The sequence below is a fragment of the Halichoeres trimaculatus genome, unplaced genomic scaffold (assembly GCF_033239565.1).
Source record: "Halichoeres trimaculatus isolate MK-OKI-2021-1 unplaced genomic scaffold, fHalTri1.1 fHalTri1_scaffold_13, whole genome shotgun sequence".
Lineage (NCBI taxonomy): Eukaryota > Metazoa > Chordata > Actinopteri > Labriformes > Labridae > Halichoeres > Halichoeres trimaculatus.
Genome location: NW_027437191.1, coordinates 26,974,208 through 27,045,753, shown reverse-complemented (window position 1 = coordinate 27,045,753; position 71,546 = coordinate 26,974,208). Strand labels below are relative to the sequence as shown.

Sequence of the window (71,546 nt, the reverse complement as noted above, 5' to 3'; positions counted from 1 at the left end):
CACATGACACCCACACACATTAAGAGTCTCACACAGCACGGGAGTGGGAGGGTAGGGGGTGGGGGGGCTGGGTTCACACTGCCTGCAAGCTATTCAAAAGCTAATTCTTCTGCACTGATCCTGGCCAGCCACCTGCACTGATGATGAGGAGGGAGGAGGGAGGAGAGAAAGGGAGGAGGAGGAGGAGGAGGTAGCAGTAGAAGAATGACATCACCTTCCCTGAAATGTCACCATTATCTCAAGCCTCAGCTTAGCCGTCTACAGAGGTGACATCATCCTCTCTTTGCCCCTCCCCCCTCTGTTTCTCTGCGAGGTTGTGTGCGGTGAGAGAGAGGGAGGATGTTTGTTTGTGTGTGTGCGAGTGCGTGAGTGTGTGTGTGAGTGTGTGTGCAGGAGAGCGTTTTCAAAAGAAGCATGAGTGGATGTTTGTCTGCGCTGCTGCTTCTTCTATCCTCCCTTTAAACCCACAGCAGATCCTGGCCTCTTTAATGTCATTAAACACTATTTACCTCATTTAGTGTTGACACAGCTACTTTCAGAGTCACTCATATAAAAAAAAAAGGATTCAGTTTCAGGAACATGTTGCTTTGCATGCTGATTTGCACATTAGAACCGAATCTTAAATGTGTGAAGGATGTAAATCAGACATGAGGTCACGTTCTGAAGTCACTGACCGAATGTCAGTGAGTCATCTCATGCAAATAATCAAAATCATCTTTTCGGCTGCAGCTGTGGTTACTTCTGTCTTTCTGTCTTTCTTTAGCAATGAGACAGAGGACAAAGCATTTCTGTGAAACAGCAGATTTGCATCCAATCCAGTAAATGTGCCAAAGGATGCTAAAGATGATGCTAATGCTGACACAGTGGTGAGGTCAGACTACACAATCTGTCATGCTGCTCACTGGGTCAGACATGACTTGACCTACAGACTACCTGGTGTTACCTGACCAGTCACTACCATAGGCTGTATATAGAGTGGACAGCGTGGCTATGCCATTTACCATTTTACAGTTTTGAAGCCAAAATACCCCGTCACAGGCGCAGCCATTGAAGCAGTTGTGCAGAGACTGTGAGGAATTCTGGGAGAATCTGAGTGGAGCTGGGTAACATAAATAATACATATTTTTTCTTTCTAATCACTACCTCCCGACATATTTTACAGTCCCCAAGAAAAATACACGAGAATGGCAGCTGTCAATTATTATTAAACCTTGTTTTTAACCTCGTATAACTAATGAAAACAAAACTTTTCCAAAAATTGAGGACTTGAATACAAATCACCACAACAATCTGATGTGAGAACCATTTCTAAGAGGTGTATTAATTTTTTATAAAGTTTGACAGCAGCCCATCTGGAATGACTGGAAAGCCTGATTTTTTTTTACCTATACTGCAGCCAGCCACCAGAGGGAGCACTGTTGTGGCGACCTCACTTAGAGCCAAGCAAGATGACATCCTTTATGTTTTTACAGTCTATGGTCATTACAAGTGATGCATGGTCAAAAGGGGGGATGGGTTACTGCTGTGTTTTGCCTACGGATCGGTACCAAATTAGGTAGTTTAGCAGGTACCGACCAAATTCTGTTAAAAGTACCGGGTACCGATTTACGTAAAACCAAAAGGTACCATGTTTAGGTACCTAAATGCATCCTTGTGACTGTAAGGGAGTGGAAGAGTAGGGAATTTTCCATGGTGGACATGAACACAGATTGCAAGTTTTTATATTGAAGAATAAAAATGTTAAATTTTACCACATAAACACAAAAAAGTACCGAAAATTGGTACTGTTGAGTACCGGTACCAATTACCAGGTACCGGGCATCGGTACCGTATCTTTTCAAATGTGAAAGGTACCCCCCTAGTTTCGCCAACATCCCCCTTTCCGAGCCTGTCGTTGTGGACCTGATTAGGGCTGCAACAACAAATTGATAAAATTGAAAAAAACGATTAGTAAAAGCGTCGACAACGTTTTTCCATAATCGATGCACTTGGCTGCGTCATTACTGTATCAGTTTTCTTCAGTTTGTTTGTCTTCTTCTTTTTTGTCGGATTATTTAGCGATCAGCAACTAGCTAAAGGTGCATTACTGGCACCTACTCGACTGGAGTCTAGATTGCCTGGGCTGCGTCACATGTAAACACATCACCGTGGCAGAAGAGAAGCCGAGCCTGCAGGTGAGGTAAACAAGTAAACACATTAATGATGGCAAAGCCAGAGAAGCTGTTCGTCCCCCAAAAAATCCCAGAGTTTGGGAGTATCAGGACTCGTTTTGTCTTTATTAAACCATCACCATCATTTGAAAACCTCAAGGAGTTTATAAAACCAACTTTAACATTATCGTTAGCTGCTACAGTGTTATGGCAGAATTTCCTGAATTTCCCCTTGGGGATAAATAAAGTATTTTCTATTCTATTTTCTATTCTAATTACTAAAATAATCATTAGTTGCAGCCCTAGCTCTGACCTCACAGCATAAAGACAGGGATGTTCATGTCAGATGTTCACAAACTTTTCTCGCGGCTCATAGTTCCATCCAACTTCATCATTCCTCTTTCACTTCCCTGTTTTGTTTGTTTACTTCTGCGTATTCAGACCACTCTGTGCTCAACCTAACTGATGTCACTGAATACATCACAGGGGACAAATTTCATAATGCTGGATATCATGCTAGACTTTCTGCTGAGGTCATGAGGCATCCTTAATTTAAACATAACACACTACACTGATACTGAAACCCCAAATCTCCACTGGCACTACGCTTTGCATACTGAGTTTCAATTGGCAGTAGATTTAAAACAAGATAAGATAGATCGTACATTCTTTTTGCATATAAAATCTGGGCAGTTGCACTTTAACTTTGTATTTTCAACATCTCCCCGAGCACGGTTTCCTTCCACTAATGTGATTGTATAAATTTAGTATGAAAAGTAAACAAAAAAAATTGATCACATCGCTACCTTTGTTGAATACAATTCATCACATTTTTGAGGGACAAAGCCATAAAATTTCTGAATTTAGAAACACGTGTCACAGTTTCAATTTTTGATGGTTTATAGTAAGTCTGGACTTAAGGTTATACATTTTATCAAAGTTTGGGACATAGTGTTGTATTGATGTCGGAAAAAAGTTTTATGCCCAAAAAAACGAAACTTCAGCATGTAAAAATGTAAAGATATGCTTTGGCAGACTTGGTATGATGGGTCATAAAAACCATAAAAATACGAATCCTTTGTGTTTAAATCTGGTCTTTACTATGCAATTTCTGCCTTCATCACTATATTATAGAGTCTGAAGTTATCAAACTTGCAAAGCTATAACAGTAGACTGTATAAATTAGGGACAGACCATCAGGCACCCTGAGTGAAGCCAAGAGTTTTAGAGCTCCCCCTGGTGACTGGCTTCAGTACAAGTCATAGACCTCAATTCATCCATTCTAAAAGATAGAACAGCCAGAAAACTAAAACTAGAAAACTGAAATTCTCGTTAGGTTAATGATCCTTAGAAAATGCTTTCCATCACAGTAGCTGGTTCTTAGGGTTTGAATCAGGGCCTGTGTCCACTCACAGCAGTTTTTGGAGCTGGTAGCATCTATTTTCTACACAAAACCAGTTCACTACATTTCTTCAAATTTATTTTTATGCCTTATTCAGAGAGGACAGTATGGTGGATAGAACAGGAACCAGGATGTGAGTGGGGAGTGACCACTTGCGGGCTAACCTCATGGAGTGTGTGACTTGAACCTGATTCCCAGCTAGTGGTCCAGTATGGATCAGTACTAGGGGTGTAACGGTACACAAAAATCACGGTTCGGTACATTTTCGGTACAGTATGGAACAATGCAAAATCATTTGCTTGTTTAGCATGTTTATTAAACCCAAAACTTGCCATTATACAGCGAGGGGGGAGGCTCTTCAGCCTCCGGTTGGTCGTTAGCAGCAGCCATGATTCACAATTCAGACACAAGCTCCTGCGGCTACGGAAGCTCTTTGATATTCATCTTCTGATTGGCTCACCGTGAGACGTCACGTCCACATGATATGCACATGATCGCAAAGCACGAATCACAGACCACTTTCCTCATGAATATTAAAACGCCTTCCCTGCTCAGCCAATCATAGACGAGTACTCACGTGAATATTAAAGAGCCATGTGCAGCAGCTAACGTAAACTTACTGTACTCGTTTGAATACAGCACTGTACCGAACCGAACGGCCTTATGGAGCGGTTTGGCACGGATACATGTACCGTTACACCCCTAATCAGTACAGTTTGGAATAGGTTGGATCTGTAAAGCCTGATCCTGTTCGTGTTTCCAAAGCCGACTGTGCCCTTCTTGGTAGGTAGCGTGTAAGCCGGATGCTGATAGCCGCGTCACCTAATAGCTACGCTGTTTTCCAACCAAAAAGAAAGTTATCTTCATGATGATTTTGACCAATTAAAGACTATAGGGTTTCTAGCCCCACCTTCTGGGTTTGGATTGGTATGTCTGAAACACCAACAGAAGGATACCAAAAAGTGGGATGGTACGGGTCGGTAATATGGGGACTTTTCCCAGTTTTAGTCAAGGGAAATGCCACAAAATGGGTGCCATACTGAGACAAACTGAACTGAACTGCTTGGCCATACTGGTGTCAGAAGGTAAACATCTGGTATCAACTGTGTCAACAACAGTGGCAAAGCTTTGTACGGACAAGGCAAAGACACACCTGCCACTTTTGAGCAAAGACAACCAGGTCCAGGGCTGGTGCTAATTCTCCAAACCATTTTCCCACAAAGATTTGTACATTTTCTTTGTAAAGTTCCACTGAATGAAAGTGAACTTAAAGGTCACTACTAAAAGAAGCTGAATTGCTGAAAGAAATTTTTTATGACCTTTAAACAGTAAGTGTAGATGAGAAGCACTCAGGAACTGAGATGATGGCTGCTGCAGCCTAAAGGAACACATATTAAGGAGAAAACCTGCAAAGACTGCTTCATCCACAGAGGGCGCCAAAGTCAACACAAACTAAAAGTTTCTCAAAGGAGCTTTTAATATGTGGACGAGTGCCATGTAAGGCTCACTGCTCTGACAGCCAGTTTGCTTCTTGGCTCCCCCAGTGCAACATGTCAGCGCCTATGAAGGCAGTATTTGGCTTCACATCTCTAAATGAGAGGAGATATTCATATTAAAACACCATAAGAGCTGTCAAGTTTTCATAGTGACTATTCTTTGTCTAGTTAAAAGCAGCACTCACAGACCTCTTCAGTCCTTTTTTTTTTTTAATATTTCCTACTCAGGTTGACATGAAAAGGATAACTTTAATGCCACCTTTCAGCCTGCTCGTGTTCCCTTACAGAGCTTATTTGCTTCCACATGTAGTGACAGGAGAAATAAGAAACTTCCGTACACTTGTCAAATTTAATGAGACACAGCGTCCCTACTTTAATTCTTGTCATTCCTCTTCTCTGCTCTTTTATTCCCCATCATCTCTCTGCTTCTGGCTATTTTTAAAGGCATAATTTTTCCTCCTTTCTTTCAAACATAACCTCTGTCATCCTTTTTTGTTGGACTCGACAATACAAGCACCCTATGTGATTTACAATATTTGGACACAGGTGCTCACGATGAGCGAACAAATCCTCCCCTTCATCTTTCCTCATGCATCCCAGCAGAGCGCTGTGAGGACTGACCTCTGTCATGTCATTACGCTATCTGATGTCCAGAGCAGCTGACGGTCGTAAAACCCACTGAAGCATGCCAGGCGTGCCATCACTGCCCTCTGTACGTGTCCCAACACTCCCTGAATGCCCCGTGTTGATGACAGCCCCCGAATGCCTCGTTAAGACCGAGTCAGAGGAGTGACAGGTAAATGTGTCACCTCTTCTGTGCATAGTCTGACTTACTAGAAAATAGGAGGTCACATTATTCAAATTCAGTCACTTTAGTGTCAAAATGTTATGTTCTTCTAACAGTTAATGAGCTTAAAACTTTAAAACAAACCGCACAGACATGGCCACCCTTGAGATGTCTCTGGAAAGTAAAATAAAGATCAGGAAAGGGCGGCAACCTTGTGAGACCAGAAAGTTCTGAACCAGAAATAACTTTGCATGCAGACATTCATAACAGGTGTATGACCTGGAATTTAAGCCTCATTTCAGGGAGGGACACTTCACAAAAATGTAATGAGTCTACAAAATCACCACAATGTTTACATCAAGTGTTTAAATGGACCTGATGTTTGACTGATTTTTTTTTTTAGCTCTTCAGGATTTTTCATTAGAAAGGAAAACGATTAACAAGAAGTTTGAGTTTTTTTAAAGAACTGTCTTTGAGGACTTTCAAAGTAATCTTGAAAAAGTATCACTTCCAGGTATTTGCCTGATCATAACCCATGATAAAAATGAGATTATCAGCGCCCAACTTAGCTATTTCCAAATGCTATTTCTCAATATCTGTGGTTGTGACAAGAAAACACAAATCGATTGATGGCATGTAGGTCGAAGTAAGAGCTGTCTTTTTTCTTGAAGAAAGGATTTATTTTGGATTTATTTTGTGGTAATGGCGGACACTGGATCTGGACTGTCAAAAAGAAAAAGGATGTCAGAGCTACAGCTGAACAATTAATCTGAATTGCAACCAACATGGCTACTTAAATAAAACAAAAAAAGAAAAAAAAGAAAAAGGATGTCAGATAAGAAAGATTCATGTACACAGGCCTGAAGGGGATATAGTTACTTGTACTCACTTTAGCTTGTAAAACAAGCAAAAAGGCCACATGCTATTTTTTTCTGGCTAAAGAATTACATGTCTACAAGGTTTGAAATGAAATCAATATTTCAATATTATACTGTTATTGTAATGGTTAAATAAAGCCATGTAGTTCATATCAGTCAATACGTTAGTTCATCTCATTTCATCATAGCATGTAGGCCTGGCCGTCAGGAAAAAATTGTTTATATGATGACAATATCTTTGTTGTGTAGGTCATACTGTAGAATGAATTATTGCTTGTGTTTAGTTAATAATACAGAGGATAACCCCCCCTCCAAAAAAGCATGCTAAATCGCAATATTGGTCCGAGGAAATGGCAATTAGATTATTTTCACAGTTCAGCCCTAGTCAGAGCAGAAGAAGAAAGCCAAATAATGTCCATTCCAGCCCACAGTCAGCAGTTATTTTGCAGTGGTCTGTTCAAACTTGAGAGTCTATCAATAAAATGAAGGATGAGGTTACGTTAGCTCTGCTTGGTGAGATTGGAGTTGGTAGGTGAGTGATAAATTCATTACCCTGTGCTTTGTATCCTGTGAAAAGTTGTGTTGAAAAGAGCTGCCGGCAAATGCACCTTTGGTATTACAAACAGCGCTCACTTGTCAGTTACATCAGAGAAGCTCAGCTCGTGTCAAGAAAACGCTTTCTTATCAACCCCTTACTGCATAAACTAACAAAAGATTATAAAAACATATTGTTTTCATGTGTTTTTGCATTCTTACAGATGTTAAATTCAGTGGATATTTTATATTTGAGTACAGCACACACAATAGTTAGACATGAGAAGTTCATCCCCTGACCAATACATTGTGACATAGTGGATCTGATAAGATCTTTGGTTTGCATAGAATATGAATTAATGGGTAATAAAGAGATACAAAGGTCATTTCAGCTGTATCAAGACCTGACAGGGTATGTCACATATTTGAGACAACAAGTATCAAGAGGTTAAAGATTATGTTATTAAAGCTATTATTTAGGATAGTTAAAACCACTTTCTTTTGTAATGAATTAACCTGTGAAGACCTGCTTGGGCACACGTCGTAGCACTATTTGATAGAACACCTGTTTCCACTGTAGCACCAAACCAATAAAAAAAAAATATCCTGTTTCTTTTTTCTAGCATATTATGCAGGACAACTCCCTGCAGGTCTCAGTGTTTTTCCCTTAAATAATGGTTGCATGATGCATGTTGATGCGTGTTTTAATGTGAAAGCTGTGGGAACAGTAAAGTTAGAAAGGTTTCGGTTTTGTTCAAGATATGTTACACCTGTTAATAGCTGGTGGAGAATTTATTTCACTGTTAAAAACTGGCAAGTCATTATTTGGTAAAAGAAGTATGGTTTATGTGAACTATTATTTAAGTCACACAGTCAAACAAATGGCCTTTTTATAAAACTGACCATTCCCATTTCCACCTATTTAACAACATAATGAGCTAATTAAGGTGAGGGCTTAATTTTCACAACCTTTGAGTGTCTGTGTGAATATTCCAGCAGCTCCTTGAGATGGTATCTAACCTGTTCTGTTTACCGGTCTAACCAGTCTTTAATGACCTGCTGTTAAATGACCACCACAGTGACCTTTAGACTGCGTCCTGCAGGAGGTTTAATTGTATATCATTTCAAACAGCAGGTCTCCATTCACAGCCCCTCTTAAAGGACACACACGGGATATTTTTATGCACTTTGTCTTGTTTGCTGAGCTGAAACACGGGGCCCCATGCTGTCTCTCACCTCTATTGTAATGCAGGCCAGGTTTATAATCCGCTCCTGGCCCGGGCCACTTCACACCTCAGTGAGCACTGCAGACCCCCGCTGAGTCTGGATTCAGTCACCACCCTTTTTTTTATGACACACACTCACACACTCCTGCAAATAAACACTTGGGATCTACACACACCTGCTGTCCAATCCAAATAACTCTCCTCTTTCTTCCAGCGCTCTCTTCTCCCTTCCCTTTGTCTTGCAGGTGTCTGTTCAGCGAGTCACAAGGTGAACAAATAGAGAAACCATTACTCACAGAAGTGATGTCAACACTGTTTGACCTCAGAGGTCAGCGCTGGAGGAATGTGGGCTTAATGACCATCAAGGGAAAGATAAATATTCCAGACTTTATTAAAGAGCCTGGAGGTGGGTAAAGACTTCTATAAGGAGCAAAAGAGGAGGAGACCTTTAAGTTCAAAGCATACCACGAGGAATATTTGCACAGCAAGCTTTCAGGGTGGGGTCTGCGGTCATTAGGGTGGGATGCTTGGACAGGACAGGGAGACACAAGAGGTTCTGTCCCTCATAAAAGAGAGGAATCTAAAAATAGGCTGAGTGATGTGAAAAAGAGTCTCAGATAGGTCAAAAAGAAATATTTGCTCTTAGGGAAGTCAGCGGTTTTACATGCTGTGGGAAAATATGTCAAACTGCAAGAAGAGAGCATTCATGAATGTTTTTTTTAAACATTAAGAAACATGTTTAATGCATGAGATAATTCCTCTTATGGACAGAAAAATAAATAAGAGGTTCTCTTTATTGCTTTAGGTCATACGTGTTCTGTAACTTTTAATTTAAGAATAAGACAGCGGCTTTTGTTGGGCTTGGGAAGTTATTAGAAGTTAAAGCTAAGCAAGAAGTGGATCTAAATTACGTTTGAAGATTAGATTGGGTTAAAGAAAATGTCAGTCAACTGGTGTAAAAAGTGGATTTACAGGTATACAGCATCCTTAGAAACTGTATGATCAGGATAATGTGTGTTTCAATTGTCTTTCTAGTGTTAAGTATCTTCAGTTAGACCATCTTAGCTGGGTAAACACTTAAAGTGCCGTGTTTCAATTAAACATTTCAATCGAATATGAAAAAATGTTTCCATATATGAAACATATCGATAAGATTTATCATCATCAAAAAATGCCATGTGCAAAAGCGAATCAATAAAGACTATCAAATAAATAAGTTCTGCTTCTATATCTAAAGTTTCTCTCCTTCAGCAAAAGTCTCTTTTAGTTTTGTCTCTTTCATCTATCATCTATTAAGGATCTTTTTTAAATCTTGTTTCCCCTCATCTTGTTTTTGCTGACAGCTTTTTTATTGAATGATGGTTGATTTTATTTCTATCCTGTTTGTATCAACCCACAAGCAATCTTATGTTTTTTCTCTCTCACTTTCTCACTTTGTTTATTGTGTCTTGTCTTGTTCTGATTCCAATTGTACCCTACGGGTCCAAATGAAGTGACCTTGGACCTTGAAATTTTTTACGGCCCTGATGTTCAAAAACTGACTGGATTAATATGAATAAGGACGTCACTTTGCCAAATAAGAAGCCAAAATGAGCCCACTTCTGGTGCTTAAACATTGGCTGTTTTACAAACCACCTCCCACATACTACAAGTGAATGTAGTATGTAGTAGGCACTAAAAACCACCAATTGCTTTTACATGTAGTATGTAGAATGACTGGTCTGTTGGGTCTGTTTTGTAGTATACTACTCTGGTTTCATGTTTCAGAAGTAGAGCTATAGATGATGTTTTTTTCTTTAGCTTTTATTATAGATGTACAAAACAATCTATGGGCAGATCTTGGTATTTTATTTATTGTGTTAATCATATCACACAGAATCATCATACTTGATTTCTAATCTTACTCCAAAATTTACTGAAACTAAATCTGAAAGGAATTTTAATTTTTTACTGCTGACGGAAAAAACACTTCTATATAATCCATATATAGTTTAAAAAGAAAGTTAGTGGTTAATATGGGCTTTAATGAATTTGTAGAAGTAAAGACCTCTTTTACAACTAGAAGTAACGAGATTTACTGGTGTTTCTTCGCATCACCCCACTTCTATCTCACAGACCGTCTAATGTTAGTAGCCACGTTTACATGGACCCAAATATTCAGCTTGCATTCGGTTTATTTGCTCAAACAAAAAGAATTTGACTGGTGTATACACTTCATTCCGAAAGAAAAGTGCCAATCTGAATGGACATTTAATCGGTTTCACGGGGTGGAATATTCCTTTCCCCAAACCAATTGAGGTATCATGTATCCACTCAAATGGAAAGTTGTCAGGGTACGTTCTTCCAGCACATGCTCAGATATGACGTAAGACGCAACTAGAGACGTTCCTCAATTTTAAAAATGGCAGCGAGCCGTCAGCACTGGACTGCTGCGGAAAGTTTGTTTTGATCCAAACTTTGAAAGATATCATGATAAACAAACTGTCGTCCCCCAGCTTTGATAAATCATGTGATGTTTACGTTTTTCTGCGCATGCCCCATCGACTATTCTGTTTGATTATAGCGGTGCATGTAGACCGGGGATTGGAATATTCCTTTCCTTGTATACTATTGTTTTCGGAAAAGTCATTCAGAAAGATTCAATTCGGAAAGATGAAAAGCTCCTCATGTAACCGTGGCTAATGTTGTTGTATTGTAGCTGTAATGCCGACTCATTCCAGTAGATGACGGTAATTCACCATAACCTGCCACCTGCATTGACAAACGGTGTTAGCACCGTGCATTGTGGGAGTATGCCAGGTAGACTGGTTTGTTGCATACTGAGAAATTTTCCTGGATCAGCAGGACAACCAGGGAATTTTAGTACACTGCAGATTTTGCAAGTTTTTGCATACTGACTACTACATACTGAACTTCAGCCAAAATAGCAGGCACTACCAGCGTAGTATGCGTTGTAGAAAACAGCCACTGTCTTGGTGATAGGTTTTGTAGGCAAGATATGCCCAGAAGTGATCTGGCTGGCGTAGCTGCATCGTTAACCACAGCACATATCAAACATACACATCCCTAAGGTTGATTCTTGATATGAAGGAAGGGTGTCATGATAACTGTCTTTTCAAGAAAATGAAATATCAACATTGGGCTATGAATAAGCATTAGGTAATGCATTGGTTCCAAGTTGGTTCCAAGAATGGATCGGAGAGAAGACAGAAAAAAAACAGTAGCCGGCAAATTACCTTCAAAAACAGAACAATTCATATCATTGAAGATGACAGATGAAAGTTTTGTCTGCCAAAAAGTTTTTCCTTGCCACTCTGGCTGCTTTTGGATTGCACTAAAGAGGACTGCTTGTCGACAATTTGAACAGAGATACATGTGGAAAGAAGACCTTAGTTTTTTGATGAATAAGTCAAAAGTGTTTGTTTATAAAGTTTAAAAAGTGCAGTTGGTTTCAACTTAGTCACATCTATCTTTAATTAGCAGATAGCAAACACTCTCGACAAATATTAAGGTAATATTAAAACGAATGATTGTGGCCTTGGTTCATCTAAGTTTGCCAATTTAATTTCAATTCACTTGTTTGTTTACTTGTAAGTATAACTTGAAAAAAGCAGAGCTGAAGTAGGGCAAAGTTTCTCACCAAAACACACTAGTCAAAGTGTTTTTGTTTAGTGTGATATTATTCGGCTGTTTCTCATCCTTTCATCAAACATAGAAAGGATGGAAACTGTGAATCATATTACCAGTCTGAGCTGACACAACATATCTGCGGCTCATCCCTCAACACCTCAGACTCTCCAGAGGAAAGCAGAGAGATTCTGCATGAGCATGCCGCTCAGACACCTGTGTGCATCCAGTTTATATTTCCCTATTTCTTCACAGGGAGGAGGGCATGAATGTAGCAGGGAGGGGGGGATGTGATGGTGATGATTTTGTGTTCTCGGAGCAGGAGGGATCTTAAACAGTCAGTGTTAATGATCACATAGAGCCTGGTGAACAGTGAAAGCATTGTAACTGCTGAGACTCACCATCTGCAGGGTCTGTTTCAGCTACTGTCTGAGTGAACACAAACTTGAGCTGGACGGCACCTGTCGTGGATTCTTGCCCTTGACACCGCTCGAGTCTGCTGGGTGCTGCTGGGTGCGGTTTGGTCTTGTTCTGACCCAGACTTGAACTCCTGCACAGCTGTCACCGCTCTGCACAGCTATGCCAAACCCTCCGGCACTGAGAGCAGAACTGGATGATGCAAAGGATGGAGAGTGAGGAGTAGACAAATGAAATGATAGTGTTAATGAGCCCATAACCAGTACAATTTAACAGCAAAGAGCCATCTCTCTTCCAAAAAGGATGGGATGTTGAAGAAACAGAAATAATTTGATTGCTAATACATTTAGATTGTGCATGTATGCCTGATTAAGACACATGTTCCTATGATAGGTATGCTTATACACATGTGAGGCTACCTACATGCACAGACTCAGGTAAACATGTTCAGATTTAATTTCTTTCTGTTTTTCTTTATTTTATTTTATTTCTTTTTTTTTTAAATAACTTTTTCAGATTCTTAATTTCTTCTTTAGTTGTTTACATTAACTTCCCAAAAAAACAATTGATCATATTCATTTACCTATGGCAAAAAAACAAACATTATCTCAAGACTCTTTCAAAAACATAGTCCATACTGACTATTTTTATGTAGTTGCCATCTGAAAATACTCTCCCAAGTCATATTTTCAAGTTTTTAAGAAATTACACACAAATAAAAGGCAATTATTTTAGGAAGGTGATTATAAACATAAAAATACTCATTTATATTTATTTTATTCATAATTTACTTAATCAGAAAATGCTTATTGAGATTAAAATCACTTTTGAAGAGTGTCCTGGACTTTTTGATTTTAATCAAGGACACTTTAATGACTTATAAAACGCCTTATTAAATATATTGTATCATCACAGTCCATTGTATTTGTATTGCATATATTGTATTTTTCTGCCTTTACTTATCTAAGTACACCATATATTGCACCTTATACATTGTAGAAAGCAAAGGAAACATTTAATTGTACATGAAAACTAGTTAACTTGCTGTTAAACTGACAAACACTTTGAATCCTGAATCTGTTTGAAGATTATTGGGCAGTGGCTTCATGAGCAGTCTTTCTCTAGCATATAGCGCCCTCTTCCGGACAAGCGGTGTAATTACATTTTCGAACGCGGCTAACGGCTGAGCATAGAAGGGAAAACAGCAAGGTGGTTTATATAGAAACGATGTTAGGTTGAGATAAGGTCAAATTTCGAAGGTTGTATGTGAAAATCACGCGAAGAGTAACCGTTACGTGTCCAAATTTTGTTTTTATACCCGAAGACGTTGGTTTAATGGTTTAGTTTTGGTTTATTTTTGACCGTTATGCTACGAGTAAAAACTTTTCATGCTACATCGAAGAACCCTAGAGTCCCGCGAGACTCGGCAGAAAAGGACACAGAAAATATATTTAATTTATGTGTGAGTTAAATATCTGTGGGGGTAAATAAAACACCAACCGCCATGTTCTTCCAGACTTCAGAAATAAGGAAGTGGTGGGCTCACCTTAGCTTCCAGCAGGGTTGTCCTCAGGTGAGGGAGTGGCTACCTCCTACTGTCTCCACTATCAGACTGTCAGGCCTGGACTCTCCTGGAGGAATACCGTTCGCTGTCAGGCTTTTACTCACGGAGGAATTCAAACAGAATCAGGTAAGACGATTGAATTACTATTTTCTGTATATATTTGTCTGAAATCTCAACATTTCTTCACAAGTAGGTTGAAATAAGTGGTAGAAATCAGACTGCAATTCTAGAGATTAACGTAATAAACACCAAGGCCTGTATTTAAAGCATGACACAATGTGTGAAATGTGGGGTTATGTAATGCAAAGTGGTTAACATTTTCTGTTTCTCTCATTTTGATAAATTAGTAGTACTTTGCAACTTGTTGAATCAACATTGGAGCTCTAGAAATTCGTTTTTCACAGTAGTAAAGTGATAATAGTGACATTGCAGAGAGCTTGGTGCTGTTTCCTCGCAGGTAGAGAGAAGCTGGTTCATTATCACAGCATGTCTGTGCAGGTGGAGGAGCAGCCTTCACATTCCAGTGCCTGGGGTCATGACAGAGCAGTGTGCAGACCCTCAGCAGCACAACACTCTACACACAGCAGGCCTCTTTCAATACCTGCCTGTGTTGACAAGCAGCCCCTTTACCTGCCTTCAAGAAATACTTTTTACAGCCTTACAATGTGCTGATACCCACTTCATTTACCACCTAACACTCATTACATTTTTATCTTACAATGTCCTTTTATTTGAACACCTTCAAGAATTAAACAGTAAGCTCTCTTAAAGCTCATTAATGCCATTTCCTGACCCTTTTTTCTCTTACGTAAAAAAGAAAATAGAAGAGTGTGATGACACCTCCGTTAGTAATAAATGGCTCTTACTACAGTCGGGACTGCATGTTATGACAGATTCTGACAGAGACAGCGTGTTCTCCATTGCACCACTCTGCAGTTTTTCAGTGAAAAACAGGACATGGATAGCCCTAGCTTTTACCTGTGTCAGACCCACAACCCACCATCGACTAAGTTTTTTCAGGCTGACATATAAAAGACAGCTTGAGGATACAATAGGTTTGCAGTTAATTTTGTAACAGGCACAACACTAGCTCCTGGAGTTTGGAAAAAGGGGTTAAAATGAAAAATATTTATTCAAGTGTCATAATAGAAACAATCACCTGAAGTTACGTAATCATGCTTTCTGGTTAAATCTCAAAGCGTGGCTTTGCCATTTACCATTGTACAGTTTTGAAGCCAAAATACCTTCATCACAGGCGCCGCCATTGGCAGCCGCTATGCAGCCAGAGTCTGGGCAGTAGAGACTACGAGGGACTCTGAAAGACTCTGAGTGGAGCCAGGTGTATGAAAGTAACTATATATTTTTTCTTTTGAAAGTGCAATCTTTTCTTGGGCTTTTAACTCATAAAAACACAAAAATACACAAGAATTGCAGCTGTCAATTATTGTTAAACCTAGGGCTGAACATTTTGGAAAATAGTCTAATTGCGATTTTTTTCAGTATTTTACAGCCAAATAATACGGTTCTTTTATTTATCTTCATCTCATCTCCCTCATAAGACCATTGTATAATGTTGGGAAATGAGGATCCAGGCTAAGGAGCAGGGGCAAACTTGGTAAAGGAAAAGAAGTAAAGGGAAAGGAGAGGAAAGAAAAGAGAAGAAAAGGAGAGGATGGGTGAAAGAAGAGTCGTGGGGTTTGAGGGTGGAGGGTTTGGGGAACTGAGACTGTCAGGAGAAAATGAGTCAGACCGACTTGTTTATATCATCACAGGTAATTATACAGGTAAAGATGATGATGAGCTGCAGGTGATTTAATTGGTTTCAGAAGCATGGCTCTGCTTCTGAACTGAAGTTTTACCAACAAATCAGAAACTTAAATTTGTTACTAGTTTGTTTGTGTGCTCTTGTAGAAACATGGCAATGTAGGTTGGCAGCCTTTTGGGGAAAGAACCTGGTCCTTTTATAGATTTAGAAGAGTCACTCTAAGTTCATTAAAAAAATATGATAATATATGAGTTATATATATTTTTCATTTATTCCAACTTTCCCTGCTAATTACACACTGCACCTTTAAAAAGTCAAATAATTACATGACCTTCCCTGTCTGACCTCTTCATCATGCCTCTTCCTCTTCATAGAGCCTCGTTGCTCTTCCACTCACTGCTGAGGAATTCCAAAGATTAGTCATTTCCTGACGTCTCAGAGGAGAAACTGAGCGTTCCTAACAGAGCGCAGCATTTCACAAACGGCAGCAGTGACAAATGTTTGGGTGCTGAATATCAGGATTCATCGTCCTGCTTCAGTGTGTGTTGTCAGTGAGTGTTGGGGGAGTGTGTTTCCCCGAACCTTTTGTGTGTTGTGTTTTATGATAAAAATCTCCCTCGGGAGCACTTGTTACCATAACAACTCAAGTGGCAGCATGACGGTGTGAGAGGGAGGTAACAACAGCTTGAACAGAGAACTGGTGTAGCTTTTGTTCACTTCAAGAAATGACAGAGTAGTGACACACAAGGAGAGGAAACACAAAATTACAGACCTTTCACTGACTGGCTGTCATATTAATGGGCCTCTTATAGTTCCAAAAAACAATTTTAAAATCCAATACAAACCTTTAAAAGCCCTGTTTTAATTACTTATTTTAATTTCAATCATTAAATAATACTGCAATGATATTGTGATTTAACTTTCAATTAGATTTGTGATTGATATCTGATCGCTAGCTGTTCCAGGCCTTTAGTTAAGAACTTCAGTAAATGTCATTGCTAATTTGGACAGTTAAAAGTGATCATTTTCTAACATTGCCTCTAAAATAGAAGAGATCAACTATCTGACCTTGGTGGATCTGAGCATGTTTTAAACCAATTAGGAATGCCTGCCAAGTTTCTTAACCAATCAAATTTCATCTTAACATTCTTCAGTGTTGCTTTTAGATAGTTTAATATTAGCGTTCATTAACTCCATTTCACTGAGTCTGAGAAATAAGAGGAGCTGAAAAGGGGAAAAGATGAAGATGATGCTGGTTCAGGGTAAATCCTGCGGAGGTTGTAATGCAAGGTTGCGAATCAAAATTGTGATGAACCAAAAGTTCCTCACAGGAGCTTTAATAGTGTTTATATTTAATTCAGTCGAGCCAACTGAAGAGCCTGATGTTAGGAATACTTAAAGGGGACATATCATTCCGATCCCTGATTTAATACTTACATGTATTATAATAAATTTGAAAACAAGACCTTACACCCCCTGAATTTTCAAAAAATTAGATATTGTGTTTTTTTTCTGATATCCTAGAATGAGATTTGATGCCTCTGAAAATAGGTCATTGACATTTGGCCGCGAGATTTCGACCTTCGTAACGACACAAAATACCTTTCTTTTTATTGGAGTAATCTGATAAAGCAGCTCCTCCTCTGTGATGTCAGTTAGTCACACAACCGCCACCGAGGGATACACACACCAAGAGCCGAGTTTCCCCCCTCAGATGCTGGATGCAGGGACTCTGCTCTGCTGAGCAGCTCAGCTTTACATGGTGAATTAGCAGTGAAAACACTGTAGTTTTAGCAGAAGTCGTAATACTTGTGAGACTGTGATATTTGCATGCTTGTTCTGACATGCACTGTAAACCTGGACCACAATAATGCTGTGGTAATAACATAGTGACGAACTGACGGTAGAGGCGATCTTTAGACTACACTTTCAGCATGATGGATAAAACAGACAGAGAAAAGTGAAAGAGCAGGATGGAGCCCTGTTATAGAAATAGTTTATTTGTGAAGTCTGCCTATATTTCCATGTATAAACTATACATGTTACAGTACTGGTTTGACTCACCACACTGAAGCGTCCTGAGATGATCTGTGTCAAGGTGGATTTTCTTCCTCCTGAGCTGCAGAACTGTCCGGGTCTGACTCAGGGTCCAATACAAAAGGACGTATCCTACACTCTGCTATTTTATTAGTGCTATCAATGCATTACGGTGAAGTTTCGGCAAACAGCAAACTCGCTCGGTCTGCTCCATCCAATATGGCGATTTTGTAAATACTGCCATGCTGCAAAAACTGCCCCCTGGCTCTACCCCTTCCGCCACTTTGATAGAACTGACCAATCAGTGCACAAAGGGCTGTGACGTTGCGAGGTTACTGGAGGTCATTCTGGAAACAGAGCGTTTCAACGAGATCTTCAGAATGGCCTAAAATGAGGATATTGAGAACGCTATTGTGGGGCAATGAAGGAACTAAATGACTTGTACTGAGGGCAGAAATGCTTTACAGGCATCCTAGTCTGGCATAGTGAAAAGGAGAAACAAGCATGATATGTCCTCTTTAACAAAAAATCTTGCTGATCTAAAGGAGCAATATTTGTTGCATAGCTCTGTTTGAAGAGGTTAGGTCTTTGGTATCTGTGCTGCATTTTTTTGTGGTTTTAGCATGTCAGTGTGAGAAGCTTAAACTACACAAAACTGAGTCTCACACACATGTGAAAACCCCAAGTGGAAGAGGTCACAGGGGGATTGATCTGTTGCAAAAGAGTCATACTTTTTCATTTCTTTCTTTGGGATTTTGGTCCTAATCTTATTTAGTTATTTATATTTAAGTTATTCTCAGCAGCAACCTGATCACATGTATATCAAATCACTCTGTTCAAAGAAGTGCCAGTGTCGCTTTGCATCAGGGTCTTTCTCGCCTTGTCACAATTCTAATTTGCAAAAACACCCGCTCAGTGTACAGTTAATTACCTCTGACTAGACCTGCTTATTCAGAGGTCCCCCTCCATCTGTCTCTGGTATTTTTATTTTCTTTTTAGCTGCATTCACACATTCACTCAGCTTCTGAAAAATCCTGAAATTTTCCAAATGAGCAGCATGTGTGAACGCAATTCGCCAAATTTTTTTAACTGTCACTTTTATCCAACTAGCTCCTGTCTGCTTGTTGTAAAAACATATGTAAATGCAGCAGTTGGTAAAAAGTCAGGCAAACTCATTACAAGATAGTAATTTGCTTGCACTTTAAGTGTAACAAATGACACATTGCACCGCCTTAAAGGCCATAAATGCTTTGCTAGCCACCTTGGATGTATTGCAAACATTACACACTGTCTATCAGTATTTTTTGTGTACATACCCTACCATCTTACAGATAAAATTGTAAAGGATGTGAGGGTTTAAAAACAAACATTGAAAATTTCATGGGCAGGCTGTTCTGAAAGTTTCAGGAGAAGTTCATGGGTGCATGTGTGAAAAGAGCTAAATATTTCAGCACAACACATTTCACAATGCTGTCTGAGCATGTGTAGCAATCTGTAACGTATACATGTCGCCGTAATGACTCATTATTTCTTCCATATGAACACAGGAATGTGTTTGTAGATCCACAGCTGAGCTCGATATAGTTTCTTTCAGTTATCTTCGTTGTCTTTCTTTTTCTCTCTTCTTCCTCCTCACACCCAGGTGATGGTGCAACACGCCGGCCATGCTGCTCACTCATCCTCTCCCTTTTTTTTCTCCCCTTTCTCTCTTTCTCTCACTATACACACACGCATAGTTACACACAAACACACCCACACGGCCCTGCTGGGGAATTCATGGCCTCAGGCTAACAAAACACAACCCTGTCCAACAGCGGCGGAGCGCTGTGAGAGAAACTAACACAGCTCGTCTCTCACAGCGTGGAGCTTCATTTAAGAGAGAGAAATGATGTTATGACGGCCGGGGAGCACTTTTCTGACGGCACTGTTGCGAGGTGGGTAATCTCTGATCAGCGAGGTGTGTTTCTCAGGTATTCAGCTCGATCCCTCAGTGTCTGCTGAGTCAACATGGCCTCATATTTTTGATTGACAGCACAGAATATTAATGCAAGGAGAGGAGTTAGACTTGACACTATGAGAGCAGCTCTGGATGTTCCTGATTTTTTTATACAATGCATCAGAAGTTTGCTGCCCTTCACAAAGTCACATTTAATCTTAAAGTTCATTCAAAGTCCGGGGCAGGAGGAAAGTTTTTAAAGTGTGTAGCTGTGGCTGCAGCTGCGGCTGTGTGCTGAAGTTTTTACTATCTGCAGTGGTCGTCTCCATGTTTGTTTAAAGCTAAGTGGTTGGAGAAGAATCTCCTGTTGTTTGGATTCCACATGAGGTACTCCTGTCTTAAAGGACTTGCTTTCATTTTGGGAAACACTCTTTGTTTTCCACACAGAGTTTTCATTTTTAGATGGTAGTTATCTTCACTGACCTTATGTACGATTAGTCAGTTGTCCTTAAAGTTACATTGCTAAAGGCTGAAAGGTGTTGAATGTCTCAGATGTGGTTTGTTCAGTTAACACCTGCTCCTGAAACATGACTTGAATAGTTGTCAAGGGTCAAAACTGCCTGTCTATACATTTAAATCTGTATGTTTAGCTGTAGCTTTGATCCAAGGAAACATATTTTTATCTGATTTTAACAAACTTAACTGAGAAAGTTGAAAGCTTTGAAAGATCTTTTTGATTTGCATGTTTTGGTGGACCCTTGTGTTGAAAGTTAGAATCCTTTAGTAGATACACTCCCAATGCAAGCTCCTGTAGCACCAAGACAGAAAAAAAAAAAGTGTCAAATTTGAATGGTGGTGTATTGCAGTCACATGAAAAAAAAGAAACAACTCCTGTTTTTATGAACCAACTATCTCATAAATAAATACTTTTATTTTAGAATTTTCTTGGGTTTTTTTATGAGATACTATCTCGTAAAATCACATTTTTTTTTCTTGATTTTATAAGCTACTATCTCATAAAAACATAAAATATTTATTTGTGGTTTTCCTGTTTTTATGAGATACTATTTCGCAGAAAAGGGATTTTCCATGACTCTCCGCTGCATGACTTCTCTGGATGTAATCACAAAAACAGGAAAAACAAAAATAAAATTTGTCTTTTTTTACGAAATAGTACCTCATAAAAACTGTAAATTCAGAAAGAATTAAATTATCCTGTGTTTAAATGTATCCTGTGAAAAAAAAAAAAAAAAATGATTTTTTTTTTTTTTTTTTTGGGTGAATGCAATATGCCACCATAAATGTGTAATGTCAGCTTAAATAAAATTGAAAACAGAGCTGTACAAAAAAGAAACCTGGAACTGTATTTTGTGCTTTCAAAATTAAAAATGGATTTTGTTGTTTGTTTGCAGACATTGAGCAAGAGAAGTGGAAATGTCCTAACTCTAAATGGATTTATGTTAAAGCCATCTTTGAAAAAAAAAAAAAAAATCTAGCGAAATGGCAGTAAACGCATAATTCCAAAGAAAAATCTGAAAAATGCATAAACTAAGTAAGTCTAGGAAATATTTTTCTCATAGGGCGTTCTGGGCAACAAGGCAATTTAAATTGTTGTAGAAAAGACCCAAAAAGAAACATTACAAAAGTAAAAGGAAAAAAAAAAGCACATTGAAAGAAAACATTAAAGTTCGAAGGAAAATTTGAAAAAAAAAAAATTTGAATATGATAAACCAGATTTCAAAACATGATTATAATAGTGCAGAGTTGTGCAATAAAATGGCCGGAAAAGAAAGGAGCTTCGAATTTTGATTTCACTTTTGAGGAGCTGTCACATCATGCTGCCATTATTTTATCTATTCTGCTTTCAAACTTTTACACTGATTTGTGCCGACTTTTACTCTGCTTAACGTGAAACTGAGTGATGTGAATCTGATATTCTCCTTTTTAAGTCTTGAGAACAAATCTTAGTATTTCTTGAAATGTAGAAAGAAATCCCTCCAACAAGTTGAGAGAAGCAGCTTATTGAGTGTTTTGACCTCAGCTGCTTTTGTATGACGGATGAATCAACACAGGTTACATAACAGCCTAAAGCTGAGGAACTACTCCATGTTAGTCATCGCTCCATCGTTCAGTGTTAAGCTTCAGATACATTCAAGTGTTGTTGTTTTTCCACATCTCGCCTATTGATGGGTGGATTCCTCCTCCACTCAACACTTTAAGAATCAGGAAAGAGTTAACTTAAAGAAGACAGTTTTGATGGTATAGATGGTACAAGTCTCCACACTGTCACAGCTCTGCTTTGTGAATCACACAGGCCCTCACTTGAAATCCCGGTCAGGAAGGAATGTAATCAGCGGATCTCAGAGTGAACTGATGTGAGTCATAGAGCTGCATGGCACAACATCACAGAGTCAAGGTGAAGCATAGCATGACTGTGCTACTACGAGGAGTGTGTGTTTGGTGTAGTAATAAATGAGATTTAGCCAATCAACATAGAATAAGAGCTTTAATCCTCTTCCTCCTCAGGTTTGAAGGTTGCTCCCAGATGAAGTTTTAGACCCTGGCCCCTGATGTTTTGTGACTTAATCTACATCTTTTTTCCTTGTTTGTCCAAAGGATGTTGTTGATATGATGGTGCCCACCCAGCCGTGACCATGTATGAGGTGATGTCAGGTGACACCCTGGCCTGGAAGGTGCCCAGTCCCAGACAAAGCGACCCCGAGCCCAACCCTGAATCCCACTTTCAGAGCGACGGAGGGCCGACCAAGATACTCAAAGTGTGCTTCTGCACCAACAATAACCTGGGCAAGAACTTCAAGTTGGTGAAATGTGACAGCTCCTGGCAAATCAGGGTGAGTCTAATCGAAAAGAAAATATGAGTAAGGGGAGGAAAAGTGGGAGTGAGAGAACGATGCAGGCTGGGATTTTAGTTAGTTTGAAAGAAAAGACTGAAATCTGTTTTATTTGGCCTTCTTAGCATGCAGGAAAGATAATAAATCCATTATCTCTGCACAAGTTGTTCTTTCTGTCCTCCAGGGTTTTGTAACAGCAGTTGAAAGCTAATTTATCATCACACATAAGTTAGCGTAAAATCCAAAATGATTAGAAAAAAAGACTGAGGCTACTTTTTGTGGTTAACAAGACTTTTTCTTCCTCCTTCAGGCGATTATACGTTCGATTCTGATCAGCGGTAGATTGGGGCCGAACATCGAACACGCAGGATGTTATGGTCTCCTGCTGAAACACCTGAAGTCAGACGAGCTTCACTGGCTGCACCCTGACCTGACTGTCGGGGAGGTGGAGAAACGATACGAGAGCCATCACGTGGAGGCAGAATGGAGGTACACAACGATCACTGAGGCATTTATATCTGAATTATTTTAATCAGTTGAAGAAGCAAGTAAGTGTCATCTTTTGATGGGTGCCACATTATTATGTTTACTACAGGTACGACCTCCGAATCAGATATGTTCCTGTCAACTTCTTGGAAAAATTCAAAGATGACAGATCTACGTTTCTTTATTTTTACCAGCAGGTAAGGTGCTCCAGTTTGATTTGTTACCTTTCAAAATATTTGGAGCTAAAAATGTTGTTCTCGGGTCAAAATAGTCGTGAAAAAAGTGATACTGACAAAATCCAGATCCTTATCCTGCCTTAAAAATATCCTGACATATTTTCCTTATATTTCCTACTTATGAAGAACATTGGGCCTCATTCACTAATAAATGTGTAGAAATGTTCTTACTGTGCACAAGTCCCATGTTTATGCAAAATCGCCGCCGGATCCATGACACTTTTGCACCAGCCAATTTTCTTCCCTCCACTGTGTGTATGTTAGCGAATCAGAATATTTCTAAGTTGACAGGCACGTGTCCGCAACCTGCAATCAGCTTACTACCACACCCCAATTCATCCATATAAGGATTTCAGTGCCTCAGGAAGAGGCGCCACAGACCTCAAGATCTGCATCGCCAGCGTCAGCCACACAGCCCACTCCCCTGTCCCCTCACTGGGAGTCTTTACACTGCAAAAAACTGAAATCTTAGCAAGTATTTATGTCTCATTTAAAGTAAAAATTGTCTCGTAATACTTGATATAAGCCAGATTCAACTGATCAGTCTAGCAAAAGGTCTTGTTTAAAGTTATTCAAAGACAAAACTGAGGTCTGATTGGTTGTAACAAGAAAAAAAAATATGCCAATGGAACAATTTTGCTTAAAAATTTGCTTGAAACTAGAATAATGTCTTAATACAAGTAACTTTTCTCTTGTTCCATTGGCAGATTTCTGGACCAGTCAGGTAAATGTGACTCATATTTAGTCTAACATTTCCTGAATTTCCCCTCGGGGGTAAATAAAGTATTTTCTATTTTCTATTTTCTAACAAGACATTTTCTACTGAAATAAGACAAAAACACTTGATAAGATTTCAGTTTTTTGAGGTGTTAAGTTGTGCGAGGTGATCAGTTATCAGCTGGCTCTTCTTGGTGCTGTGTGGGAGATCACAGTGGGTATCCAAAAAAAAAAGAAAAGACACATAGTGAAAAAAAGCTGCTGGATATTTTTTGCAAACAAAAAAAATAAGTGTGAGTGACCAGTGAAGCTGTCTGTGCAACATTTGCTCAGAAAATGTATGAAGTCAGGAGAAGCAGTTATTTCATGTCTTCTTTCAGTTTGCATATTAAAACATGCTTTAAAACTGACCTCCATTAGAGACGTGGATTTACCATACCCGACTATTTGATTAACATCAAAAATGTGCCTTTTTATGATGTACATTGTGATATTTTGAATTGTAAATGTATTAAATAACCATGAAATTGACACAAAAATTCTATTGAAGTCTTTTTTTCTTTTACTAAAAGTAGTCTACACTGCAGAAAACTGAAATTTTATCAAGTGTTTTTGTCTCCTTTTAAGTAAAAATTGTCTAGTTAAACTTAATATGAGCCACATTCAAGTGATCAGTCCAGAAAAATGTCTTGTTTCAAGTTATTTAAAGACAAACATGACGTCTGAATTGCTTGTAATAAGTAAAAGAAAATCTGCCAATGAAAACAGAAAAGTTCACAAGAAAATTTGCTTGAAACTACAACAATGTCTTAATTTAAGTAACTTCTCTCTTGTTCCATTGGCAGATTTTTTTAAACTGCTTTTAAGCAATTCAGACCTCGTTTTTGTCTCTAAATAACTCGAAATAATAATTAAAAAATCTTGACCAATGCAGTGTAAATATGTCATTCATTTAGTTAAAAGTGAATGTTTTTTACATTTTCTGAGAGAGTTGCAAAATATTTATGACTCACAGATTTGTGCATCAAATGTTTTTACACACAATTAAGGCACAAATTTGTTCGTACACACTGTTTGTGAATGAGACCCATATTCCTTGACAAGAAGCAGAGTGTTTTGCAGTGCACATTAACACATCCATCTTCTGTCATGTCTTGTTTTAATCCCAGGTTCGTAGTGATTACATGCAGTATCATGCCAGTAAGGTCAGTGATGGGATGGCGCTCCAGCTCGGCTGTTTGGAGATCAGGTGAGTGTCTGCATTCCTCTCATTCCTCTGCTCCCTCCCTGGTCAAACTTTAACTGCCACTTGTTTTATCTGATAGAGGTGACGCAATGTGGGAGGTTAGAGCTTTAAAATGTGCTAGACTTGATTACATGTCAGTTATCAGTGTGTAATGTGATGAAGTTATAAACTGATTCAGACTGGGTGGAGCTTTGCAAAGATGCTGTGTTTCCTGTGTTTTGACAGGAGGTTCTATAAAGACATGAATGCAAAAGGTTTGGAGAAGAAATCCAACTTTGAGCTGCTAGAGTAAGTTTTTATTCCTCCAGGATTCTTACATATTTGACTTTGGTGACATGGTTTCTCTTGGATGAACCACATACTTAGTTTTACAGTGAACCCTGAGTTAATCAACACCTTTAAAAACCACTTTTTTTATTCAGATTGACCACTTTTTGTCATACTGTACTCAATCAAACTTTAGCTTTTTTTAAAAAACAAAAAACCCTCCTCAAATTTTTCTGTACAATTTCAGAAAAGAAGTGGGCCTGGACCTGTTCTTCCCTGCAGAGCTGATTAACAGCATGAAGGTCTGCATTTACGTTTTTAAAATGATGGATCAGACTTTCGTCAGTGGGAACTTGACTAAAATAAAAGTTTATCTGTGTGTATTCAGTCAAAGCAGCTCCGGAAGTTGATCCAGCAAACGTTTCAACAGTTTGCAATGCTGAAAGAGGATGACTGCATGGTGAAGTTTTTTGAGACGCTGAAAGAATTCAATAATTACGATGAAGAGGTCTTCCCCTGTGAGCTGGTGGTGAGTGGAAAGGAAAGGTCGTCCTGGACTTTACTCTGCTTGATGTTTGATATAATTAATGTTAACACTGTCACTCGTCAACAGCAAGGCTGGAGTCTGTCAGTGGAGCTCGTCATCGGTGGGCGGGGAATCCGACAACGCACACAGAAGGATTCAGCGGTAAGGAATAAGAAGACTGACTGAGGTAGAGCTGTCCAAAGTGAAATTATTAGGGTCATGGAAGTCTAACCTTTTAAGGAAGTGCATACACATGGACATATGGGGCATATTTTGCACTTAACTGAGGTGGTGGTTTATGCCGTGCAGCTTAGTTCACTAAGGAAGCTAACGACCTCCTATTTTGCCAACAAAGACCAAAAGTGAAATAAGCATTTTTATGTTACATATGACAAAACAGTACACCGCGGATTTCCCGAACTTTTCAACAACTGCTTTCACAGCAGTGTTCTTCGGTTATGATTGGATTCTTCTCATTTCAACACACTAAGCTGTCAGCCAAGGTGGGATACTCCTTTCTTACATGCAGCCAGTTGTTAAACAGGTGAAGAGCCTCAAGGTTCAGTTGCAGCTAGCACACAAGTTCGGATAAATACAATCAATAACATGTGAACCCAGCACGTTATTTTTTGTATGTTCAGGACAGATGGTTACTGATAAGAAAAGAAAATAACCAAATATAGATATAAATAAAAAAACATCAATAAATAAACAATTAGATTCTATTTTTCCTAGGGGTAGGCACCAAAATAGGTACTTTTATAGGTACCAACTGAATTCTGTCAAAAGTACCGGGTACCGATTCACATAAGACCAAAAGGTACCATGTTTAGGTACCTGAATGCATCCTTGTGACCGTGAGGGAGTGGAAAAGTAGGCAATTTTTGATGCTGGACGTTAACACAGCATTGCAAGGTTATATATATTGAAGAAAAAATATGTTAAATTGAAAAATATATGTTTTATTATTCAAAAAATTATATTTCTTCATTACACAAACACAAAAATTACCCAACATTGGTGCCGTTGAGTACCAGTACCAGTTGTCAGGTACCAGTTGTCAGGTACTGTATCATTTCGAATGTGAAAGGTACCCATCCCTAATTTGTCCCTTCCCTCCAATTTTCTGGGCCCCCTGGTGGTCCCCTGGGGATCCACGGCCCCCACTCTTAAAACCACTGGTTTAGATAGCCGCATCATGTGGACGTTATATTATCTATCATCATTCAGCACAGTTTGACACACGTAACAAATCCTTTCATATTTCTCCTTAAAATGTTTCTTCTCTTTGCTCCTCAGGCTGTTTTTCTAGCTGACTTCAAACAGATTAAGAAAATACAGTGTTTACCGCAGAGCGACGGCAAAGCTCTCATAAACTTTGACATAGAGGGAGCCAGACAGGTGAGTAACACAATCACACAACCATCCTGTTACACAATATTCAGTTTCACATGTTGAGGATCTAAAAAGGGGAAATCAGCTTGTATGTTCAGAGATGGTAAACATTAGAGATAGGAAACTTGACCTGTCCATGTGGCCTTTATTCTCCTCTCTGATAGCGTCTGTCGATCAACGTGGCCACGGTCCCTGTGGCAGAGAACATGATGGATCTCATCGACGGCTACTGCCGCTTAGAAAATGACACGGAGGATTCAGTTATCCATCGAATAAATAAAGGTGTGTGTGACTCAGCCTGCTCTCGAAGTTACTGTAGTTACATCTGTAGAACAGAAAAGTCCTTAAGACTTTCAAACTCTTTGATTTAAACTGATTCAGATTAATCATCATCACTAATTTCTATCCTAGACGCGAATGCACGAACTTCCCTACCTGAGCTCCCGACAAGGTGAGTAGATCCTGGCTGTTTTACAGCTCTGAATGATTTGTGACCCCTCTCAGCCTCCGTAGCGCTGCACTCATTCCCTCTTTGGTTGTAATACGAGATGAAAAGTTAGAGTTATTGATGAAAGGGGATGTTTTATTGAATCATTCTGTCAGAGCTCTGAGGAGCTATAACTTGAGAATTTATGTTCATGGCTTCCTCTCATTTTGTCTCCTCCGTGGAGCAGCAGAGAATCCAGCACCTCAAGGCACAGTATGGGTGAGCTGAGTTTTACACACGCTCCATGAAACAGAAGACATAACAAGCCCTTATGTTGTTATCTAAACAAAACAAAACTGATGTCTTACAGGTTCAGATATCTACTGTGAGATCCTCGATGAAAGGCCAAGATCAGGTTTGATGATTGTTTTATGTTGTTTTGAATATTAAAAAGTCTTTCACACTTCCGTAAACCCTGATTTCTTGTTCTGCAGTTGTGAAGTACGGGATCGACAGGAGTGACATTGTTCTGGGGCGAATCCTTGGAGAGGGTTTCTTTGGGGAAGTCTACGATGGAGTTTACAAAAAAGCTGTACGTGTATCTCCATTTTTCACTTTTACAAAAAGGAAATAAAGAAAGAGAAATGTCAAACTAGCTGATAATGAAGCAGGGAAACTGTTTTTCAGGAAAGCAGATGATTATGTTCCCAAATTTAAATCTTACCAAGGGTCTTTGTCTAATTTCAAGCCCCTCCAAAAATCTCAGAAGGTAAGAGATATCCTTAAATGAAACTAATTGTTTGGGCTGTGAAAGGTTCTTAGAAAGTAAAAAATGATCGTCAAATTATTTTAAGTACATATCTGTCTTTAACTACAGACTGCAGAAGGGAGCCATAAGACTAGCTCACAGTGAGAAATATAACAATCATACCAATCCACTGTTTTTGAAAGCATCTACAGTGAAGCTTCAGGATCTGGTAAAATTCAAAACAGCCCAAATGATCAGCAAAACAAGGAATATTTATATCAAAACATGTTTATGTTGTAAAAAGTATAATGTTAAAGACAGCATTTTTATATTTCAGCAATAAAATCCTAGAACCACACTGAAATGTAGGTGTATTTCTGTTTGTGGTGTTGAGGTTAAAAGTTGAGGTTAAATCCAGTAAAACACGTTATCCAATGGTGGATTCAAGAGGTTTAATAAAGAAGAAGGGAAAAGAGTACTTTTTTAGTTGTGTTTTGTTTGCTTGAGAAAGAGGGTTGTAGAGAGCAGGTTAGGTGTGGGTTAAGTGCTAACAAAATTATAGACGTAAACTCAAAAAAAGGAAATTTAACTGGTGACGCAAGTGACTTAAAAAAACGTTTTTTTTTTTAAAAATGTGTATTTTTTCAGAAGATCAGTTTTTCAAATATATTTAACAAGAAAAGAAAACTTTTTAATTGTTGATTGTTGATTTTTCAAGAAGACAGTAGTCAGAAAGTTCCTTATCTGTACCAAATCCCTGTAGACTTGTTAGTTGTGAAAGCATAACCAATATGCAGAACTTATAGACTGTGTAAATCTTGAATTTAGTCTCTTTTTCATGATACCATGAAATGAAGCCAATCCGAGGAGGACCCAGCCACACTGGATGTGACACGGGCTTTGAGCTTCCTTTCGAACAGCTACAGGGCTCCCGTCACGTGACCTGAGCTGAGTCTGTGATTGGGCAACCAAACAATCCTAATAACTTCTGAAACCGCCAAGTTAGAAAAAAATTCACCCAGTGTGTTCTGATAGTGAAATCAGCATTTCAGACCCAACCCTCTTTTTGAGCCGGGCTGTAAATATGTTTTTTAATGCCATATAAGTCTGTTTTTAGGCCTCAAACGGATTCTCAATAAACAGAAACTTTTAGCACTTCCTTCATTTTTATAAACAGGATGTTGCCCCTTGACAGAACCATAACCACAAAAATCTAACCCACCAACCCTAAAGAAAAGGAGCTAAAGACCTAAACTGTACCCTAACTAATTATACTGCACCGGAACTGCTTCCAGCCGTCGCTCATCACCTCTTTTTTCAAGCTCATCCAAAGTGGAAAAACCAGGGCCAGGACTTCACTTTTTATCAACAAATAAATAAACAAATAAGTTAAATAACTATTAAACTTACAAAAAATAAACAAGCTCTCTGATTGGCTATCTGCAGTATCGCAGTATCTAGTCAAATGAGGCAAGAAAACATTTTAACCGCTTCAATCCAAAACCAGAATCACACACTGTGATCTAATGTTTAATTGACAACATATGAATCTTTGTTTTTTTTATCTGGGTTACGGGCTTAAACAAGTCTTGCACCTCTTTTAATGATTTCTGTTGAATTGTTCAGCATTTCTCTGTTTTTCTTTTGTTGATGCTACAGGATGGCGACCGGGTGAACGTGGCAGTAAAAACCTGTAAAGACTGCTCACCTGATGTGATGGAGAAGTTCATGAGTGAAGCAGGTAAACAGAGAAATCTGCAGATCATAAAAGAGTTTCTGGGATAACCTGAGAGAAAACTTTTAGAAAATGTGTGAACTTTTTGTGTCAGTTATTATGAAGAACCTGGATCACGTGCACATCGTCAAACTGATCGGGATCATCGAGGACGATCCTGTGTGGATCGTCATGGAGCTTTATCAGTATGGAGAGGTTCGTTCACACCATTATCAGTCATATATTGTGATTTATTGGAGAATGTTTCTTTCATAAACTAAGTCTTGTCACTCTTGCAGCTCGGGAACTACCTGACGCAGAACCAGAAAACTCTGACAAACACCACCCTGGTTCTGTTCAGCCTGCAGATCTGTAAGGCTCTTGTCTACCTGGAAGGAGTCAACATGGTGCACAGGTTAGAGACGCCTTTCTCTCTGTAGGAAGTACACACACTTCTTTTGACCTCTCGTCTGCATTTCTTTAAAAATCACAGATGTAATCAATGTTGATGAAGCAGTAAGCGCAAGTTTGTTGAAAAAACACAACCTGTAACGTTCATGGCTCATCAGGCTGCTTCAGATCCTCTATATCGCTTCTCTCATGCGCAATTTCTGACAGTGAAGGTTGGAAACAGGCCTAAACAGCTTACGGACATATAGCCAAGTGATCTCAAGCTCTGACAGGAGAAAACTTTTTAATTTAAACTTGAAATGTTTACAGTAAATCACATCATTACAGAGAGTTAATGTGAGAGGAGAGCAGAAAAACACGTTTCGCTCAGTTTGTTTCTGCAGAATTTTATCAACAAGTTTCAGGCAGCAGCGCTGCCACTCAAGGGTTCAATCTGCTGTGAAGGAGAAGCACCGACACAGGAAATGAGTTTCAGACGTTTCCTTTGTTTTATTTTATGCTACATTCCTGGGAGCATCCAAGCATTAGAGAAGAAAGTTTATGTTTGTACAAACCCTAACCTTTCTTTCTGCTTTGTTTTTATTCTCACAGGGACATCGCTGTGCGGAACGTGTTAGTCGCCAGTCCAGACTGCGTGAAGCTCGGAGACTTCGGTCTGTCCAGATACATCGAGGAAGAAGAGTACTACAAAGGTGAGAAGATCAAAGTTTGTCTTTTTAGACTTAAAAAGACAGAGAAGAGAAACATTTTCCTCACATTCCTCTCAGAAAGAAGAATTAAAAACAGTTATCAACGATCACCAATGTCCCTTTCCCTTCCAGCATCTGTAACCCGGTTGCCCATTAAGTGGATGGCGCCAGAATCAATCAACTTCAGACGTTTCACCTCAGCCAGCGATGTGTGGATGTTTGGTGAGTTTGTGGTACACTAACAGTTCAACTGCTCAGTGCAAACACATTTATGGTATTTACAGCACCAGACGGAAAGCATACCTGATAAAGAACAGGTTGCTGGTTAATATTCAACCCAAACCGCCACTGCATGTTTTTATGATGCTGTGAAAATCATTTGATGGGGTGTGGAGAGCCTGAATTTAAAGTGAGCACATCGACTTCAGTCCTACCCAGAGGTCCTCAAGTCAGATAAGAGTCTAGATTTACACTTGCTCAAAACGAGGCTCCAGCTTATGCTTTGTCCACAGGGGGCGCCACATGAAAGAAGAGTTTGTTATGTTTGATTGAAATATTAAAGTGGTGTATCATTTTTAAAGGTCAAAACATTTTCTATAACCCCAATGTCTGCTGTAGCTGCTTTCTTTTGGTGCTTTTCAGCACTTAGCTTAGAAAAATACCAACATCGCTTTAAAAATGCTGTTTTGTTTGGCCTTTTTAGGAATAAATTAATAGATAGTGGCTCATTTTTGCTCACATAGTAATCCAAACCTCGCTGGAAGGTTTTTAACAGCTAGATAAAAAAAAAAAAAAACTTGTCAGGATGACCTTCATAAAATATCCTGACCTTGAGCATTGAAGGATCAGTTTAAATAGGTTTGAATACAGCAGGGGTGGCCACATGCGGCTCTTTGCTTTTCAGTGTGCGGCTCTTTGATCCATTTGTTAAAACAATTATTATATTGTTATGAGTAGTGGTATGCCAATCAATCTAAAATATTGATATATTGATTTCAACGTTGTGATCAGTATTGATCAATACTTGGGCGATGAGATTGATACTTAAGTTTCACTTTCTTTTCTCTACATTGCTAATGTGCTCATAGCTATCTGGATAGATGGAACTTGATGTCTTCTGTAGTAAAAAACAGAAATTTGTCTTTGACATGGCTCCAAGTATGGATTGAAACACACTTACAAACACAGTAAATGTCGCTTTGAAAAATTTATGTCATTTCGTTTATGTGTGAGAGGAAGTGCGTTTTTGATGTGGCTCTTTGTAGTACCACGGTAATTTTTGTGGCTCTTGGTGTCTGACTGGTTGGCCACCCCTGGAATAGAGAAAATACAAGTTAAACATGATCAAACTCAACTTTATATTTCAAGACAAAGAAAATATTAGGGATGCACGATAATATCAGCAAGTTATCTGTGTCTATATTGGCTGAAAATAAAATATTGGATATCGGCCAACACATTAAATTTCACCGATATAATAAACTGATAAAATAATGAGCTGAAGCTGCAAAATTTTTGGCATTTTTTGTGATTTTTGTTTGCACAGTGAAGATTGAGCAGGCCCATATTTGGCTCCTGTTTCAAGTTAAACTTTAATTTAAGCAGCAGTCTGTAAGGTGTGTTTATCTGACTCATTGAGGCACATTTAACATTTACCAAAGTAAAAAAAAATATTTAATTTGGGTTTAATTACTTTACAGTTGCACTTCTCATATATTCCCTGTGAACACAGGATACATTTACTGACTGTAGACTTGGTCAAGTTTGGAAGAGCATCATCCAGCTTACAAATAGGATTTATCCTTTTATATTTTTGTTTGAAAGTAATTGTTATAGAGAAAAATAAATTTTGAAGTATATATTTTTTTTCTTATTTTGCTCAAGAAATGATTACATAACAAATGTGATAAGCGTATGCATCATAATACAATATGCAACTTTCAATACAGAAGAGAGTTGATGATCTCTGCAATCATGGGCACAGAGAAAAATATTGTTACCGGTGTTGCCTCAATAAGTAGTCAAATATCTGCAAAAAATCCAATATTGTGCATCCTTAGAAAATATGAACCGCCACAAAGAAGCTCAAAATGTTGTTTTTTTTAATAATAGTTTAAAGCTGAATGCTAAACCTGGTCTCCTCCTCTTTTCCTGCCCTAACCATCCCGATAGAGAATAAATAACTGAGAGCCTGCGTTAAGTCGTCTTCTTCTGTTTCCTCCTTAGCCGTGTGTGTGTGGGAGATAATGAGTCGTGGGCAGCAGCCGTTTTTCTGGCTGGAGAACAGAGACGTCATCAACCAGCTGGAGCAGGGCATCAGGCTGCCCAAACCAGACAACTGCCCTCCTGCCCTCTACTCACTCATGACCCGCTGCTGGTCCTACGACCCACAGGAGAGACCCAACTTCACCGAGCTGGTGGTCAAGATCAGGTAATGATAAATAATTCCTGACCAAGGACTTGTAAATGTGAAAATAGAGCTTCCAGTGCTGGTTCCTGCTTTTACACTGCAGAATTTATCGAGTTAAATATTTTTATCAACAAATACAGGATGGGATCATCCAGCAGTTGCACCTTCTTTACACTTTCTGATCTAACTTTAAATCCGTCAGTGATGTCCACAAGATGGAGAAGGAGCAAGAAGTCGAGAGAGAGCGTGACAGAGCGCGCTCCACCAAATATTTTGACCCCAAGTTCAACTTTAATGAACCTCCTCCAAAGGTGTGAAATCCTCACCAACTCAGCCCCAGATCTGTGTCACAAATTTTCTTAAAATGCGTTTTCTGGTGCATGATTTAAACATCTGTTTTGATGCTTTGTAGCCTTCAAGAATGAAACCTGGGAGGTTTGGGAACACGCTCAGCATCGGCCTGCATATTCAGGTAGAGCAGAGTACAAAAGAAACATGTTTTTCCAAGTATTATTCAAAATGATGACCCAAACTGTGTCTGTGCAGCTGAATGAGGCGCTGTGTGCCAGCTCACCTGACCTGGCGAGCCCATGTGAGTACCAGTCACCTGTGGACTCCATGAACACGCTCACCTTACCGATCAGGTCTCCTCGGCGGCGCAGCATGGGCGTAAGAATCACTCATTTTGTCACATCCATGATTATAAACAAGTGCATTCAAGACAATACTGGCTGATAAACTGTCTGATTGTAGGAGAGTGAGTTTCCTCGACTGGAGGCGAACACTCGGGAGGACGCCCAGCGCCTGTGGCAGAGGGAGAAGCAGCAAATGCAGGATACACTGCGCCGTCAGAAAGAGCAGATGAAGGAGGATGAGAAGTGGCTGGAGAAGAAGGAGAGACTCCTGGTGGGAAACAGAGCATCATTAACATTTGTCAACCCCCTCTCTGTGTCTCCAAAATTCAATGTGGCCCTGGAGGCTTCGCTGAACGAGGCGTCGTTTAACAATATAAAGCCTCCGAGTCGCTCCCGGCGCCCCGCTAGTCTAAATCTGAATGTTCCCCTGATAACAGTTCCAAAGAGAGGCTCCATGTGCATACTCTATAAAATGAACCTGCCTGTTCTTTTGCAGGACCCCATGGGACCAGATGACCCCGCCAGCCCTGTGGTACGTGTCTGCTTGTTAATCTGTGGTTTAAGGTCAGACGTGAGGACAATATAGTTTGTTTTGTGCAACACTCAGTTCTTACCCCGCCGGACAAGTACTCCATAGAGTCAGAGGAACATATTTATTAAGTTCTGCAGGATTAGAAACTCCAAAGTGGGCAAGTCAAGGTTAAAACAAAGAAAATGTTGGGTAAGGGACAATATTTAGAAAATTTTAAAGAGAGTAGTATTACACAAAGGTAACGACTAAGACATTTCCTGAGAAAATGAATAAAACCAAAACTTTTTTTAAAAGCTCCTGTAAAGAATTTTTAAGGATATGTGGATTTTCCCCTAGTTGAACAAATCTGCCCTTGCTGGCTTTTTCCATCACACGCGTGTATGAAACCCCAAAAGGTTCAAATTTAAATAAAAAAAAACAACATTTTGAAATAAATACTGTTTTCAAAAATAACAGAGAAATGTATAATATGGCAATTAAATTGTGAAATAAGGCAATTTTATTATTCATTTTTCAAGCTTTATGCCGAAAAACAACATTATGAAATAATAGGCCATTGTGGAAAATCACATTATAGAATAAAAAATGACTTAGTAAAAAACGTTTTTATATATCTTATACAAGCTTGGAGAAAATATAAAAAGGCATTATTTTAAAAAGTACAAAATTGTTAAAAAAATTTTTTTGAAATATTTAATTATAATAATTCAATATTAAAGAATATTAAAACCTATTTTATAATAATAGCGCCATATTTAAAAATTAAATGGCCATATTACATATTATTATTTTATTTATCAAAATTACATTTAATTCAAAGTGTTGTTTTCATTTATTTAATCATAAATCTGTTGGGGTTCCGTACATGTGTAGTTACATTTTCTTTACATGTTCTTCTACACAAGAGTCAAACTTGTTAAGAAGCTTTGCTTTAAGGCAGATGAGGATAACCTGACACCAACCCCCCTGTCAGTGGTTTCAGACATTAAAGATAACTTTGTAAAGACTCCTTGTCTTTTATTATCTTGAAATAAGACATTTTTCTAGACTTGTCAGCTGAACGGGGCTCATATTAAGTCTAACAAGACTTTTGTTAACTAAAAATAAAGCTTCAAGACTTGCTTAGATTTCAGTTTTTGCAGTGTAGACTAATGCCAAAGCATCACAAATTGTTTTAACGTAGTTATCAGACGTAGGGATGGGTACCAAATTAGGTACTTTAAAGGTACTGACCGAAATCTGTCAAAAGTACTGGGTACTGATTCATGTAAAACTAAAAGGTACCATGTTTAGGTACCTAAATGCATCCTTGTGACTGTGAGAGAGTGGAAGAGTAGGTGATTTTCCATGCTGGACATGAACACAGCATCACAAGTTTATATATTGAAGATTAAGTTTGTTAAATTGAAAACCACATGAACACAAAAAAAATACAGAAAATTGGTACCATTTAGTACTGGTAACGATTGTCAGCTACAGGGCATTGGTACTGTATGTTTTCAATTGTGAAAGGTACCCATTCCTAATCAGATGGTGTTCAGGGAAAAAACAAGGCATCATCAACCAAAGTAATGAGGGCACACTTACCTTAAGAATTACCGAATACATGATTGATACTAGTGTGATTGCATAAAAAGGGAACTGTTCCTTTAAGATTAGTGTTTTTGTTAGTTTAATGTTGCTGAATATTGAATCCTCTCGTAGCGTCTGTCAGTAGTTGTGTTTGTTCTGTAACTCATGAGGTTTATCTTTGTGTCTTTCAGTCCCCTGCAGCCGACACAGAGAACAGTAAGTTCATAAAAAGGCAAACCAAAACACGATACTGTTAACTATTCTCACTTTAACCAACCCATTCGTCTTCTTTCTCTCTTGTCTGTCTCTGTTTCTCATGTTGTTCATCTTTTCGTTCTGCAGCACCTCCAGAGAAACCCCCTCGGCTCACAGCTCAGGTAATTATGTCAGTTCATCTTCACGTCCCCTGAAAAGGCTTTTTAACTTTATTAGCTTTAATTTTAACATGAAGAATAATTTCTTATGAGCTCATTAAAACACATCTCACCGTCTCACTCAGCCGGCACCCACGGCTGAGCTGGACCGCACTGACGACAAAGTGTACCCGTCAGTCATGAACCTCGTCAAAGTCGTCGTTCAGCTCAAGAACGACATCGCCGAGCTGCAGCCTGAACAATACATCACCATCGTCCAGGTACACCGAGACAAATCTGTGTCTCACCTCACTCTGACACTTTGGAGGCTAATTTAACGTGTGTGTGAATTGTAGTCAAACCACAAAGGCCTCGAGTCTTACATCTGATAAATTCCCTTCATTGATCTCTGCCCACAGTCTGTCGGGATGGCTTTACGAGATCTGATTCGCAGCGTGGATGACATACTGCCCACCTTACACGACTCTGTCAGGACTGAGGTACTGTTTATTGTCTGCACCTTGTGTGCTTTTTCTCATCTTCTCACTCGCTTTCTTTATCGATTTTCTTGTCCTCACGCTGTTCTGCTGCTCGTCTCTGGAGCAAGAAGTGAGTGAACTTCTCCTTAAGCACAAAGAAGTGAGGGAAAAGTTAACACTTTGTGTTTATTATGAAGGCTGTGGATGGAGAAAATCTATGGGTTGCATAAAAACAGGATTCTTCAAGATATATTCATCCATTTGTCCAAAGGAAAGTGTGTACATGCTATACATAAAATTAGCATTTTCAGCTTGTGGTTAGAGCCGTTGAAATGAATCACCTCAAACCACTCGCCACACTCACAAAGAACATGTTTTAATGCATAATGTTTGCAGTTTTGAGGTAGGGTGACCAGGTGTTTACAAGTCGTATGTGGGACAGGGAGTGTGTTTGTGCAGGACAAAGTGGGACACGTTACTACAATGCTGAAACTTCTTTATTTTTCTATTCTGAAAGGCAGACATCAGGACAAAAACATAGAAAGGTAATAGAGTTACCCCTGCCATTCAGTCTTTCTTTTCTTATTTACAGTGCCTATCATAAGTATTCACTCCCTTGGATGTTGTACCCTTTTGGTGCTTTCATATATCAATCATGGTCAACAAAATTTGGCTTTTTTTTAAACACAAAAATGTATTGGAAAAACTCTTTAATGTCAAAGTGCAAACAGAATTCTACAAAGTAATGTCAATGAAATGAAAAAAACATAAAGTATATACTTGTTTGCATAATTATTACCCCTTTTTTTAATTATATGATCTAATTCAATAGAGGTCCACCAAATTGTTGGGAATAGTCTCACACTTAGTGAAATGAAGATCACCTGAGTGGTGAGGGTGTGTTTCAAGTGATTGAGGTATTGTAGAAATCTGATTTCACTTTGACATTAAAGAGTTTTTGCCAATAAATTTTTGTGTTTAAAAAGCCAATTTTTATTGATAGTTTTTCGTATTAGTGGGCAGAGATAAGGAGGATGAAAGTGATAAGTTGATGACCTCTGACGCCTCATGTACGTTTGTACTAATTGACAGTGGACACATGTAATGGTGATAGTCCCTTCTGTCACACTTTGGAGAGCAAGAGCTGATCCAATGCGGGGCATTGTCTCAATTTGCGGGACGTGGGAAAAGTGATTAAAATGCTGTGCCTGGTCACCCTGTTTTTAGGCCCTGCAGCATATCTCCACCCAGAGTTTGATGTTGTTTAAGTGTCATTAAGCCCCCGCAGCTACAGCAGCTTAATGGAGTTACTTGTTCATTATATTATGCACAGCTGAGCTCTGCCTGCTGCGAGGTGTGTCAGGATAACCATCAGCGCCCTCTCTCTCAGGAAGTGACCCCTCTGTGTCTGTTCACCCCCCTCCCACAGATCGAGGGCACCCAGAAGCTGCTGAACAACGACATGGCCGAGCTGATCAGCAAAATGCGCCTGGCGCAGCAGAACGCCATCACCTCTCTGAAGGACGAGTGTAAGAAGCAGATGCTGGCTGCAGCTCACACTCTGGCCGTGGACAGCAAGAACATGTTGGACGCTGTGGACCAGGCCAGAGTCAGGGCCAACCTCGCCAAGCCAGCGACGCTGTAGTGGACTGTAAATGATCTGATCCCAGGTTACACATCAAGCTTTCAATCATTGTTCTGTAAATGTCTGTTTAGTTTTAATATGGAACTATTTCCAGTGGATTAAAGTTAAGGTGTGTTTTACCTGGGGTAGAATATGCTGAACTAATTATCTTGTCAGCATCATGTTTGTTATCTATTGATCCCTGGATTTATCTGCCCAGGACATGAATTATTCTTGTAAATAAAAAAATGTCTCATATTACAAACAGTATAATTTACTACGAGGTGAAAGAGAACCTCTAATACCATTTCAACAGTTTTATTTTTTAACATAAATCTGATTTAAGTATAAAGATGTCATTCAGCTACTTTCCTCACATTATAATTACAATGGTGTATTTCAGGAACAAGTTTCAGCTTTTAAGAGTCATGTTGTTTTCTATCACTAGACAAAATAAAGCTGTGTAATAAGAGTTAAATAAATGTCATGAAGCTCAGAGTGAGAGGTTTATGTCTGGTCATTTGCCCATTCTGTTGAAGACTGAAATCTTTTCTAGACCTATAAACTCAAGAGCCACTCCAGTCTCTTATTTTCTTTCTGGGAGGTTAGGCGAGTTAAAAACAAACATTTCAGAAATGTGTGATTGAAGTCCAAACACTGAGAGGCTCACTTCTGTTGTTCTTTGTCCAGTATTTATTTTAAATGAATGCCACTTTTATTGCATTTCAATGTACCTTTTTACAGCAATGAAATGCTTATGCTGAAGGCAGAAAATGTGAAGTAAAATAGCTTGAAATAGTGAAACAAAACTGAAACTAGAAAAGCACTCAAAGCGCACAGACCTCCGCCAAGCATACTGTGATTGTGACGCAGCACTTTAGTCCTGCTTTAATGTTGTACTCCCTTTCAGCAGACTGTCTGCTACAATTTGGTATTAGTTGCAGGTTTGTACGATAATTTGTTTCCTGATAGTGTTGAAAATTATGATGACCCGGTACATATTTTATATTCTGGATCTTAGTATCCAGAATATAGCCAGGATCTGGATCGTACTTTTACATCTGTCAGAAATTATGGTGACCTTGTCTTGTGTTGTTTTGCAAAGCAATCAGACCATTTATCATGGAGTTATATACACATATGGCCCTGTCTCACTGTGATAAAGAATCCTTTAATTAAATCCAGGATCCAGACAGTGATCCAGATCACCTCCAAAATTTAATCAGAACATTTCCCAAAAATTTCATAAAGATCCATTCGTTACCTTTTTTTAGTTATGTTATTCACAGACAAACAGACAAACTCTCCCAAAAACACAACCTCTTTTGGGGAGGTAATTATGGTATATGTCAGGGGTGGGTAAACTTCTTGATTCGTAGGCCACAATGGGTTCTAACATTTGACAAAGGGGCCGGACCAGGAGCAGATGGATGGAGTGCTTTGGAAACTATCAGGGTATCATTCGTTCATTCCATATCCGTTTTAGAATCCAAAATCGAAAACGGATAAAGACTTGTTATTCAATTTTTCGTTTTCAAATCAAAAATCAGAAAACAAGTAACGGTCTATTTTTTGCTGTCTTGATATTTTTTTCAAATTAAAATTAGAATATGAGAGAATGGAATTATAATGGGATTTTTAATACGTGTATGGTTCCTTCTTTTGTCATTCTGTTTCAAAACAAAATCAAAAAAAAACAAAAAAACGGCCTTGTTTTTTAGTTTTTCTGTTTTAAAACCAAAACGGAAAAACAGAATTACTGAAAAACAGAAAAACACGTTTTTTCTGTCCTGGTTTTAAAAATGAAAAAACAAAAAATAATAAAAGACTGTGTCAAAATTGCTTGTGTGATATTTTGATATTAAATGTGAACTTTCTATATAGAAAACATCAGAATTGCAGGGAAAATAAAACATTAACAAGGTTTATTCATTTAATTTTTTCAAGTTTGGCAGGCCGGATTAAAACATGTAACGGGCCACATGTGGCCCCCGGGCCGTAGTTTGCCCATGCCTGCCTATGTGAAAGTAAAGTCAAAGTGGAGAAAAAGTTGAACCAGAAATGGTAGAGGAAAAAGTAGAAGTAGAAGAAAATTCAGCCTCAGCATTTCAACATAGTTTGCAATGAATTCCAAATGTAATGTTTCAGTAAATAAAAAAGCTGTTGAGCTACACTTTGAGTCTTATTTGCATTATGATCCCAATGAAACACGCCTGATTAAATGGCTTCGACACATTTCTTTAAAAAAAGGAGTTTATTTCATAGTGTGACCATTCAAAAATAAATACAGTCATGGCAGCATGGCCAGGAAAATAAAAATTAAATATAAATTTAAAATAATGCAAGAAATTCTGCTAAACTAGCACAAACAGCCTAAGTATGTGTTCAGGATGTGCTCAAGTTTCCTTGATGCCATGTCTTACACAAGAAGGGGACCAAACAAGAAAATCAGTGCCGTCAATTTAAAAATAGTCTTGAGAGATTGGGACACCTGGATCACCTGTATGTTGACTAAACTGAAGTGTAACTCTCTCCCAGTCTCTGATTCTTAGTAACACATAAACATTCACCATTGCTGACACCAACATCAAATGCAGTTTGTTTAATGAACTTAAATATTCCTTTGGGAACACAAAAGAAAAAACATATCAAAACATTTCTCTATACCGTTAAACCTCTCAGGATTATAAGCATGTGAGACAGAGGAGACACACCTGAGGCTGACAAAGTGCAGTTTAGTAGAAAGTTCAAACAAAGTTTAACTGAAGGGAGACAAACTGATTTGTAAAAGAAAGTTGTGGTTGGAGGGTGTATTGTTGCGTTTGTCATACGTCACATTCCCAGTCTGGGAGGAAAAGTTCAGCTACATTTTGTTTGTCAAAAGTCCCGCACCAGAGGCGTTTTCTTTTTTGAATACTTTAAATCATGCCAGCCAGCCAAGGGGGGAGAAAGAGACCGATGGTCCCGAGCAGGCACACGATAATGAACATCCACAGGAAGATGCGGTCAATCACCATAGCAACGTACTTCCAGTCCTCTTTCACCTGTGAGGAGAACAAAGAAAGAGACAAAGAGAAGACAAGAGGAGTTACTGTTAGAGATGTGTGCTTATTGTCTGTGTACACATCCAACAGTTTGAAAGGAATTGTTATCTGGAGTGTTGTCGGCCAGCTGGCAAAGTGAGATCAAAACTGTCTCTAGTTTTACTCTGTTTGGGTCTTAATCGACTCCTGAGGGGATTCTCTGAACATCATACTCTAACAGCTTGTTTCTTTCTGTGTTATCATCATATTGGAGCAGGGCAGGTGCTGCACTGTCTTAGATGAACTTCTGAACTTGAAAAAGCTCCCAGCTGTGGCTGAGGATCATGATATGAGAGCAGCAGGACTGAACTGACCTGACAAATGAATGATGTATGAAATGCTGTCAAAAGGGGGCGCTGCATATTAAGACAGCATATTCATAAGGGTTAATCTACTATAATCTCAACATCAAATTACACCATGCCTGCAATATACTAATTGTCGTAGAGATGGGCCAAAACCCCTCATTAACAGAAAATGTGCAATCACCAAAATGGTTGTTAAGCCATATTTAAGCAAAATTTCCAACAAAATCAGGTTTTAGCTTCTTGAATTCTTAATTTACACCTGTTAATGATGCATAAATGTTTTTTTGTTAGGTTCAAGACTATGATTCAGCAAAATATCCTACAAAAACATCCTGATGGGTCGTTTTTGTGGAAGTATTCGTGTAATGTAGTTTTAGTTACTTACTCTTTACTCAACCCAACAAATCCCAAATCAACAAATAGCTTCATATTTTGAAGACAGCTAATAGCAGAATAACTCCATCAGAGTTCATGTGGCATCGGAGTAAAGAAGAAATTTTGAGATATTCTTTTTCTACATGATTTTATCCAAAATTTTGCAACAATTACTGCAGATTTGTACAAAAATGGATCAGGAAGGCATCATTCAAGCTTTCCAAATGGGTTCAGATCCTCACTTTCGGAACCACTGGTGTAGTTTCTGAGCTCACCAACTTGAAAATCCTGTTTTCTAAACCAGACGTTCACCGGAGTGGGGGTCAGGAAGCACCTTTCAAACTCAAATACTATACAAAGTTGCATATTTTACCCATTATCCTAAAAATATGAACGCAAATGGTGGCTAAACTTGATATAAAACAATCCAAAGAGAAACTGTTTGATCCACTGACTGTGTCTAGAGGTGGAGAGAGTGGCTTCACCGTTTACTGTTGTACGGTTTTGAAACCAAAATACCCATGTCACAGGCGCTGCCATTGGCAGTCATCTGCACAGTAGAAGCTATGAATGAATCTGAATGGAGCCGGGTACAAAAATAACATTTTTTTTTTTCGTTCGAGACTCTGATCTCCTCTTGGCTCTCGCTTCAGGATGGGTACCTTTCACATCTGAAACGATGAGGTACCTGGCAATTGGTACCGCTACTCAATGGTGCCAATATTCGGTACTTTTTGGTGTTTATGTGGTACAAATATCATATTTTTTATTAATAAAATCTCTTTTTTTTTCAATTTAACATATTTATTTTTTCAATACATATCCTTGCAATGCTGTGTTCATGTCCAGCATGGAAAATGGCCCACTCTTCCTCTCCCTCACAGTCACCAGGATGCACATAGGTACCTATACATGGTACCTTTTGATTTTACGTGGATCAGTGCCTGGTACTTTTGACAGAATTCAGTCGATAACTAAAAAAGTACCTAACTCAGTACCCATCCCTATTCTCTTTTCCAACATATTTTCCAATTCCTGAAAAAATACAGAAGACCGGCAGCTGTGAATCATCATTAAACATGATGTAAAGCCTTGTTTTTAACCTCTTATAACTAATGAAAATGAAACTTTTCATTAAAAAAGGGACTTGGATACAAGGCAGCCAAATGATATATTCAAATCACTACAACAATCGAAAGTGAGAAACAGTTCTACGAGGTGTATAATAGTTTTTTAAAGTTTGACCTCAGCCCATCTGGAAAGACTGAGGAGATGGATTTTTTGACCTATACTGCAGCCAGCCACCAGGGGGAGCAGTTTTTGTGGGGACCTCACTTTGAGCTGAGCAAGATGACGTCCATTTTTTCATGGTTTGATCCGTTTTCCACATTTCTTTGTTGACCCCTGAGTTGACTCAGCCAGGATAGTGACAGTATGAGTGGTGATACATTAATTAAGGAATCATAGCAATAACGGACAAAGGTAGTCCAATTTCCAACCAATCAGTTAAATTAAGTAATTTCAGGCTTCTTTTCTGTTCATTACTGTCTGTTTTTGGATTGTTGTATTAGTATATTCCTGTGGCAGGGGCAACCCGTCTGGGGGGGCAATCTGTTAAGTTAGGAAGTCTGCCTTAACTACAACCTTGTATTAATTTTTTTCTATACTCAGTCCCTGCTCTAACAGAAGAAGGAAGCAGAGAATCATGAACCACAGAAGTAAGAATAAAAAGCATCTTTTGAGCATCATTCTGGTGACAGTGCATGTTTTCTTTCAGTGATACTCACGCTGAAGTCTGCGTCCTCGGCCCTCAGGTGGTCTGCGATGTAGTGCACCCCTTCCAGTGCTCGTATCACACTCGGTGAGAGCAGGAAGCTGGAGTCTGAAACAGAGTTCTCCACTTTAGCAGGCCTCTGAGTGGGGTTGAGCCTGCCCACTGCTATCTGTCTGATCGTCCCGTCCTGTCGGCTCAGGCTGTTCTGAGGAGTTTTCTGCTGTGGTGGAGGCGTCGACCCTGGAGGCCTTGGCGAAGGGGGTCGAAAGGAAAAGTATGACGTCAGCGTCCCCAGCTCCAGATCCTCGTAACTGCTCCTCTCAGCCTCCTCTGTGATCGTCCCGTCTCTGAGCCAGTTGGCCGAGGTGCTGAGGCAGTTACCTGATTTGAACCTGCCCTGCTGCCTCCGCTCGGCCGCCGCTTCCTGCTGGAGCAACAACAACCTGCGACGCCGGCCATCTGGCGCGGGCCGCCGCATGAAGAGCCAGCGTGGGATCAGGTCCAGGAACACTGAGTGGACCCAGCGGGGCATCTTGTGAGTGCTTGGAGAGCGATGGTGGACGTTGAGGACGAAGACGGTGATGACGATGGAGAGGGTGACAAATATCATGGTGAAGAGGAGATACTCGCCGATGAGTGGGATGACGAGGGATGTGGATGGGATAATCTCCGTGATGAGGAGGAGGAACACGGTGAGGGACAGCAGCACAGAGATGCAAAGAGTGATCTTCTCGCCACAGTCTGAGGGGAGGTAGAAAACCAGGACAGTCAGGCAGGAGATGAGCAGACAGGGGATGATGAGGTTGATGGTGTAGAACAAGGGAAGTCTCCTAATGATGAAGAAGTACGTGATGTCCGGGTAGATCTCATGGCAGCAGTCGTATTTCTTCGTGTTGTACGTCCCCACAGCGTTGATGATGGCCCATTCGCCGCTCTCCCAGTAGTTATTCAGGTCCACAGAGTTCTCGATCTGCTCCAGGTCGATCTTGGCCTTATCGTACGTCCAGGAGCCAAATTTCATCTTACAGTTCTGCTGATCGAAGGGGAAGAAGGTGACGTCGATGCTGCAGGAGCTTTTGTAGATGGCAGGAGGAACCCAGCGAACCTTGCCGGTGTGAAAGAGATGAGCTTTGGTCATGTGGGTCACGGCGAACTCACCGTCGGCGCTGGGAGAGCAGATTGTCAGTATTAGTGAAATCTACGCAGGAGAAAACAATCACATCCTGCAGTCTGAGAGCTTCCAATTCCCAATCTCCAACTCAGATCTTATTATTCACTTTTAAACTTCCCAGCCAGGAGTTTCCTGATCTCTGAGTAATAATCTCTTCCAGTTATCTCTCCTTCATTCATCCCTTTGGTGGTGTTAATAGTTTTTTCAGCTGGAAACCTAATCACGAGCACTTATCATTTCATCACTTACTCACCTTTTTTTAATTTCACCCACAGATTGTGATAAAAGTGACTCACGGAGAAGAACTCATCAATTCTCCCAGCCTCCTCTCTTTTCCCTGATAGATTAATCTCCAACAGAAGGAAAATGCTTTTAGATTTGTAATATTTAAAAATGTTTTCAAATACGCTCTCACATCACATTAATATAAGTATGACCATTGTGTTATTTCATAAGATGCATAAAATGAAAAATGTACACATTTGGCTGTGATTTCAAATCCTGATATGATACATTAGATATATTAAATGGAGTTCAGGGTTTCCCATGTCCACTAGATGGCACCATCTTCATTCCATAAGTCATCCAGGTAAAGGCCATACATTAAAATCCATTTGTTACTCTATGGGAAGGAAAGCTGTTTTCTTTTGTCTTTTGCAGCCTGAGCAACTCAGTGGAAACACATGGAGTATAACTCGTTGGATTTAAGAATAAATGGTTCCTAGATATTTTTATTGCCACTGTTTGTCATTTGAGCCATTTTCAATCCGTAGCACATTTACTGTTTGTTTTTTCATCTCTTGTGAGAGTCAACTGAACAATTTTGTTATGAGAAAACAAGTAAGCAATAAAATAACTGTGCAATTATTGTGGTGGTTTCTTGGACATTTGTGGAACAGTAACTAGAACTGACAAGAAATCAAAGGGCATTCAGGCCTCCAAGTCAAAATATATTATATTCAAGCAAAAAACCTATCCGTTGGCACCACTGCCACATTTTGAAAAAATACAATCTATTGAGCTTTGAAAGCTTCATGCAGTTTTCTTTCCTTAAATTAGTTTTTAAATGTATCAATGATCTTGCCCCTGAACCCTTATCCAAATTTATTCAAAGACAGAACAGCAGCAGAGTTACAAGAAGCAAGGTGAATGGAACCTGTCGCATACAAAAATGTAAGTCAACATTTGGACAGTCAGCTTTCTCTTTTAAAGGCTCTAAACTCTGGAATTCATTATCAACCTAAGTCAAATTAATCACAGACTTAAAACTCGTCTCTACAAAGGTCAAGTGTTGGCTAAAAGCAAATCAGAACTGTTATTCTTAGTTTGCCACATTTTTTGATGTGAACGTGTATTTTGTTGTTGTTTTGTAAACTTTTTGATTAAATATTGTTCATTTTCTGACTTTTAAAGGCCCAACTAGGGACAAGAGTTGGAAATTAGCATTTGCTATAAACTCTCTGTGCAGCACATCAGACTCATACTTAGTGATGGAACTATGTTAAACTGCATCGTCCCTATTGAATAAATAAATTCAATTCAATTCAATTTCTGTCTTTGATCTCAGATTTTCTGTCTGATCTTAAAATTGTAACTTTGATGTCAGATTTCTGTCTATATCTTAGAATTTCAAACCCAGAATTCTGTCTTGATCTCAGAAAATAGTTTTCTGACTATTGTTACTATGTTCCTAGAGGTCTTACTTTTATTTTAGAATTCTGAATTTGAAGTTATGAAAAAAAATTGGTATATCTTTTGTTCATACTGGTCCGACCTCCCAAAATAATCCATTCATCCATCCTGTGGCTGGAGCCTTTCTCAGCTGTCATTGGGCGAGAGGCAGGGTACGCCCTGGACTGGTTGCCAGCCAAACGCAGGGCTGACACAAAGACAGACAACCATTTACGCACACACTCACACCTAGGGACAATTTAGAGTGCTCAATTAACCTGGTGAGCATGTTTTTGGACTGTGGGAGGAAGCTGGAGTACCTGGAGAGATCCCACGCGTGCATGGGGAGCTCCCAAAATAAGTTATTTAAAGTATTATCTGTCTGACCCCGCTGCCCCCCAAAAAATCATGTTAGGCCTTGTGTAAATATGTGAACAACTTAATCTAAAGTCAGGCTTACTTGTTGTAAAGCACGATGTCTGGTACCCATATGAGCTCCGATGGAACTCTTATGGATGTCACGTTGTCGTAGTCAGATGGTCTCCAGCTTAGTTTGTAGTCATTCCACTCCTGAGAAACACATAAATATGTTTAAAAGTGTTGTATATTCTTTACCCGTGGTATAAATGACCTGATACTAAAAGCCCAGAGCTTTGTAGAAGAACGCGGTTATAGTCTCTGTGCTTACGTAAAAGCTTCTGACCTGTTTAAGCCACACGTTAGTCGTCATCATCTGGTTCTTCTCATCCTGGCAGACAGACAGAGAGACAGACAGGCAGAGGAGGAGAGACAGGCAGAGTGAGTTAAAGCTGTCAACACTGTGTTCAGGGCCCGAAGAATAAATGTGAGAGGTTTTTGGAGTTTTGTCAAAGGGAGCCCAAAAATAGGCCCCAGCGACTTGACATCAGTGCTTTGATGGATGTAAAGTGTTCTGTGACTGTGACGGGGCGGGGGGGAGCAAAATCCAGTTCTCCAAGTTTGTTTTTTTCAGCTGTGCATAAAAATGCCAAAGCATAGTGTTGAAAAATCACATATAGAAAAAAACTTTTAAGAGAAAGAGGCAAAAGTTGTGGCTCCTAAAATAATTAATAATAAACTGTGCCAATTAAAGCTAAAGGATGAAGCAGATACTCTGAAAAATGAAATAAAATATTAAAGTGAGTTTGTCTGATTGTATCATACAAAAACAATAGAAACTGACACATATTTACCTTTTCTTGCTTGTAAAGGTATAAAGAACTTAGAAAAACATCAACTTATGTCCTCATAAAGTCACATTTTGTTAATCTTCTGGTAAACCAGCATAAATGTTTGCCATTAGTTCCTATTGATGCAGTCAATTTCCATTGAGGAGGAAAAATCCACACTGTTATCATTAAATCAAACCTGCTGAATATGTATTATCCCAATCATTACTGTATTGCCGGTATTTTGTCAAAGACATAAACAACCATGAATCTATCACCATTCGGTCAAATGATATTCATTTTAATAGCACAAAGCATATTGTTTTTTTTTAGCAAACTGTTTTAAAGCAGGAAGCAAAGATCTCAGATAAGACTTACATACATCAATGTTTATTTAAGAAGATACCAGAGGAGTGTAGATTTTGAAAAATGTGTTTTATAAATTAAACTGTTTAATGTTTTATGGCTCAAATCACAGTGAAACTGTGAATTTTAATAGTTAATGGCATTAAATTACACTTCTTATTATATCGGAAATGGATTTTTTTCCCAATTGTAATGACCTCTGAACTGATGAAGACTTTGTTTACGATTGCCCCTCCGCGCGTTGTCATGTAGCCTACAATGAGCACTGCGCATGTGCGGAGGGGCAATCGTAAACAAAGTTTTCGTCAGTTCAGAGGTCAGTACAGTCACACAGCGCTGTCTGGAGTGACACTACTGCAGCAGACGACTATGATGGAATATTGGTGAAAAACACGAGTTTTGGGACGATTAATGCAGTTTTAGGAGCGCGCTATCTGTGCCCCGATGGATCCCATTATACGGACGTCCGCTGCACGATTTTGGATCTAAATATCTCCTGAAGCACTGCTTAGATCAGGAAAACCTTCTGGGTGAGTATTTTGTTCTACTTCATTCTATAAACAATGTAAAAGCTGTATAAACCAAACTTATCCTTTAAAGCTGTTGCCCATTGACATCACTCTGCCCAGCTGCACCTTCATGCTTAGCTCAATCTAAAAGTACTTACGTGAGTGCTGCATTTAATGATTAACTATTGTTTTTCCAAGGACATGTAACTTTTGCTTTTTGAGCTTAACAAGCCTGAATTTTTATGAATTTATAATTTGTTTGTTTTTTAATATCACAGCAGCAGCAGGAAGACACTGCAGCAGCTTAGCTACACACTTCCATAAGGGACAAATTATGAGTATGTTTCTGACTGTGAATACATCCAAATGAATGTGTTATCTCTTCTTTGACAACAGCCCAACTCAAAGTTTTCCCCCTGTTAGTCTTGATGTTGTTAATAACAATCCACTCACCACATCAATGAGCTGAGCTATGGACAATCCAAACTTGACGATGACCACATCTGAAATGTTTGGCACGGGTCTGGACCACTTGTTGTATCCAGCGAACAGCGTCTTGAAGAGGTCATCCTCAGCGTGGGAGTGGGTCTTATCCTGACAAAAAACTTCAAATATAACATCAATATTTAATTCATTAAGTAACCCCTTTATTACAGATTACAACTTTCACACAGGAGACTAAGAATGAGGGTACTGGAATACTGTCTAAACTGTTTTATGAACTCTAAGCGGTTGAAATTCATTGGTTTACCACAAATATAACATAACAACACACAGAAGTGGAAGAAGAGGACACAAGTTGCCCACTAAGGCTGGGATCACATCCCAAACCCTCTCATCTAAGTCTCCTCTAATCCTCACCTAACAAACTGAAGTGGATCCGGCTGAAATGACCAAAGAAGCACGGTTAAGGTTGTGAACAGCTCATGTTCCATCAAAGAAGTCCACTCAATGTGTTGGACTTCCTCAAAACAAACCATCAAATCTCTTAATCTGAACCCTTGAACAGGTCGTCTGCTGAAGTCTGCTGAAGTGAGCAAGGTGAGACAGACAGGAAAAGTATCTCTTCTCCTCCTCTCCCTTCTTTAACTCTTATGTTTCATTATTATGTTTGTGTGGCTTCTTATTAATCGTTACTTAATCAAATTTATTTTAAATATGAAATCAAGCTGTGTTATCTTTCAGCAGAATAAAAAGCCTGGAAATTGACAGGAATCCCGTCCCTGGGGGATTACCGCTTCCACCTTAATCAGTGCAGTCAGAGTCAATTACACACATCATTACTTGCTAGTGTTAAGTGGAGGTGAGCTAATTTCTCACCAGTGAAGGGTGTTTATTGTCAAGCTGCCTGTCACTCTGCTGCAACTGATGCATAAAACACCTCACAGTGTTTGGACTGCGTATAAACGCCACTTACTGTTTACATTTCTGCAAATTTTAATATTTAGACACTTAATATTAGGAAGTTTTAAAAGAGATGAAAAACACGCAACACTACTAACACTTTTGATAAGGTTTTCTAAGTTTATTCTACATTTCTGTTTCTGGGCATTATAAAGCATGCACTTTAATTGTTAGTAGATCATTTTATCATCAGGCAACAGTATCAGCTACCTCTGGATATCTGGTTGGCCACCCTGTCCAGCCACCCCAAGCAGAGCTGTTTATAAGTATTTGCCGCCTGGAGTTTTAAAACAAGGATGTCCGGAGACAGATTTTTTTTACTTCCGATTTTTCAAGACATGTTTTGCGGATACTGGTCTGATACCTTTCTCTGATAAATCTGGTACTGCGTTTGGCGATTGCGTGGTAAATGACAAATCATATTTGTTGCACTGAAGTGAGCCCTGCTGGTTCCTCCTTGAAGAACATTCATTTTACAAATGTTGCAAGATGCTGTTTTACCATCATTGCTTTCCAAAGAGAAGTAGTCCCACACAGCGGTCATGTTTGCAACTTTGTTTGATTTACAGCAGCCGTAAAGTGTGACATTGCTGAAAACATGTGAAAATTGTATCGGCCCAGATCACGTAACGAAATCTGATGCTATCTGATCCTCCCAAAATAGCCAAAACCTGAACCTCACGGACAATTAGATCAACCATTTTGACTATGAGTACCATGCATGTTGTTTGTAGTAAAATATGGGTAATAGTATATGTAGCAAAGTTAATCATACCGTTGCTCACTCTTTTTATTACAATCATGTAAGGCTGAGTCTGTGCCCCTACCTGGGACCCCCAAGAAAAGCTCCTAGATGTGCCCCTGCTAACCAGGGGCAGGGGTTGCAAATAAGTCATGACTGGACACCTGTATCTACGGCATCTACTTAAGATACTTTATGAAGCAACGTTCCATGCACTGGTCATCGTCAAATAGACATAAAATTAAAAAAAAATAAGTGTTACTTTATCCCGGTATTGTTGATCACAACTCCAAATCACACTGTGCTCATCAGAGTTACAGCCCCAGCTACTGGCAGGAGGGTGCATTACAACTCAGGTAGTAGGGGTGGGAGAAAAAATCAAAAATTGATATACCAGGGTTTTTTGTTCGACAATAATAAAATCAGGATTCTTTGACAAAAAATCTATTCGTTTTCTCAAATTCAAATTCTTCAATTTAGTTTTTGTTTATAAACTGGATTGAAAAAAAGTTTCCACTTTTCTCCAGCAGAGGGTGAAATGTTTCTCTCTGACTCAAGTGCTGTGCATTTTATGGGAAAATATGGCTCCTGTTTATAGTCTGTAGACATTATCATCGCCATTTAACTTTTTCACATGGTCTTAAAAAATGCAAAAATCACAATTTAAAGCGAATTGGTGCCCCCAAAAAAATTGTAATAGAATCGAATCATGATTAAGCATATCGTCCCAGCCCTATCAGGTAAAACACATGACTGATTTTTTTGCTAATATTTCATCTAACTGACAAGAAATTCTTGGGCTGACTCTAGTGACACCATTAAACCATTTAGTCAATGTTGCTAACTCCTCTCATCTCTGTAAATAAACTTTGAAACGAAAGCTACAAGCTGGTTAGTTTAGCCGTACAATTTCCAATTATTTTGTTTCTCAACAGGCTGAAGCAACATATTGCTCTATCGAGGTATAACATATAGATTCTTTAGAGCCCTGACCTGCAACCTGTGTAATAGCAACATTATTTATCTCTTTTGCTTTACTGTAAGACATCCAAACCTCATCAGTCAGTAATTAAAAATCTTTAAAATCTACTGGGAGGCCATTAGGCTTACATACCATTAACACCCACTCCCTTTGGCTCCGTTTTTGACCCTACAAGGGTAAAATGCAACCTAATGAAGCATGCTCCTTTCAAGGATCTGAAAACAAGACCTTGAAGCACCTGTGCTTTGCAGCCATCATGGTCAAACACCCAAGGCCATATCAATACCTGTCTGTGAGTGAATTGTGGACCACATTGACGAGTATTTACACCCTCAAACTGGAGGAGAGGATAACCAGGGGGTGGTGTTTCAATGCTTCACAGAGCTAACCTGGGGGACACAGTCCATGCAAATCAGTCTGGATGATTTATTGCAAATGCTAATTATTTGGCTTGAGGGTGTTTTCAAAGAAAGCATTGAAAAGTAAGTAGATGCAACACGTCTATGAAACAGTTATCTGAAAAAAAAGTGGTCGGTGGGTATCATTATGCGAGGTGTAATTGTTTTAGCATTAGTAAAAAGGCATTAGGTGTGGTTAATTATACGAATTCAGAGGTAATTTACCGAGGAACACTTGGGCTCATCCCCTGCCATCATGCACTAATTTCATTCTGGCAAACAAGCAGGCACTAGAAACGTCTTATCTGTTCTTCTGACAGCCAGGGTGGTGCATGTTCATCTGGCCATGCACCTGGGATGTACCAGATGTGACGCTCAGAAAAAGGCTCTTGGGTACCACAGATCAAAGCTTCCTGCCAGCAGAGACTCGAAATGAGATGACACCTCCAACAGCCAACACGCTGGGCCGTGGATTTTGGCGCGTGGCCAAGCTCCTTGGCGAGGTGTATGAAACACTGACCAGTTTGGATGATCGAGTCAGCAGCTTCTCAGGCCAGAGGCACTTTGGTGAAATTGGGCTGTCAAATACTGATGAGTAAAAAGTTCACTAAAACATCAACATGCGACGATTTTTGCACGAGTGGACTAAAATTTCAGGAGCGGAGTTAGAAATCTGTCAGCGTCATAATGAGAAGCACTTTGGCACCAGATCAAGCACTTTAACATCTGATTACTGAACTGTGTCAAGACGGGGGGAGGGGACGGGGAGGCTACTTTGATATCACAGTATAGAGTGAGGTTTTATACCTTATTATGTGCACAAAAACCTTGTTGCATTCAAGTGAGTAGAAACTCAAACTCTAAAGCCCAAAACACAATGTTAAGGGATGTACAATAATAGATTCTCACTAACCTGACAGTATTTATGGACACATGGCCAATAAACGTACACAATACACACCTTTACATTCATTCATCTCTAACTTTGGTTGTGACAGTCTAATTGAGCAACAAAAATCTGAAACTAACGCATAATTTTATTGGCTGATAAAAGTGATATATGCTCTCAAATCAGACACTTTTGTTAGTAGAGAAGCAGAATAGCTGGTGAATGTGTAGGAGTACATGATTTGAGACCAAGCAAAAGTAGCAAACATTTTCTAAGAGATGAGAAGAATACGACCATCTTTTAAGAGGTTAAACCCATAAACGTACTTTAAAATGAACTATAAACATAAGCAAGAATTAATGAAGACTTTTAAAAACACTTAAATTCTGCTAGTAGCTTTGTCATTCAATATAAAATGCATATTCTTCGTGTCAATTTTTACATTTGTGAAGTTAAGGACACCTAACGGTCCGACAGGAGGAGAAAACATAGCAAGCTACTTCCGTTTATTTTCCGAGCGTTAGCTTGTACATCACCACTACAACTATGAATCAGGGGAGCCCAAACTGCTTCTAAAGTTAAATTTTTGAACACTTTAGTTATTTTCAAGCTGAAATCATTTTATTGAATTAAATTTAAAGGGAAAAAAAGCATTTGGGGTGTTTCAATCTGTTAAAACAAAAGTTCGAATGACAGAAGAGGTGTAGTGGCTAATTTTGTCACCCCAAGAAAACCGTGAGATTTTAGAGAAGTGCATTATGGGAGTTGTTAGTAAACGGGCGCAGGTGTTCAGATCGAAAACGGCAGCCAGTTTGTTTCCGCTTTATACTTTAAATAACTTGAATTAAAACACGATTCAAGATTATTCAAAAAGCTCTGACAGAGGAGTTGACGCCGGTTTGTTTAGATACGTCGACCCAAAATTAATTTTGTGGGTTTTTTTTTTATTATTATTATTTTGTTTTAGTAGCTACTTCGTAGGTCACCTAGCCTCGAGGAAATGTTTGGAAACCGCTTACCTGACCGAAACACGAGCAGTAAACAGAGAGCAGCCGTCTCCAAACAGAACAGGTGGTTTCGTCCCATTTTTCCTCCTCGCTGTCAGAAGTCCAACTTCACCGGAGAGCATGGAGGTGTTTCCGTCCGCTGCCACAACGTTACCCCGAAACCGTGATGTGTGAGCAAACTCTGTCATCTTCGCGACTGGGAGGCATATCAGGACAACTTCAGCACCACTGTCCCTACAGCTGCGTTTATATCTGTGGGCGGGGAGTAAGTATGACGATACTTTGGATGAATAACTTTGCTGTATGATGCTTCCAGCTCAGCTTGGGTAGACGTGCGCTACGAGGCTGTTCGCGCGCAGAGCCGGTGATATGTCCATCACCTGGTGCTGAATCAGGGAGATATGCTGTATCACCAACCTCCCGGTTTGTAAGAAAGAAAACAAAAGGAAGAAAGTACCAGACAAAACGTCCGTACTGTTGTTTCAGTGCAAATTATCCCCAAAAATCCACTTTTACGCACTGTGCCAAAAATATACGCGTCCTAAATGACCTTAACTGCAACTCTTGTATCCATATTGAATCAAATTAGCTCTTTCCATGATAGTTTTTGTGGATATTCTGTTTTTTCAAGTCCGAAAATCAACATCATCCACAGTGAGCAGCCTGAATGCAACTGAACACCTCGCGTCTTTCATCTGGTACCTTTTACAGTCCCTCCTCCCTCCCTGCTCTCTCTCTCTCTTTTACACACACACACACACACACACACACACACACACACACACACACACACACACACAGAGTATCCACAGCAAATATAGTAACTGATATGAATGTGAATATTTTGAATAACAACTCCTGTTGGATCACGTTTGATGCTTCTAAGTATGAACTTACGTCATGTTTATAATCTTTTTTGAAAAATAGGAGAAGGACATAGGTGACAGATGCTGCTGGAAAAAACTCGCATTGGGCATTCCTATGTGAAACAGCTAGAGGGCAGACTTGATGAATTAATTTGCTTCAAGAAGTTTTACTTCCACTAGAGTAAAGATGTGTGTGCATGGAAAAATTAGAAGGCATGGCAGCATTTAGATTTAATCATATACATTTTTTTAAATTCATTATTATTGCATTTATTTGAAAAAAGAAACTCTTTCATTACATATTATACAAATTTGTTTTAGTACGGCTTTTTTTTTTTTTTTTTACAACCAGTTCGTGATTTTAATAACATTTCAATTAGAACAAACAAAATACTCAATATTCTTTACTTCCTGATTCTTCAATGGGTGTTTTAAATTTTTGTTTTGATGATAAATCGATGTAAAACAACCTGAAAATGTTGTTCAACTTTGTAAAAAACATCCAAAACCCCAAATATTACTTCAAATTTTTTAAAAAATGTGAATTTTCCAACAGCAACAGCAAGTAACTGTTAGCTGCACTCATTATTCACAGAAAGTGTTCATTTGGTCCCAATCCCTGTCATTGTCTACATTTTGTGCTCCATCTTTTCCCTTTTTTCACATTTACTCCCAAAAGATTCAAAGATTTCTGCCCAAGTCTTTTCTTTTTTTTTGCTAAAATGCAGCATCTTCATTGAAAAACACCATCCATCCACAGCGTATCCTGGCCTCCATCCTCACCCCGGAACCAGATGGTCTTCTAGAGGAGACTAACAGAGTCATTATGCTCACTCTCCGAAGGCCAATCAAGTTGATCTATAAAGTCTCAACTTGGCTTAAAAACTGCACCACAAACTGTTCCCCCATTTGACCTCACCAAGTTTCTGAAATAATGCCTGGAAAAATCATATTTTATGGGTTACTGGGTTATTACTGCGGTGAGACGGAACGTATTCTCTTCCACAACAATTCCTTTGTGTGCTGTTATCGCTCATCTTTAGACAGCTGATGTTATTTTTCACCTTGACACATTGTTCTATTTCACTGTTTAAACGTTTGAATTTGAGAAGTACAAAGTTCTGTGAGGGTTTTTGTTGTTTCAGGAAACCAATCATTGCCCATAAGTTGCACAGTAGCATGTAAACAAAGTCTCTAAACTTTCTTAGCGATGTATTTTCCTTATGTCTTTCAGCTGCTTGGTGAAAGCTGCATGAAGCGTCTGTGACGAGACCTCCAGCCTGTTAGCGATGTCTGCTGCGGCACGGAGCATGTCTTCAAAGGCCAAGGACTCCTCCCGGATCCTGCGCCGGAAACACAAACAGCCCAGGTCGGTCCAGGTGGAGCAAGGGGCAGGATGACGCAGGAGGAAACAGCCACATGTGGAGCAAAACAGAAGTGAGTGAAAAAGAGATGATGATGTTAAACACATTATTAGGATGTGGGTGGTGGGAAGGAGGGTAGCACATATGGTTGCTGTTAAAGCTGGTTGTGTAATGGAAAAGATTGTATAAAATGGGAGACTAAGTATATACAGCTAGAAGATTACAAACTATGAAGCACGACAGGAAACCAAAAGGTCATTTTTCAAACATTTGCTTTTTGTTTCTGACTCTAAATGCTGACCGCACATTTGTTTGTACAAAGAGACCAAAACACAAACTCTAAAATCAATCCAGACTTTGGAGCAGAAACACAATGCAGGGGGGTGGCATGGGTCCTCATTTTCTTTGATCAGTGTTGCAAAATACTGGAGCATGCAGCAGTTTTTTGCCCATGCTCTGAGATTACCTGTCAGTACATCAAAGAATAATAAACATATACACAGGCATCTTTTTCCTCAATTAGTGTAAAGGTGACCACAAATTACAGGATTCTCCAAACCTTCACACATTTAGAGCCCACACACTTGATGATAACAAAAGACAGATAGCACAAGATCTCTCTCTTCTGACTGACCGACTCTTAAGCAAACTATCAGCTTCTTCACGCTCAATATTCCAAATCTAGCATCGCAAAAACGTGACTTCAGTGTAAACAAACATGACGGGCGAAAGGGAAAAAGGAATGTCAGTTGTTTACAGCCTCTAAAATTTTGAAAAAAAACACACAAAAAAGAAAAAAACTATGGAAAAAGTTGTGGTGACGATGCGGATGTACGCTGTATGAATAACAATACGAGTTAGTTGTGAGAGAAGTCGTCATAAGTAATACAGCTAGATTACATACTTCCTCTTCAATCAGTCAGTTGAGCCAGCTCGCGTCCTGATTGGCTAGCCCCGGTACATGTGACATTACACACTGTACCTGCTCGACTCCTCTCAGAGAGCCCCACAAACTACAGGATTTCTGGTCGCAAATATTAAACATGTTTATTATCTATGATCTCTCAATCTGAGGTCTTCTGAGCGGCTCCGGCCAGGCAAAATCACTCTTAACACACCCCACACCACAGGACAATCACACACGATGTGGTTTGCAGACATCAGACAATCAGGCCTTTGCTGGTTTTGATTGTAAAGAGGAGATCGGGACGAAATTCAGCCTGAGTATCCTGTAGTGTGTACCCGCCTTAACTCAATAAGTAAGCTTAGCCAAAGTCAGAAGTTGGATCTCAGCTTGGGAATCAAGCCATTTATTTCATTCAGACTGAAACAAAATCTTAATTTCTTTCACTCACTTCTGCATCCCTGACGAAGCACCTGACTCCTCTCCCTCCAGCTGCTTCTCCATATCCTCCTCAGCCTTCTCCACCACCTCGTGGCAGCTCTTCTGGTCCTCCTGTATGCCGATAATGTTCTCCTTAATCACATCTTCATAGCTCTGATCTCCCAGCTCTTCCCCCACAAACTGCACCAGGTTCTCCATCACCGCCTTGTTTGCGTGCTGGATGGCCTGCAGATAAACCACCTCCTCTTTCTGGGCCTTGAGTCGTCGAGCTACAGCGGGGTCGGTGTTGAAGAACACCGAGCATTTGTCCGGTTGATGCTCAAACTGCAGTGTGGGTGAGGGCGATGGTGGGAAAGCGGCGGATGTGATCCAGTCTGGGTCGATTCTTGTCCTCACAGGCTCGTCACCAGCTGTCTGCGACGTGTCGTTGGAGGACATCGTCTCAGAGAGGATGTCAAAGCCTGAACCCCAGTCTCCACTCTGGCAGAGTGAGGGGGTTGATATGGAAGCCACGGCCAGGATGAAGGCCACCCAACAACGCCTCATGGTGACCTGGAGGAAGGCAGAGGTTAGTGACTTAGAAAAGCTTCAAAGGGTTTTTTTATTTATCAAAGAGGAATCTAAAAGAAGTCGTCTGACATCTTGAAAGAGAGTGTGCTGGGATTTTTTTTTTTTTTTTGCTGAAAATAAGATAAAGAGAAAAAAACTGGGTGGAGGAAGAGAGACCAGCACAATGCTTTACGGACCTGTGTGAGTTTAAATGTGACAACATGAATAAATGTTAATCACTGCTTTCCTGACATTACACTTCAACAGGGACTAAAATAGCTTAAATTGAAATAGTTTGACCCTTCAAAATTAATTTATTCGATCAATAACTGTGTTGCACTACACCAAAGTCACATTAAAGGGGTTGTGAGGAGTTCGAAAGTTTACGACTTCTTAGCTCCCCAATCAGGTTGAGCAAGACTGGATTGATTTACAGCACGTCTAGGTCTCTATGACAACACCACGCCGGCTGACAAAGTTTAGTAGTGCGAAGAGATATCTGTGTTTTTCTCTGCTGGAAACGGTGTCTGTAATTAATTTTGGTGGACACAGTAGCCTAACTGTCAGACAGAAAAAGGACAGAAGAGCAGAAGAAAGATAAATGGGAGAGTGAAACAGCCTGAGCTAAAGTCTAATTAGCCTTTAGCTTGCTAATGTTCATTCCAACCCACAGTCAGCAGTTATTCTGCAGTGGTCTGTTAAAACTTGAGAATCTATCAATTAAATGAAGAGTGAGGTTACATTAGCTCTGCTTGGTAGATGACTGGCAGGACATAGCTACCCAGGATTCGCTAATTTGACACATTAGGGACATGTCTTAGAGGCTGCCAGCTGCGCTTAATATAAACGGCTGCTAAGCTACTTACAAACTGACAGTGTTTACTTGTTGTCTCATTAGCCTACAGAATACTCGGAGCACCAGGCTGCCGATAGCACTACTTATATCCAGCTACTACAACGAATGCTAGATGTCACGTTTCAAACTGTTTCACTACATGACTGTACTGTTTAATACCTTACCTCTGCGTGTTGTATGCAGTAAAAAGTTGTCTTGAACAAAAAAAATTTGTTAAGATCTCATCTCCTTTTAATTCCAAAACAAACACACACCTCACTGAAAGTAATTTAAGACAGCGTACGGAGACTCTGGGCCAGAAGGTGGCAAAACAGTCCAATCAAAACAGATCCTCCTCATAGCATCATTAAAGTCATGCTCAAAAGCACTTCTAAAAACAGCCAATATCTCTGCAGATCTTCGATAAACTGAAGAAAATTAACTGAGGAATCTTATTTATCTGCTCTCTCAATCAATATCCAAAACAGTTACTTAAATATGAACATGACAACTCAGCTGTGACTCAAGACAACACAGGCTGCTTCACGGGAACATTAGCACAGCTAAAAGCCTCATCTGGAGATTACCCATAGTGCTTTGTGCCTCTCTCCATGTATTAAACTGCAGCGTCTAAATCAAACAGGCCATCTGAGGAGTTATAATGCCAAAAGAAAATTGCTCTGGTGGCCTGAATAGCTAAACGGCGTAATGGGGACCTAAACCTGTCTCATGACCTTTAGAAGTTTATCGTATACGTTTCCCAGCTGTCGCTCTCTGCGTCACCCTGAGCCGCTCTGTTGTATAGAGATGGATCCTTTGCAATCTGAAATATCATGGCAGCTCAAAATGTGACTCTTTGAATGTCACCCTGAATATTAGAGCACTGATCAATTCATACCAACACATGTTTTATCAGCTTACATTTCCCTGATTGAGTCTGTTTAATTTGTCTCTGACATGCTGGGTAATGTTGTAGAAATGAGTCAAAGAAGCAGCCGGCTGTAACAGCTGGGTTAGGATGGCACATGAAACCATTTTGTCCTTTCTTTGACTTGTTCAGAAAGTTTTTTACAGGTGTTTGATTCAAGCTGACAAACTAAACTTATGATTTATTCAAGAGTTCAAAAAAGCTGAATTTATTTCTCACAGAACTCAGATTTACGATAAAAAATTCAAACTGGAACATCCTGCCTGCCAAAAATCAATCAGGCTTCGGTCCTGTTAGGTTATATTGATAAAAAGCATCCTCTCTTTTTTTCAGTTATTCATGTTTGAAAGTTGTTTCTGAATTTTTTTGAGCCTGAATTTAAGCAATGAAAAATAAAGCAGCTTTATCCATTTCCAAACTTAACTTTTTTTAATGCTAATAACTTCAATAATAGGCATCTGAATACTTGAAAGAATGGTTTTTAAGTGTATTAAAATTGTTCCCAGTCATGGAAAAAAGCAGAATTTACATTTTACTTCAAGTTTCAACCATAGTGGCAAATTTCCAATAGTCAGCTGATATCTGGTTTCAAATACTGATGCTGTTGATGATTATTAGAGAGCGGGGCCCTGTTCTACGAAGCAAGTTCAGCCTTGCGAGATAGCCTTGGAGCTACCTTGCTGAACTGAGTGCGGTAGCCGGCGGTCTGGCTACACGGTTTTATGACGTTGGTTATCAACCTCATAATTGGATCCAGCTAGGCAATGAGCGCGTGCACGCATATAAGGTGGAGCCCGCTGCATCTGTCCCGACGCTCCGAACATGGAGCAGTCTGGAGCGTCAGAGCAGGCCGGAGAGAGAAGGACCGCATACTTCACACAGGAGGAGCGGGAGGTGATCATGAGGAAGTATGACGAGGTGAAACATGTAATTAACGTTAAAAGCAACACCGTCGCCGCTGCTAAAGCACGGAAGGAGTGCTGGCAGAAAATTGCTGACAGTCTAAATGCGTAGGTGTAGTGCAAAAAAAATCTTTTGTGCCATTATCATCCTGAAATAGCACTGTTCAACATGCACTTTTACTGTAACATGCAACATACCTAATTTATTTCATAGATGAATTTATTCATTTGTTCATTCCTATCCTGTTTACATTTTTTGTGTGATATGTAGCCCTCATGAGCCCTAAATGAATTCTTGTCACAATTTTAATACGGGCAATAAAATATTGTCATAGAACAGAAGTGTTGGCAGTGAAGATCTTATTACGGCAATGAGAGTTCTTCATTCCCTTTAACTACCTGTAGAAAGTGTCATGTACTACCAACCCCTCCCTGGAAAACCGGTAACTTTTATTTAGGTGCTCATCCAAAAAAAGAGAGTGGGTTGAGCTCCGATGTCCACGGGATCCTCTAAGAACAAGCCATTTTTTCGTGAGGGCTCATTGGTCAGTGGGCAGGGTTTTTATTGTCCGCAAGTTCAATCTGGAACCTAACCTGTCCCGGAGCAGGTTAGCCGTTCAGCGTATGTTGCCATGGAGACTCGCTTTGCTGAGGAGTGATCCCATGTCGTAGAACAGGGAATCCGGAACCTATCCTCAAAGCTACCTCGCTAGGCAGTAATCCTGCTTCGTAGAACAGGGCCAGGGTCTATGTTTTATTATTTTTTGATTAGTATTAATCATTTTCATTGACATGTATTTTTTTCTAAAGGAGAGTCCATTTCATTTTCATTGTATTTTTTTTCTCTTTCTTGTTTGTTGAATTTATTATGTTTTTTGTTTAATTTATTCAATTTAAAAGACCCTGACCTTTTAATTACAATTAAATACTCTTAAGAAATTAAAGTTTCTTGCTTTTGATATGGTGTACTCACTTTATTATCCCATTTATCATAATTACATCAATGAAAAAATGAGAAAAAAAATTCAAATTCATATTGACAATAATATCGTTTATCGGCAATAATGTTTTGGAAAATTATCGTCTAGCAAAATTTGTTATCGTGACAGGCCTAGTAACTTCCTTTGGACATGATTGTCCTACTTAGTAATGTGTTAACGACAGTTTCTCTCAGTAGCTTTTTAAAATGGTTGAATGTTAAAATCTCCTCCTTGGTTTGTTTTCTAACATTGTTGCTGTTTAAGTGTTGTTAAAGTTTGTGTGGTTCTTATGATGTTTCTAAAAACCAGACTCACATTCTGTGGTTGGCCACGACTGAGCAAGTTGTCACTGGCAGTAAAAGCTGGCGCTGCCTCCTTTCACAGCAGTGTTTGTGTTGTTTTTGGTCACCAACAGTCGACTGGGAATCATTTACAACATCAATCCTTCTTGCTAATCCCTCTGTCACATCTGAGCTCATGACGGATCTTTGTCACACAGTGGCTTAGTTGGGCGAAGTGTTTGCGAGTCCCCTCAGCGGATATTACGGCGTGCACTTCGACAGCCAACAGTGTCACTTTGTTATTCAGCAGACTTCAGCAGTCTTTGCCTCTCCGCTCTGCATCTGGATATGTATTTAAAAACCTGTGAGTGGAGCCGTTGCAGAGCTCTCTCTGCTGTCAGAGCACATTTGGTTTCAGATTTTACAGCAGCCTCTTTCCTCGTTCCTCTCACAGCTGAAGTGACCGTTTGAGTTTGTTGACTTACACCCATCATCGTGTTTTTAGGAGAAGCACGGACTGAATGCTCAGTCATGCTCGCCGGAGCGGACGCCGTAAAATTGTCTATTTATTTTAAGATGAGATGTGGCCTGGGCCAAACCCGTAAAACAACCAACTGTTGGCTTCTCTCTGCCTCTGTCTCTGTCTCTCCCTCTGCTTCTGATTAGCTTAAACAATGACCTCACATATGTTGCAGCAGCTGAAAGAGAGAAGTAAACAGAAAGCGTTTAAGCTGCTCAGACAGAGAGTGGAGACACAGTCCAGGAGCTTTGCATCGGGATGTTTGAGTAATATGTTTGCTCATTCGTTCTGATTGGCATCCAAACAGACGCTGCGATGAAACAGATGCAACGAGAGGACACGTGTCATTGTCAGTAAATGATGTTTGTGAATTTTTCATACATAATCTTCTCAGAAAACAGGTTGGAGCTCAAATCTTTGCAGAAACCTTCACAGAAGTCAAAGATTTCGACATGAATTGAGATAAATGAAACGCATCTCTGGGTGAATTAGCTGTGACCTGATGAAAGGTGGCAGCAGAATAGACTTTGAAGTGTCTTCAGAGACATTTGAAGCTCCTCATTAGCTCCAGAACTGCGTGTCCGACACTTTTTACGACTCTGAGCCTGTTTGGATTTCTATAAATCAAAACCTCATGGCAAAGTGTGACAACAGTTTTAGCTCTATGACAACAGACAGCCAAATGGAGATGTAATCCATCTTAAAATACAGCTTTATGGTCTCTTTGTTCAATCCCCACAGCAGCAGTAAAAGTTAAAAGTCAAAGGACGTTTAGTGACATTAACTCAGATCGGCAGGGGGCAGCTAAATGTCTGCATAATCTCTGCATCGTCATCTTCTGCTCCAGCTAAAAAAGTGTTTGCGTTACACTCTCCATGGCCCGTAGTGACCTTTTTTGGCCTCACTGTGAAGGATCTGTCGTTTTGATGTGGCTTGTATTGGCCGAATGTTCTTTAGGCTTAAAATAGAAGCCCGTCTGCAGAAGATCAGAGACAAATCTCGGAGGAAGGTTTGGAGAGCTCGGCTCTTGTTCCTAATCTTTAAAGAAAACAAAGTCTGCTGTTAAATCTAGTGAACAGTCAGCGATTGAGCTCTGTTTGAGGAAGACATAATTCAGAAAGCTCCTCCGTTCCCGCTTTAACTGGCTCTTCAACAGCTCGACTACTCCGACGACTGCTATTATCATACATGCTGCACATAATGACACTTAAAGTCCCTGTGAGGACTTTCTAAGTGATCTGAAGCTGCACTTTTATATGTTATCCTGTTCAGAATTCACAATTTTAAGTGACATTACAAGCGACAAATTGATTATTTCTGAAGGCTAGTTCTTCTGGAACCCAAACTTGAGCAGTGACTGTGTTTTTCTCTGCTGGAAAAGATTTCTTGGATTTATTTTGTTGTAATGATGGACATTGGAGCTGGATGGTGTGATAGAAAAAGGAAATCAGAGCCGTAGAAGCTAAGCAGAAGAGTAATAGAGCAAAATACGGGTTTAACTGTTTGTGATTATGTTTATTCCAACCGTCATGCAGCAGTTATTCTGCAGTGGTCTGTTCAAACTTGAGAGTCTATAAATAAAATGAAGAGTGAGGTTACATTAGCTCTGCTTGGTGAGGTTTTAGTTTGTAGATGAGCACTTGTAGGTCAGAGCCACAATTCACTACTGTAACAAGTTACTGACAGGTCTTGACGTTTTCCCTAAAACGCCAAAAACGCGGTAAAAAAAATCTACATTTACACTGAAACGCTGAGGGACTGGAAACGCTGTAGTATGTATGCCAGGCCTGTAGTTGGTAACCTGACACGCCAGACGAACAGTTTCATATATCCGCCCCGGAAATATTTCGCTAGTCAATCAGGGTAGCAGCTCTTTGGATTTGTTTTCAGAGGTAGACCCTTCAAAATAATCAGCAGCTGGTGATTGGACCGTTCTGATTGACACACTCACCACAGACCAATCCACATCAAGCCACGGTATGACGTAGCTTATGTGCTCCACTGCTGAGAAACAAAAGACGAACAACTATAGGAACACGGCAAACAGCTGTGATAATGGCGTTGGACGACTGCTGATGTTTTTGTCAAGTGAACTTAAGAATCAAAGGAACGCTGACAAGTACGAAGGTCTGCTGACATCACGTCTGCTCGTCAATTCAGCTGCTCCTGCCTCTCTTTTCTGATTGAACCGTTGAGAATTTAGCCGAGTGAATTTGTTGGTCATTGGAGCCTGGCAAGATGGATTTGCAGGATTTCAGAAACTGAATCAGGCAGGTCCATCTGCTCTGCAAGGGTATGTAGTTGGGGACAGCCAGTCAGCTGATTCAGCAGTACAAGCACAACACAGTACTCCGCTATTGCTACTGTTGTTGTTGCTATCGGCCTGTGCAATGAATGTGTTGCCCAATGAAAACGTAATGCACAAAGTAAAGTGGGACGTCAGTGGCAGCGTTTCCACTCCGGAGGCTGTTTTCAGAAGTGTCAATTTTAGGTCGGCTAAAACTCGTTTCTGTCTAAACGAGAGGTCAAAACACAACAGCACCTTTGCATTTCATCCCAAAACTGTTGTCTTGTAAACTGTCCCCTTAGAACAACCATTCCCAAAGTCTGGGCCCTGACCCAAAGGTGGGTTGCTAGAGATATTTTATTGGTCACCAAAATAGTTTTCAAAATGTTGCTTTCCCTAACCAGAAGAAGTCTCACCTCGCCGATTTGTTTACTGATGATTGGCTCCTCACACTGTTATAGCTTGTTATGTTTTCATCATAAAGGGACATCGCCACAATTTTTACTGTAACTGAAAACATTTAACTGTTTTTCAAAAGTCTGAAGCCATGAGCTGGCACTACTCAAACAACCAAAGCCAAACCACCATAAGTTTCTTACTGTTTTACAGCACTCAGAGGAAAATGCTGTCACTGTGTCACCATCACACATATGAAAGAGCCGAGCCATTGATTATTTTGATCGTTAGTTTCCAAAACAAAGATTTGAAGTAAGATTCAAAACCTCTTTGAGTTTGAAAGTCCAATGTCACTGTTGGATTTTGGACGGACACCAGCTGCAGAAATGGGCTGTTACAGCTTGTTACAGCTGTGCAGTGAGGTCACGCTGAAAAAGAGGCATGGATGGATGCAGTTGATTTTCAGAGCGTAAGCCTGACAAAGCTAAAATGCATTTTTCAAATATGTTAGGTCTGTTAGCTGGTACAAAAGAAGTAAGATGATGCAGAAACATGATTAAAGAACACTTTTTTATCCTGTCAATTGATTTACAGAGGACATATTTAAGATTTGGGTCACCATGGCTTGTTTCCCCAAAAATGTGGGTCACCTGAAAAAAAGTTTGGGAAACACTGCCTTAGAGCACCGGGCTGCGAGGAACACTAAACAGAAAGTCTGCTCACCTTATAGACACTTAACTACAAACTGAGCTTACAACGATTACAAACTTCCAAAACAAATGCATGCTTTGAAAAGAGTCGCATCTGTAGTGGTGTACATGGGAAATGGTGTCTTTATCCTGGAGAAACGCTACCTATTGACGCTAAAGGTGTGACTGCAAGTCAACGCCTAACAGACAATCCTCTCAACACGTTTTAAATGAGAAGAGCAAATAAAACAGGAGTAATTTTCCCAACGTGTTTGATGTTTACTTATTAAGTTTATTACCTTGTTTGATCCAAAATATGGAGGAAATACTAAAAGCAAAAGCCTTTTAAAGTTTACTAAAGCCTGAAATGATGCCATTAAAATGTGTCTTTAGTCCACCAGCTGTCCAAGGCTGAAAGAGAGTCACTTTATTGTGAGGAAAGCTCAAAGAAACTGCACAATTTATGGCCGGAAAATGTTGGATTTGCGGCACATTTGTATTAAAAATAATTCATTCTGCTTTAAAATAGTTTATGCTGCTCATATCATTGATTGTTTGATTCACCGTGACACACAACCTCCGGCCTCTCAGTCATAAAAATGCATCACATTTGATCCCCGGTCACATCCTTGGCCTCGGTCAGAGCTAAACTGAGAACGTACATATATCTGACGCTCAGCCCTGTGGCCCCTTCAGTCAAAGCCTCAACAGGTGTGTGGCACAGGTGTCACAACACTGGACTGCTTCTGTGTCACTGTGTGACAGCATCTGTAGCCATAAGCCAGCAGAGAAGAGGGAGTCCTCTCAGGTTTAACAACCACTAACTGCATTTTACAGCCTAACTGTCATTAAATGATCTTTTTTTTTGATTGTACAACAATAGAAAAGCAACAAAAGGCTGTAAAAGTCGCATTTTGTTAACTTGAACCAATGAATTAGTGAGCTAGAAAGCTTCAGCATCCAAAGTTTTATAAAACCGGTCTCCAAACTTACCTAACTCCAGTAATTCTCCGGCTAAATTCACCTCCACCTCCACTTTTTCAGTCAAAGCAAACTCCTCCAACGGGACGCAGGACTGCCATTCACAAGCTCAGAGTGAAGTTCTACTCACTCGCTTTCCTTCTTCATGTCAGGAGGAAAAAAATGCAGACACACACACACGCACACACAATTAGGGTTTGGTTGCAGAGTGTGTCTGCCTGTGTGCCCCCGTTTGCAGCAGGGAAGGAGAGGAGGGGAGGTGAGAGGAGGGGAGGGAAAAAAAAGAAAGAGGCTGAAGCTGAATGATTTCTTTCTTTGCAGTGGAAAGAGGGGCCGTCTGGAGAAGGGGGTGTAATCTACTTCACATCTGTGGCTGTGGTGGGGGACAGAGGAAACATGAAGGGGGAAAAGGTCTTTATGGACATTTTTCCTGTTTATTCTAAGAACTCTACCATCTTAAAAAATGTCTGTGGTGAAAAGCAACACTGAGCTGCTTCTCCTGGCGATTGTTGTGGTTGTTAAACTAGGACAGCGTACCGTGACGACAAACTAATGACACAGAGTGAAACTGAGCTGATACATTCAGTGTTGAAATGTAAGTGTCTGTGGTTCAGTTTTGATTTCTTCAACACAAACTTTTAAAACTTCATCAACAATTTTTTTTGCTTTTGAGTTTAAACGCTTGAACAAATCTGGACTTCTCTTAAAAGAACAAACAAATAAAAACAAGTTTGATTCAAGGAGACACCACACTGCGCTCTAATAGCTCGCAGGCATCAGATATTGCGTTGCGTCTAGGGCAATAGTTGCTTATCATCCAAACTTTACTTCTGTAGCTCGTTGTAAATATAAAGAAATGTCATTACTTGAGCTGTGAGCTGGAGATCAGCCAGTGATAAGATGAAATTAAACTTTTACATTCCCATTTGTGCAAATTATAAACCAAGCGGCAAGCTGAAGTGCTAAAAACCTCAGTTCGTAGAGTGTCCACTTGAGGCTGGCTGCAGAAAGACTGCAACCCACAAACACACCAAGCCAAAACAACAGACTTTCTAGGGCAATAAAAAAATTAGGGATGTCCCAATCCTGATCCCTGGTATTGGATTGGGACAATTTTGGCAGTTATTTCATAGTATCTGTGATTGGGAATGCTAGCCAGTCTTCTCAACTGATCATTCACGTTTGCCGTCATTAAGCCAAAATTGCTGCCAAACGTGACGCATCAGTAAAACCAAGACAGAATTTAGCAAGAAAACCGGTCGTTTTCTGTAAATGGCTTTTAAATGCCAGTCATTTAAAAATAAGTGGTATTTTGATCCTGACCACGGGCTTCAAAAGTAGCTGGACTTAGTTTAATGGATTTAATAGGCTTTAACTATTATCTTTTACTATTCAGTATTTTTAACACACACAAAAAAAACTCTGCTGCTTCATTTTCTCACTTCTTCAGCAAAGTTTGTCTCCGAACCCAAAATTTGGATCGGGACTCTGTATCGGCCGTTACTCAATATTGAATAATCCGGATCAGGATCGGGGCGAAATATGCTGATTGGGACACCCCTAAAAAACGATTCACAGACTAGTTGGAGAAGAAAAAAATCCTCCTTGGGTCTGAATCATTCATTTCTGTATTGGCACACACTGTAAGGGGAGTTGATTTTTTTCTAACTCAGCCATTTATAAGACAAAAAAAGATCACAAGTCTGTCCAATCAGGGGTGCAGCTCACTTGATGGGCAGGCCTGGCACTCTATGGTGGTAAGTGAGGAGGCTAAAGCCCGCCTCTTGATTCGGCAATTGCAATATGGCTCCCACAGACAAAAGACTTAATTTCTCTGTACCAGGAACAAGCAGGTGACATCACAGACAGTACATACATATTTTATCTAGTCTATGCTATAAACCTAATGACGAGACTGTAGACAACACTACCCTCATGCGTTTTGGAAGAGTATTGCAGAGGGATGTGGATGATGGGGACAGATCAACGCATGTAGTAATAATAATAATAAGACTCCAATGGACGCTGTACAAAACGTCAGTCAGAGCTGGTAGGCTGGGCCGAAAAGATGGATTTTGAGGCAGGATTGAAGATAGTCACTGAGTCAATGGCTATGTTTAAATTCAGTCAATATTCTGGTTTCTGAAACATTTGAAACAACCCTTTTACATGCATAAACAAACAGGGTGATTCCTTTTTACATAGTACACGATCAAAACATCGATGCATGCACAACATCTTGTTGCAGAACTTCATGACGCAGTGTGCGTCATTTCCGCTTCCTCTTCCAGTATCCATAGCAACAGCAGCAGCATGGCGAACTTCCTGTACTTAAAGACCAAGATTCGTTGCAAACGGAACATGCGCAGAACACAAATTAATGTTCCTTTGAATGAGGATATCCTGATTGGCGTATACATGACCAAACATTCAGGAAGGAGTAACCCAGGGAATATGAGCATATTCAGCTTTTTCAAAAGAGTCATTGGTGTTTACATGGCCGTGCGCAACCGGTTATTGCTAATATACAAGCTATGAAAGATACGACTGCATGTAACTACACCCAACTTCATGGATGTCAGGTTGGGGGGAGTTCTAGAGATGGGGGACAGAGAGACTAAAGGCTCGGGACCCCATGGTGGTCAAACAGGTCGGGGGAGGAGGGCTCATGCTGTGCTCCATTTGTATTGGCTACTATGGCACAAAGTCGACGCTGACGTACAAACCAGGCTTTAGTGTTGTCTTTTTGGCCAACAGGGACCAAGCAGCAGCCCCTTGCTGCAATTAATGACTGTAACTGCAGTTCTTCCAGTGTCCACTTGAGGCTGACTCTAGAAGTGGAAACCACATACAAACCAGTTCTAGAAATGATCTTAAAAACATGTTTACAGTCTGGTTCAAAAAATGACTGTAGTCTGAATAACTCATTTATCCAACGGCACCGATCAGAGGCACCGCTCACGTGACTGACAGGCAGGTAGGCTCAAAAGCCACCTCTACTTCGCCGCGACAGAAGCTCAGCTTACTGCTTTTCAATGTGGTTCTTGAGAACAATGTGCCTCAAAACTCTGCATCTGAAACAAGTGGGTGATGGGACCAAGACTCCATCCACATAAGATACAGTCAGAAAACTGGGTTTTGTAACTGATGCTTACGCTTGCAGCAGGCTGTAAGGACACATAGTACTGTTTAATAGGGACCAAAGAGCCTCTACCACATATATTGATATATCATTTTGGAATGATAAGACATTTTTATGTTTTATGAAAGTCTAAAAGTCTTCCTCTTTAAGCTTCAGTCATTGAGGGGTTGAAAAGTGTAGGCAGTTCTGTCTCCTTACAGAAAATGAGCTCTATTAAGTAGAAAAGGATGCATTTGGGATTAATTATCCTCCTGTAAGACTCTACGGGGATACAGTGTAGTAAAATAAATTGGAGGCATCTACTGCAGGAGCTTTGCAGCTCAAACTGTACTCCGTTAAACTTAAAGCAAAAGAAACAAGCAAGCAGAAATGATTAGAGGAGGGAAATATGGTTGTAAATAAACAGGATTAGAGCGTGCAAAGAAAAGCTGCAGAGGCGTTTTTCTCATCGCTGGAGATGAGGTGATTCTGCGAAGC

General features: G+C 39.7%; 3 protein-coding genes across 5 annotated transcripts; 1 reads left to right on the top strand and 2 right to left on the bottom strand.

The window, feature by feature from the left end:
- The first annotated feature begins 13,742 nt into the window (after nt 1-13,742).
- On the top strand, nt 13,743-39,497 carry ptk2bb (protein tyrosine kinase 2 beta, b). 3 transcript variants are annotated; one of them, XM_074685362.1, is made up of 31 exons: nt 13,743-14,207; nt 22,436-22,671; nt 22,982-23,160; nt 23,267-23,354; nt 25,280-25,359; nt 25,582-25,644; nt 25,871-25,925; nt 26,012-26,152; nt 26,237-26,311; nt 27,449-27,550; nt 27,709-27,826; nt 27,956-27,995; nt 28,219-28,250; nt 28,342-28,386; nt 28,466-28,563; nt 30,379-30,460; nt 30,549-30,649; nt 30,733-30,848; nt 31,436-31,536; nt 31,666-31,755; nt 33,760-33,964; nt 34,146-34,254; nt 34,356-34,415; nt 34,490-34,612; nt 34,697-34,849; nt 35,075-35,110; nt 36,874-36,898; nt 37,025-37,059; nt 37,182-37,316; nt 37,455-37,535; nt 38,944-39,497. In XM_074685362.1, exons 2-31 carry the CDS (start codon nt 22,474-22,476, stop codon nt 39,157-39,159), a joined length of 2,982 nt encoding a protein of 993 aa, XP_074541463.1. In that variant the 5' UTR covers nt 13,743-14,207; nt 22,436-22,473; the 3' UTR covers nt 39,160-39,497. The 3 variants fall into 3 exon arrangements, with proteins under 3 accessions (XP_074541463.1, XP_074541461.1, XP_074541462.1); XM_074685360.1 differs by having other exon boundaries at nt 34,697-35,110; XM_074685361.1 differs by lacking the exon at nt 13,743-14,207 and adding an exon at nt 19,655-19,817 and having other exon boundaries at nt 34,697-35,110.
- A 1,896-nt stretch (nt 39,498-41,393) lies between these two features.
- On the bottom strand, nt 41,394-55,699 carry chrna2b (cholinergic receptor, nicotinic, alpha 2b (neuronal)). Its single transcript, XM_074685014.1, has 6 exons — nt 55,017-55,699; nt 50,036-50,187; nt 48,224-48,268; nt 47,981-48,090; nt 44,692-45,844; nt 41,394-42,182 (listed from the first exon to the last, which is right to left on the bottom strand). The coding sequence occupies exons 1-6, from the start codon at nt 55,081-55,083 to the stop codon at nt 42,057-42,059; spliced, it is 1,653 nt and encodes a 550-aa protein (XP_074541115.1). The 5' UTR covers nt 55,084-55,699; the 3' UTR covers nt 41,394-42,056.
- Nucleotides 55,700-56,210: 511 nt separating this feature from the next.
- LOC141801767 (uncharacterized) lies at nt 56,211-68,075 on the bottom strand. Its single transcript, XM_074685015.1, has 3 exons — nt 67,940-68,075; nt 58,590-59,131; nt 56,211-57,213 (listed from the first exon to the last, which is right to left on the bottom strand). The coding sequence occupies exons 2-3, from the start codon at nt 59,123-59,125 to the stop codon at nt 57,075-57,077; spliced, it is 675 nt and encodes a 224-aa protein (XP_074541116.1). The 5' UTR covers nt 59,126-59,131; nt 67,940-68,075; the 3' UTR covers nt 56,211-57,074.
- Between the last annotated feature and the right edge of the window lie 3,471 nt (nt 68,076-71,546).

Bases quoted from the DNA above. Each gene is read 5' to 3' on its own strand.
- chrna2b (XM_074685014.1), bottom strand. From the start codon at position 55,083: ATGGGACGAAACCACCTGTTCTGTTTGGAGACGGCTGCTCTCTGTTTA. The intron at 50,188-55,016 runs GTAAGCGGTTTC...TTATATTTGAAG, and splicing joins ACTGCTCGTGTTTCGGTCAG to TTTTTTGTCAGGATAAGACC. The intron at 45,845-47,980 runs GTAAGCCTGACT...CTGCTCTCCCAG, and splicing joins GACATCGTGCTTTACAACAA to CGCCGACGGTGAGTTCGCCG.
- LOC141801767 (XM_074685015.1), bottom strand. From the start codon at position 59,125: ATGAGGCGTTGTTGGGTGGCCTTCATCCTGGCCGTGGCTTCCATATCA. The intron at 57,214-58,589 runs GTGAGTGAAAGA...TTTCCGGCGCAG, and splicing joins GCTTCGTCAGGGATGCAGAA to GATCCGGGAGGAGTCCTTGG.
- ptk2bb (XM_074685360.1), top strand. From the start codon at position 22,474: ATGTATGAGGTGATGTCAGGTGACACCCTGGCCTGGAAGGTGCCCAGT. The intron at 33,965-34,145 runs GTAATGATAAAT...TAAATCCGTCAG, and splicing joins GAGCTGGTGGTCAAGATCAG to TGATGTCCACAAGATGGAGA. The intron at 34,416-34,489 runs GTAGAGCAGAGT...GTGTCTGTGCAG, and splicing joins GCATCGGCCTGCATATTCAG to CTGAATGAGGCGCTGTGTGC.